General features: G+C 42.4%; 1 protein-coding gene across 1 annotated transcript; it reads right to left on the bottom strand.

Moving 5' to 3' along the window:
• Positions 1–3,366: 3,366 nt before the first annotated feature.
• Positions 3,367–45,094, bottom strand: prox1a (prospero homeobox 1a). Its single transcript, XM_003446607.5, is given in 8 exon segments — positions 3,367–5,231; positions 23,280–23,474; positions 34,436–34,543; positions 38,702–39,589; positions 39,591–39,932; positions 40,290–40,913; positions 41,094–41,515; positions 44,470–45,094. Coding segments are annotated over 7 exon segments (2,694 nt in total). The 5' UTR covers positions 41,445–41,515; positions 44,470–45,094; the 3' UTR covers positions 3,367–5,045.
• Between the last annotated feature and the right edge of the window lie 15,854 nt (positions 45,095–60,948).

Here is a 60,948-nt window from a genome sequence, read left to right as displayed (position 1 = left end):
CTCCTCCTGTTCAAATGAAAGGCTTTGGCAGAGTAAGCTAATGCACAAGATACCCTTCGCCTTCTTGCACGTGTATCTGTGTTGTGCTCTTTTTAAGCTGAAATCTGCAAGTTTCTGTTTAATGTGTCTTTATTAACCCCATCTGCAGCGCTGATGCTGCAAAAGCTAAAAGAAACTCGCTTGCATGACACCAACCTCTTAGCATTGCTAAGGTTTGAATGTGCTCAAAGCTTCAGTATTAGGGTGTCAAATGTTTATGTTGGATTTGCTTTGAAGCTCTTTTTGCCCTCAACAGCCAGGATGGAGGACAGCTGGACAGCCTTCCAAGATGTCCTAGCAAGTTGGTTTACCAGAATTTTAATATACCTACAAACTGAATTTTTGTTGTTGTTGCAAATTTCAGCAATAAAATGAAGAAAAAACATCCCCTGCAAAGTGGAATCAAACTTTTAATCTCATCTCTTGTAACAACACATGTTGTACTGAGCAAACCAGCCGTTGTGCACAGTGATAGTGCAGGGGGATGTGACGGGTATAACTGACATGTAGATATAAATGACAAATGTGTTTTTTTTGTTTTGCATTTAAAAAGATGTCATCCAACCATTCATTCATTCATACATCCATTTTCTGCCATTTATTTGGGTCCGGGTGGCAAGGGTAGCAGTCTAAGGGTGTTTTTATGCTCTCTGAATGTTACACCATCATGTGGCATGCACCACAGTATTTCAGGTGCTTTGGCTGGTCGTGCACCTCTCGATATTTATAACCTAGCCATCGCAGCTGGGTTTAAGACGCGTGTACGATTGTGTCAGTCTTTACTGCCATTTGAATAATATTCCAGGACACAAGCTCAGAGACATACAGATATTCAGAGGGGGATGTTGGAAGAGTTTGAAAACTTGAGACTTTGTGGGGGAAAAGTCTTTGCTTGGTTTCTTCTCTTCCTTCATCAGCGCTCATGTGGTGGTATTGTCTGAGTGGCGACACCTGTTGTTCAGTAGAATACTGCAGCGGCTTATGATGTATGATGTCATATACTGGTGCTCTAAGCAGAGACCTCTACCTGGACCCTCCTCCAGCACTTTGTAAGGAGGACAGCCAGATGAGGGATTTAATCTAACCAGTGTGTCCTGGGTCTGCCCCAGGACCTCCTCCCACTAGTGCATGCCCCAAACGCCTCACTAAGTAGGTGCCAGACGTTCCAAAAACATCCTCATCTGGATCCTTTTGTTGTGGAAGAGTAGCATGTCAACGCTAGGCACCTCAGAATTGAGATTGGGGAGCCCTTCAGAGGAAGCTTATTTCCACCACTCGTACCCACGATTAAAAATGATTTTATAAAATCTGTCTTTCTTTCTTTTTTCATATCTCATTCTTTCTTTTTGTGGGGCTGTAGCTAGACCGGTAAATGACACTCAACTTTCTCTTCACCACAACATACCGGTACATTGTCTGCATCATTGATGATGCCCCACTTATCCTTCTGCCAAATCTCATACTCTACTTATGAGCAAAGCCCCTAGATATTTAGGCTTCTACACTTGGAGCAGTAACTCCTCACCGACCCAGAAATGGCACTTCACCCTTCCATTAAGACCTCAGACTTGGTCTCATTCCTGCCCCTCTGACATTCAGCTGCAGCGTGGAGGTCATCACCTGATTAAGCCAAGAGAACCACATCATCTGCAAACAGCAATAAGGTGATCCTGCAACCACCAAAGTAGAAACCCTCTGACACTTCCTGAGGAACCTGGTCAAATGCCCTGTCCACTAAAGCATGTGTAGGCTGGTTGGTCAAACTCCCACAAAACCTTGAATATCCTTGAAAGGATTAAAAAAATAATCTGGTAGTTCTAGTTTGTGTTTAATGTGGCTGTCTGATCAGATGTTTCACAACCAAATTGTCAATCAAACGCTGTGTTAAAAAAACAAAGACACGATTGTAGAAATGACGTTCCCTGCGGCTGAAGTCTCTGTTGTCGAGCAAGCGGCCATTTGTTGGCGAAGGACACAGCGTCCCCGTCACAGTGATGCTTGATGGCCTTGTTTTGTGACTATTCAGCTTCTTCTTGAAGGTACTTTTGGTTTTGCTGAATGCAAAGCAGTCACATTAAAGCCTGCGACAGCTACCTCCGTGCTCATCTTTGTGGTTTCAAATTTTCATGCTTGGCAAAAGTTCCCGTGAATTTTTGTTTTGTTTAATTTAATCCCCTCTGACTTCTACATAGAGGCAAAAAATGTTAATTGAGACTGGATTATTACAGGAGACATAGCTTTACAGAATTATAAACTGTTTTATTATGCTGGAGGTCTGGCAGTATTTATTTGTTGTGTGTGTGCGCCGGTGAGAGAGAGAGGGAGAGAAAGAAAGGGGGGAAAAAAGAAGCACATTGAGTGCTGGCACTTAATCCCATGCTGGTGATGGTGGTTGGCATTGTGTGATGCCAGTTAGTGTTTGGCGCCAACACACAGAGGGCATGGTGTGTGTTTGTGTGTGTTAGGGAGGTAAGTGGCGTTAGAGGAGGGTAGATGAAATAAAATCTGTGCGATAGGAAGCGAAGAGGAGACAGTAGAGGTATAAAAGAGGGGAGGAGGAGAGTAATATCAGCGATGGAGTGATGGAGGGGTGCGAGGGGATGAACGGAGGAGAGAACAGTGCGAAGCAGCGTAGGGCAACGAGGGCAGCCGGGCCTCGTCCCCGTGTTTTTGTGTGTGCGACTGAGAGCCTGTACCTATGTCTTTTTGTGTGTTGTGCGTGTGTGTCCCTGCGTCTTTGTACTGCCTAATCTAGGCGTCAGCAGCTTTTTGAGGCTTTTGTGCTGACAATAATCACACAGCGCTCCTCTTTTCAATTCATCAGCAACAACAACAAGGGATCACATGTCCCCCCCCCATACAGGATCCAGAGAGAGAGAGGGAGGGAGGGAGGGAGGGGACGAGGGCATGGACCAAGTTAAAGTGGCCATCGCGTTGCCTAGTTACTGCTTGAGTTGACGGCGAGCTGGTGCGTTCAAGCGGTCAACACCCTCCGCACCTCAGCCGAGCGCAAACAGAGCAGAAAGAAAGCGGCGACGAGCTTACAAACGACCTCCGACTGATTTTTGTTCAAAGAATAATTTATTTCATGTTGCAGTTTGATGGATAAACAATGAGTAAACCACTGGTCAAATCTGTAGCAAGCATTAATAATCATCATCATCAGAATAACATTAATAGGAATAATTATTTCAGTTATAAATAATAACAATATCAGAGTGATCAGAGTATTTATTACATCTATACAAGCTACAAATATCAGCATTTTGTTGTCTTTTTTTTCTTCTTTTTTTCTTTGTTTTTTTTTTTTCTTCAGCTGTTAAAACCTTAAACACTTCACACATGACCCGGCCGGTGCAGCTGCCCCCTCTCAGCTGTCCAGAGCAGAGAGGAAATACCTGGGGAACTGGTTTGGTGCTTATCAGGACATTTAATGATTAGTTTTTAACATTTTCATGATTGTGTAACACAGATTTCAAATGTTTCCAAAGATTAGTCTGTGGACTAAGCACCATCTGAGACATACTGTTGTTTTGTTTGCATCTGTGAACATCTTCAACACGTTTAATTAAAAAGAAATGTGACACAGTGGTTTAAAGTGAAGGCCTTAAGGGGGGCATCATGGACAAAACGAAGCCTCAAACATATCACAAGAATTTGTTTTGCCACATTTTTTAAGTATTGTAAAGAAAACAGTGACTTATCTTATCGTTTTGACATTGATGTAACAGCATATTAGGAAACGTGCATTATATCATTTGTCCACCAGAGGGAACTGAAATGATTATTTGCCTGTTTAAAGTCCTGTTCAGTACAGATCATGTTCAATAAACCTCAAATAAAGACAATTTAAGGAACGCTTGTGCAAACAACATATGGAGATACAGGATTGGTCCAAACAAACAAATAAATTTTTTTTAAAAAGCAGCAACACTTCAGTCTGCTGACATTAGGACCTAAATGCAGCTGCTGAATTAATGCACGAGAACAGATTTTTACATTATTTTTTAGTTACTGGGGATTTTCATCTGAAATGTTTGCAGCTGTCAATTGTAGCATCTGCTAAAAAACCCAGTACTGACGAAACTCTGATGCTCTGGATATGTGAAGAGGAGGGGCAGCCGGAGAGGGATGGGGCAGGGAAAGAGCCACACAGTCAATATAGACACTCAGTAAGTCTCAGTACAGTAAAAGGAGGTTTAAGTAAAAACAGGAGGGGAAATGAATCGGATAAACAACAACTAAGTGGGGTTTTTTGCCCAGTTTGCCTGGATTCAGGTGAGGGTTTGGGAATGCTACTGTGCTTTCCTATGAGGGGTGTATCTGTGTGCATGTGAGTGACTGAGGGGTCGTAGAAGAGAGGATGTAAGCTTATACAAAGGAAAGAAAAAAATACACAAACCACTTTTTTGTCTCAAAAATGTCCATGTAACTTAAAAACATCCACAATAAAAAGATCTTTTTTTCATATATTATCTTCTTTAATTTTTAGTCTGCTCCCCGACTCGAAGTCACAGGTTGAATCGTCATCTTCATCGCACCTTTGTTCCTCCGGAGGAGGATGGAAAAGTTTAAACAAGGCGGAGGAAAAAGAGAAGACGGGGGTTTTCAAGGACGAGGAGCTTCTCTGCCAGTTCGATGCGATTCTGTTTCTCACCGTTTTGCTTTTTCATTTCCCCGACAAAATATGTTAATTTGAGCATAACCGCACTCTGGGTCACAGCCCGGCACCTCATGTAAGAGGAAAAGCTTTTTTTCTTCATAGAACATCTTGTTTTTAAAAGACGGGCTGACCAAATGATAACCATAAGCGAACCTCTCTGGCAGCCTCCGAACAGAACTGCCTCAAGAGTCTGCATATCTTTATGAACGTCACAAACCTTCAATCGCATTTCATCACAGACCTCTGACTAGTCTAACTCTGGGCCTTTAGCGGCATTTTCCTACAGTCTTCTCACTGTCCTCGGAGGTCTGTCTTGCTTGCTTTGTTTCTTCCCTCGGCCTAGTCAGTCATGGAGGAGCTCTTGTAGACAGTTGGGGGATTTGAAGACCTCGGGAACCTCGCTGTCCAGTTTGCAGATCACTTTGTAGATGGCCTTCTTCCAGGATGGGTCCGCATCCTTTCCAGCCACGATGGCATTGAAGAACTCACGAAGGGTCACCTGGGCCACCTCCAGGAATCGATCAGGAACCTGAAAGGAGAAAAAATGAAATCATGGGTGATATCACCACTTTGATCTTTGAAGGAAGGATGTCTCACTTGTGTTATTTTTTCTCGGTAAATGAAAGATTGAATGAGTTTCTGCATTTCTTTCTGCACAAGCACAGCACATTTCCACCTCAGAAAACCTGGAGTGCAAGAGGGAAAGTAACTGAAAAATGATGTGGACATTAGAACATTGCAGCCAGATGTGACTGTAGTACCCAGTGCCAAAACTATGGATATTAATCTGCCGCTGTAACAGTCCTCACCAGATGTTGGAGCTCTGCTGCAGGGACAGCTACAGGAGAATCAGGGGCGTTAATATTGTAGCTGATCTTAAATTCATATTAAATCGTGTTACATCACAGGACAACTTGAGACGTGTCTTTGGAAAAATATGTAAAAAATACAGCAGCACAAAAGGAGGATCATGTACTTGAACTTAAAATGTGCTCAGAGATTCAGAATAAATGCGCACATGTTGGGGATTATTGTAAATTATTTATTTAATGTTTTTATTCAGTTTAAGTCATGCGCCTACTTTATAGTTAATTAATTAATTTTATGTTTTCTTTATAAATGAGATCATTTTATTTCCGTGGCCATAGAAGTCCATAAAATAAATGAAGAAGAACTCAAAATAAAAAAAGACAGTTCTTGCGTAACTGTTTGAACATTCATCTTTTCCACAGGTTGGTTTATGCCATATGACATGATACACATGTGCCGTGACTAATACTAAACAATATGCTGTCAAAAAAGGGAGAACTGAAAACAACCCACAACTGAGATGTATAAATCTTTAAATAGTGAGCAGGCGAGCTTCCAGAATGCTGATGACGCAAAATGATGAAGAATTAAGTGTGCGGCTGTTTCAGGTGACCAAATATTACTATTCCTGTCAGTAAACTCTTCTTCAGAACTTCCCTTCCCTGTACTTCCCCATTCTTAACAACCCCCAGATGTGCGTGTGTGTGTGTGTGCATGCTCCTTGTGGACATGCACACACTCTCACATAATGGCAGATCACAAACACGCAGTCTTTGACGATGGCAGGTGAGCAGTGGTGTGTGATCCGTCAGACTGTGTGTGTGTGTGTGTGGCTTCCAGTTGTAGTTTCCAGTGCAAGCTTAAATACACTGACATCAAGGCTTTTAGTGTGTTTATGTGTGTGTAGATTTGAATGCTGTGTGTGTGTCATTGTGAGTCTGACAGCAGAACAATGGCACACGGAGAGGTACACACACACACACACACACACACACACACACACGCGCGCACACACACACACACATTTTTCAGTCTTTTTTTCCTGCCCTTTCTCCCGGGGGCAAGATCATACAAAGACACTAAACAACCTGACTGGGATTCTCCCCCTTCTCCCTTCTCCCTCCTCCCCGTCTCCTTTTATTCTTCTTTTTTGGCTCTTTTCCTTGCATGCAGATGCACACACACACACACACACCCAAACACACACAGCTGACTCTTCAAGGCAAGGTACACCCACCTATACACCTATACACCCCAACAAGCTCACACACACATGTGGAGGACGGCACAGAGCTGTCTGGGTGTAACCCCCGTCACGCGTGGCAGGACATGCCAAGGTTAGCTGCCACCAGAACGGATGAATCACTCCACGCACACACACGCACACGCAGTCACACACACTCGCAGTCTAAATGATTCCCTGGACTCTCATATACTCTGTCTACCCTAACCTACCCTCTCTCTTTTTTAGCTGGCCCCCTGAGACCACAGTTATTTCAATGAGGCCCTCTGTCATTGTCTTAGTGTAGACGCTACTGTACACACACACACACACATGACATACACGCTTACTCTCACACACACATACAGGTTAAAACTTTCCAGGATGATATCAAAAGTTTGGACACACCTACTCAGTAAAGAGTTTTCAGTAGATTGAAGCTTGGGTAGTCAAACCCCTACTTAGGTCTTTTTCAGGCTTTAGAAAATGCAGCATATAGGTGAGACTTTAGCCAATCACAGGTCACTTAAGACTGTATCAAGTAAAGAGCAGAGAGAGAGTCTGTGTGGGAAGTAAGGCCTCAGTCACACAGGGAATAATGCTGATATTTGGCTTCACAAATTATTCCAACTATGCTCTTCTGGACGATGGCCATTTTTTTCAGCCTTTTGAATTACTACAACTTAGGCCCCAGTAACAGAGGTCAGAGACCACCTGCCAACCAACTATTCCCCAACTGGTTGGCAAGTGGTTGCAAGGTGTTACAAGGTCGAATCACCTACACAGAGAGTCTGCACTGAAAACTTTGGTCTCCCGTAGTTTGCATGGAAGAAGCTAACTTGTCTGCAGACACTAACCAACTACTGAGTGTGACACTCAACACGAACCGTAAATGAGGAAGATTTACCTTGAAAGGCAGACCGTCTCTGTTTCTGATTTGTGTCTAACTTGACTATTCAGCTTGGAGACCTTCGCAACCTGCTAGCTTTCATCGCATAGAGGTCTACGGGTATGTTACGATATTTATCTTTCAGACCAGTTTTACCTCCCTGCTGCCATTAATCTCCAGGAGTCAGTCAGGGAATACACATTTTTCCCTAGCGACCAGTGGTTGCCTGGTCTCTTAGGCCTGTGTGATTGGGGCCTAAGTTGTAGTGATGCTATAGGTTAAACAAAAGACTTTGGCACAGTTGGCACAAGCCAAATATCAGCATTACCTGTTTAAGAAGCATCTACCTGTCTTTACAACAGAGTGAAGGAGTCTACTTATAAAATCAGATCTGCTTTTTCTTTTTTGATTCTGGTCTCCTACCACCTCACTGTGGAAGAAATAAAAAGTGGCATAATGCACAGAATTTTGTAGGAAGCAAAATTTTTAGGCAAAATATGCTTTACATCTTATTCTTCATAGTAGCTGCCTCCATGTTGATAACTCTTGGCATCCACTCAGAGCTTCATGAGGTCATCACCTGGAATGCTTTCCTTACGCTCTTAAAGGAACGTCCACATGTGTGGTGCACTTGCGTTGGCTGCTTTTCCCCTCACTCTGCAGTGGAGGCCAGATGCAGTGCACCGTCACTCTCTGTGATTAAACTGTCCTTCAATTCAGTGCTTAATTCATAAGTTAGAAAGCCCTGCAGCCTAGGGAGGGTGAAAAAGTCTTGAGACCCATAAAAACACATAGTACACTGGACAGCTGGAGGTGTGTCCTGTTGGAAAAACAAATGATGGCGCCGCTTAGCGCAAACCTAATGAGATGATGTGTTTTTGCACAGTGTTGTTGTGACCAGTTTGGATGAGAGCCTATTGAATTCTTAATCAGTCCCCAGCAGTGTCACCTGCAAAACAGCCCCAAAACATCCCACCTCCTCCCAAATTCATGATGCATCGCATGCAGAGATGGAACAAACTCTCACTCTTGCTTTCCTGACGTGGTTCCATCAGGCTCATCAACAACTGTTTAAAAACTACGCTTGGATAAACTTTGGAAATCCTTGAAATTTTCCAGCTTGAATGAAAGTCAGCGCTGTGAGATAGCACAGATTTTGATATCGATCCAATATCAAGCAAATACAAAGCCAGTATTGCCGATACCAATACCGATACCTTTAACCTATAAAGGCAGCTTATGTAGGGGAGAGCAGTGGGTCATGGTTTATGAGCTGAATCATCATCAATCTGCAAATTCTGAAAACATTTTAATAACCACTTAATGACTGGGTTTTTAATTTCCACATCAATTTGTCAGCACAAGAAAACACTTTCAGCTTTTCATGTATCTTGAAACAGTTTTTTTTCCAGTTCTGGTTCGACTTTAACTGCATTTTATTGGCTTTGTAGCAATACTTTTATTAGCTATAATCTAATCTGCACTAAAAAAAAAAAAAAAAAAGTTTCTCCATCTTCAATAAAAATGTACACTTTGAACAAAATGCAACTTAAAGATATAAAATCAAAAGTTTTTTTTATTTAATAATGAATCAAATATGTGTTTGGTATAAACAGAATGGATACTAATCAAGTAAATTTCATTTGATTAGATTCTATTAAATCTTACATTTCACATTACTTATACTTATATACATAGCAATGTAACAGAAATACATGGAAACTTTAATCTAAACTGTTAAAGTCAACATTTTGGGAAGAATATATTTATTATTTTTTGTTATTTTTTAGTGGAAACTGTGTAACTGGGTAAAAGCAGTTCATTAAAAATATTATTAAAAACTCTTAGCAGAACTTTGTGATTGCATGTCTTAAAAAAGGGCAATAGATCAAAATTTCTGGACTTTAAATTTGCTTTTACAGCTCCTGTACAGGCTTAGCCTGACAGGTCTAAAACCATCACATCATCTTGGATTTCTTAGTCTTTTTAGCCACATTAATACAGACAGAAGCTATAACCACGACGTCATTTTTATAAAGAATACATTATAATTCTCTTTCATAGCAAAAACTAGATTATGCTTAACCATCAAACCTCGGGAGGTGCTACTACTACACACTCACTTTTTAGCTTTGCAGGAAATCAGAGAAAACCACTAAGTCAAGATGCTGGTTAATGGTTGCTGTGAAACTGCCCGTGGGACAAATAAAAGTTGAAACCTGAGCTTGATCTTTAAGATGAATGTGCCTTTGAGCCGTCCTCTCGCTCCCGGAGCACATCCCTTCATCCTTTAGTTGTTAAAATCGGCTCTTATCTTAAACCAACACAGATCCCCTCCGTTTCAACGTCTCCTTGCGTAAATTGCATTTCCGCACTGACATTTATATTCTCTGCATGTATGTTAGTGGTGTAGAGCCTGTCGTAGTCTGAGATGCACCTTTAGCACCTAATGAAATGTTTTCCCACGTCCGCTGTTTGTGACTGATGATCTGAAATCGCAAAAACTGTCGAGTTGCACACTTGCACCGCGAGACATTCGCTGACCTTGACCTATAAGTGCCCTGCTGTGGGTGCCTCTTCAGCGTGATGATCACTGTGTGTTTTTGAAATGTTTTCAGGATGACGCGTGTCATCGCGGCAGCGGCGAGAGAACTCAAAGTGCTGAAGCAAGACGACAAAAAGGACACCGCTGACTCAAAGAGAGGCAGGGGGAGAAACGCAGGAAGAAAAGAAGGGAACAAAGCAGGGAGGATATTGTATGTCCGGTTTGGTGTCGGTTTAACTGGACAGCCCTGCGCGCACGCACGCACACACACACACACACACACGCACACGCACAGACGCATACTTGGGTCCAGATGCCCAGATTTGTCTGGCCATCGTAAATCAGTCCAATAAAGAGATCTAAATTAGGCCATCATCAATACAGATGGGCATGTTTTCCCTGTGTGTGTGTTTGTGTGTGTTTGTGTGTGTGTGTGTGTGTGTGTGTGTGTGTGTATGATTTACTCCTGGCTAGGATCTTGATTTGGTATCTAGTTGCCAGGAGAGAGAGAGAGGGTGGAGGATTGGGGGAAAGTGGGAAGGAGAAAGAAAGCTAAAGAGGAAGAAAGACACTTCGTTCCCAGTAAACATAATTCGCATGATTGCTCCGGTTTGGTGGGTAAATATTGGATGAAGGGAGGCTCAATTACTCTCTCTTCACACACACACAGATACAGACACACACAGACACAGATGTGTGCACACACACACACACACACACACACACAGAAGGACAAGAGCCTGTAAATCTCTAAATCGCTGCCCAACAAAGAGGCCTACTGGGACGCCCTCGCTCCTGCTTTTTCTCTTTTTTTGTTCCTCGTCTCCTTCCTTTTTCTCTCATCCACTCGCTCTATCCCTTCATCATCCGCCTCACAGGCTCATCCTTTCCTGATCTCTTCCTGGAAGTTTATTCTTATGAGAAATCAGAGTGTTTATCGTCATGCAAATTCATCACCCTCGCTTACAGAGACTCTAGCGAATATCTGAACTGCTGTTTTTCTTTTGTTGACACATTTAATCGCAGTCCATCTATTCTCTTCTTTCATTTGTACATTTCTATACTAGTTTAAAAGTAGGGATTTCCAAAAATGTATGAATTTTTTTCTCCTAAACCTGATGCGTTTTGTGTTTCTAGTAGCGGTAAAAGCAACTCAGTTCAGACTGTGATAACTGTGCTGTTGGCAAACATGGTGATGGCTGCTGTGGCTGAGAACACAAAGGAAAGATCACCAGCGAAAGAAAATGTCAGCACCCCGGCCTGAAAACACGAACACGACCGGCAACCACTTAGCAACAGTGACGCCTGTTTACTAATTTAGTCTTTTTTAACAGTGTGGACCACGAGCACAAAAGGGCAAGGTTGCATTAAAATATTTTTAGAATAAAGGAGAGCCCTTCATAACTGGGTTACTTTTTTATGTATACTTTGTCCCATTTTAACACATCCAAAACATGAAAGCTTTCAATAGACTCTAGTTATTAACTGCAAGAGCAAAACTGAAAAATATTATTACTTCCTGACAAATAAAGATTTCTCTGATTACATTTTGTGTTCTTTATCCTGTCAGCGACAGAGTGATAAACCTCTCAATTCAGTTCAGCTTTATTCATATACTATAGAGCAATGCAACAACAGTTGCCTCAAGGAGCTTTATATTGTACGGTAAAACCCAACAATAATGCAGAGAAAAGCCCCAATGAGCAAGCTCCTGTGAACAAGCACTTGGTGACAGTGGGAAGGAAAAACTCCGTTTTAACAGGAAGAAACCTGCAGCAGAACAAGGCTTAGAGGGGGACGGCCATCTGCCGTGACTGGTGAGGGGAGAGAGGGAAGCCTTTGGCAGACTGAGTCAATACTAAGGGGGGGTTCAGGGTCACCTGGTCCAGCCCCAACTATATGCTTTATTAAGTCTTAAGCCTAAGCTTTAAAGTAGAGAGGGCGTCTGTCTCCTGAATCTAAACTGGGAGCTGGATCCACAGAGGAGTGGCCTGAAAGCTGAAGGCTATGCCTCCCATTTTACTTTTAAATACTCTAGGAACCACAAGTAACCCTAACCCACAGTCTGAGAGTGAAATGCTCTAATAAGGTGATATGGTACTATGAGGTCTTTAGGATAAGGTGAGGCCTGATGTGACCTTGTGCTTTCAACAAGTGGAGAAAATCAATTTTACACAAACTATGAATCAAAACTCCGACATCCAGGCCTCTACAGGCCATTTTTGTGTTAAAATACGTAACTTCTAATACATTTGCACCTAGTTCACCTACTTTAGGGCTCGTAAAAGAAGTTTCGGAGATGCTGTTGAACAGGAACCTTTGGTAACAACTGTTCCTGCATTTGCTTGCTAACGGGTGGCCACAGCTTCACGTCATTGTTGTTCCAAAGAAAGAAGTCTTTGGCGTATATTACCAGCTCTAACCCTCTGCTTCCTGTTTTTTGTTTGTTTGCTTGTTTTATGGTCTGCCATTCTCGTCACCTACAATGCGATGTCGATGTTTATCCGTATTTGGCAAAATCCACCGACCTCCGCTGACATAAAAGGATGTGATCCTTGTTTCGAGGGTGTGCTTTTAAAAACAGGCAGTTCTTAGTCTTTAGCATAAAAACTAAGCAAGATAACATCTGAGGTAACAAAAAGGCAGTTGTTCAGAAAATTATGAATTTAGGTCCTGATTTAATATCACTGATGTTGTGACAGTACTGGGACATCAGAGTCACTCAGCAGCAGTGATGGCACCGCCTCCCTCCATCCTTTTATGCTTTCCTCTGCATCGCTCATCACCTGCTCACCTTCTTTCCTCTCCTTTTCCCTCCCTCTTCCTCTGAATTTAAGCCACTCCTCTTCCTCTGTCTCCCTGTATCCTGAAGGATTAATGCCTTTTCTCTTCATGTTGTCACCATGAGATCCACAGTGATGCATACGCTCTGTGTGTGTGTGTGTGTGTGTGTGTGTGTGTGTCTTCATGTCCTCAGCTGCCTCTGCTTTCCATATGTCTTCTGCTCATCTATCTATTTTGTTTTTTCCTTTCCATCCTCACTCGCCGTCTTCCACAGAAAGAGGAAACACACAGATTGTGCTCTTAAGAAATCACTATACAAACACCATATGTTTGACTCTGAAGGTGTGCAAACAGAGACTGTGTGTGTGTGTGTGTGTGTGTGTGTTGTTCCTTCTGTTTTCTGTAAGTCTGTCTGCTTCGCTCCGTCAGTGAAGGAGATGTCTGTATTTGTTTCAGGATTCGCTTGAATGCTTTCACTTACGTGATTTGCTTGATCATTGATCATTTTTCACCTTGCTTGTCTTTTTCAAACCTCCTCTCTAGTCTCTTTAATTTCACATCAAACACACAAACACACACGCACACACTCACGGTCTTCGTCTTCTTTGCTATTCATTCGCTCTGTGGCCTTGAGGTCCACTGTGCTGTCGGTCAGTGGAGTATTTCTCTATCATAGAGACAATACTGGAACTCTTTCATGTGCTGCTCCTTCTGTGGACTGAGCAAATGCTGTTATATGAGTGTGTGTGCGTGTGTGTGTGTGTGAGGCACTGAGTGGACGCATCTTTTTTTTGTGCCAACACACAGGCATCTGCTTCCTTTTTCCTTCTCTCTCACTCTCTCGCTTTCACTGCTATCAGACCTGGCTTTGGTCACACACACCCTGGCAGGAAAATACGAACACACACACACACACACACATGCACGCACACACACGCAAACACACAGCCAGCAAAGAGAGTCCATTCTCCCTCTACATCTTGTTCCTGTCACCCTTTCTCCTTCGACAGGAACATTCTGTATTTTAGCTCAGTGCAATTTTCTGTTGATTAGAGGTCTAAGAGACATCTAAATGACACAGAGCTGCCCTGGGTTTTTTTTTTAAAAAGCGTTTGAATCTAGTTTAAAAGTAAAAGTTTGGTAGATGTATGCATCACCGCTAGCCATTGTTTCAGCATTTCAGCAGTTATATGCTGAGGGGAGAAAAAAAATTCCAAACCAAAGCAGGTAAGCTTTAAAGAGGAAGTGGTAAGACGCCTGGGAGCCCAACACATCACAGAGTTATGCTACTTAATGTTAGACAATGTGACTGTCCAGAGCTCTGACCATGTGACGCACGAGTAGAATCTCCTTTTCTTCTACATATAGAAAAAGATCTAACGGCATTTTTAAATTGGAAAAATGGGCACTTGGTAAGTCTGAGTGTCAATCCAGTGCAATAGAGAATAGATCTCCTGTTCCTGATGAGCTCCACTGGCGCTCCCTTCTCTATCAGGATCCACTCGTCAACTAATCAACATCTGGAAGGAAACGTGTATGCAGACGGACACATTTGCTGGTGGGTATTCCTGAATCTTACTTGTTAACTCTGGCTCAGTCTTAAAAAAAATCTTTTTTATTTCATATTTTCCTGTGGTGGATCTTACAGCGGTCTAGATTTAGCTTGTGGTGCTTAGTGTTACAGCGTTCAGCATTGTTGTAAGACTAACGTTTGGTTAAACGCTGAGTCAGAGATACTGGCTGGAAGATAAACTTTTTGACTGGACTGTACAGAGAGAGAAACAAAGGGAACCACGTAAAGGGTCCCAGCCAGGCTTGAATCTGAGCCTACTGACATATGGGTCACCTGCACTACCTAGTGAGCCATATGTGCCCCAAGATGTTGACTTTTTATCCCATCTGTGTCTGCATTCCTTTGTTTTCCTACATTCAAACTCATCCATTCATCATTAAGAAAGAAGCCTCCTAAAGCTCACCTGCGTCTGTATCTTGCCCTCTGGTTGCAGAATTTTAGCGTGACACACCTTAGAAGCTGTGAGTTTGGGGAACATTTAGGAGCTTTTGAAAAAAAGCCACACACCATTCAGCCTCCCAGCCACTTCACATAAATAACACAGAGCTACCTAAGTCGCTTTTGACACAGTCACCGACATTCGCAGTGGGCACGTAGCAGCCATTTCCACGTAAATCAGGAAACATGATGCTGATTCGCAGCTTCCTCACACACAGGTGAATAAATATCAATTTGACGGCATATCGATGTTTCTCATCTGTTTCTCAACAATGTGAGTGCCTGAGCTTTTAGTCAGTAAGTGTGACATTAGAAGTCAGAGTGGAGACTGGAGGCTCCTCCAGGACATCGGCAATATGTTTCCTTTCTCAGCTGCTCTTTTGTCAATCAGTCACTGATCTCACTGTCAGCAGGACAGTGACAATAACGTTTCTCTTTGTTCAAACGGCATGTGACTGAGAGGAAGGGTCTGCGTCCTGAGATTGGGCCTGTGTGTGTGTCTGTTGTCACTATCTCATCAGTGTCTGCGTTTTGCGTGCTATCATTACAAGCGTCTTCGTTTCTCCGCCTGCTCCGGTTTCGCGCGTGCCTGTTCACACACGTGCTGTTCCTCCTCAGATGTGTGTGTGTGTGTGTGTGTGTATGCTTCCTTGTGTGTGTGCGTTTATGTGTGTCACCCATAAAGAACAATAGCCTTGGTCATCTGACTGAGAGGCTGCAGACCACTAGCATCACATGATAGAGGCTGAAGGCCACGTCTTTGTTACCAGGCCTATTGTTAAAGCTAAGGAGACAGCTGGGGTAGGAGAAGGGAATCACTGCATGCTCAACACACACACACAGAGTTACAGGAAGGCCATACACAGTCACACACATGCACAAACACACACATAAACCGCCCCTCGTGACTCCAATCAGGCTCAGTGACAAAGATGATGCCTTCTTCTCAACTGGAATACTAAGACACACGCACACACACACACACACACTGCAGGCAGATAGCTATAATTATAGTGACAGAAACTGGCAGGTGGCATTGTCTGCAGCATACCGCTCTCTGTCAACCAGCAAGAGACGGCGGGGAAGACTCGGAGCTCATTCTCGGAATGACAGCAGCCTCGAGAGTGTGTGTTCATGTGGTTTATAGATCTGCGTGTGTCTCACAGAAACGCAGTGTCACATATACAACTTATAACGAGTAATTAAAACAATGCACCTTTCAAAACTTCAAGGCTTTTGTAGAGAAGTGAAGTCACGAGGAAACTTTTGTTAAACTGTGTCTGCTCATAATTAGACACACACTTCAGTGTTCTGACTTCACCTTTTAGCGCGACTCAGATCTTTTCCTAAGTGTTTCAATAGCCTGCAGTTCACAATGTGTTACAGGATGCCGGTGTCAGGTGTCGCTGTCCCGACCTCTGTAGTGCCCATCCCCCTCCACCCTGACCTACGCAGGCATATACACAGTAAAGCAAATAAGTATGGTATAACAGCTTCATAGAGGACGAACGCTTGCACTGCTAATCTGAGCCGGTTCCCTTACGCCCTTTTAAACATTTGTATTTTAATTTGTTCTTTTAATATTTTTCAGGGGCGGGAAACATTAAATACCTGGCGGTGGTGTCAAACTAAAAGCTGGTGTCTCTAGAAGTGCTCAAAAGCCAACATCACATGAAGCACAGCAAGCGTACTTTAAATACCAAGTCCAAAGCTCTGAATGCAGAATGAGGCAGAGATCAGAGGTGAGAAGACAAAGGAAAAAAAGAGGGTGGAGAGCGAAAGAAAGCAGGACAGGTGTAGTCTTTGAAATTCGCCTCCTCTCAAAAGGGCTGATCCATTACTCTGTGTGTGTGTGTGTGTGTGTGTGTGTGTGTGTGTTTGCCCCTTCTGGGTAGGTTATGACTAGAAGAGGTGAGGACGGCAGCCAGACTGATTAAAATTAAGGGAAAAATGACAAACTTAAGGTTGACGTTGATACGGGGAACTTGTATTCAAGAAATGGGGGAAAAAAATCTGCACTCAGGAGGTTTTTTTTTTGTTACCAGTGTGAAGAGAAACACGCCTCCCAAAATCGATTCCTGGGAGTCGAGCTCAGACCCCCTTTTCACCGGGCTCATGTGAAGAAGAAGCGGAAAAGACGATTGAATAGATGAATAACGAGAGTGAAAGGGTAACAAAGAATCTAAAACGGCGGAGAAAGACATGAGGAGTTTAGCCTTTCATGAAGTGCACAGCTTATGAAATCGGATAGCCCTGAAATGTGAGTGTGTGACCAGCCTGTGGCCTCCAGGTGTTTGTGAGTGAGTATGTGTATGTGTCGTTCAAAGTCAAAGGGTAGATTTTAGCAGAAACCACACCCACCCTTCAAGGGAGGGCATCTCTGCTTCTTTCAGACAAATACAAATGAGTATCTGTGTGTATTTGTGTGTGTAGGTGTGTGTGTGTGTGTGTGTGATGTGCAGCTGTGCTGACAGAGACAGTAAGGATCCTTGAACTGGAAAGATGAGAACGTCCTCTAGAAGGCTTCGTAAAAACATCTCATTGTACATCCTATCGCTCATTGAATTCTCATACATGGAAACGTGACAGCCACACACCAGGCCTCCATTTTTCCACAGTTAAGTGTCATTTCCACAAGCTCCCACTCAGCTGGACTCGACCCAATTTCCGACATTTTCCATTTCAACTGTGTACCTGCTAATGTTTGCAGAGATGTTACAGCAATGCGACTAAAATCCCGTGACATCATTTGTATGCGACACAAACACAGATATCAAGGCGATGCTGTACCTGCTGCTTGGTCGACTAATTTTTTTGTCATGGTGACCATGGTGTTCTTTTGTTGTGTAGTCATTTTTCTTGTTGCTCTCACGACTCATCGAGTGGCGCCAATGACCGACCAATCAGTGGCGAGGAGTCTGCTGACGCCACATTTTCAGACCGACTCAGCTCGCTTGGAACTCTGGCCTCAGCCTCCAAGTAGATACACCTATGGTATCAAAGTCCTATGTGACTTCCTTATTGAGCTATCGTGTTCAAAAGATTTTCAAAAAACTTGACCTCTCACCTTAAGGTTGAGGTCACTGAGATTCGAGCTCGTCTGAGATTTTTAGTAGATACACCTGTGGTATCAACTTGAAACTCCTGTGTCGCTTTGTTCTGGACTTATCGCATTCAGAAACTTGGGAGTCCAAGTCACCCAGCTGCCCGCCCAGCAGGGTGAGAAGAACACCTCATCAGCCTTTTATGGCTGAGGGGCAAAAATGTTCCTGGTACCAGGCACTGCCACCTAATGGAAAACCTTAAAACCTGAGCCGAGCCGAGCTGAGCAGGTACTGGTGGAGTCAGTCTGCATGTTTCGGAATGTGCTCCCGTTTGCTCTGGCAGGCCTAACCCACCAAAGCATAAATCCTTAATAAGTTCAAAACACACACTCTCAGGCAAGTCAGGAGCGGCGCGCCTAATGCTGCTGGCAGCCTTAACCAACAACTCGTCAATCTGTTCTCGGTATATAAAAAAAAGAGGAAACATTTCTCTCCCTCCTGGCAGAAGGTGGGAGCTGACACCTTTCCCTGAGCGTCCTGGCAAAGAAAACCTCTCTGTCTTTTTTTTGTTTTGTTTTTGAAGATGAGACTATTCCCTGTTTCCTCTCTCCCTTACTCCAGTTTCCTTCTTCTTTTCGCTTTCCTCATTAGTTGGTGGGCAGAGCTGCAATTAGCACAAAATTGTTTCAGAGATTGGGGGGGTGAGGAGACAGTAAGGATGGAGAGACAGAGAGAGAGAGGGAGAGGTAAACAAGAAAGAAGAGTTGAAAGAATGTGGCTGGAGGAGAAGGTAATTAATGAAGGTGCTATAATTACTGGGGCCTGTTTACGCCAACACACACACACACATCACTTACCTTTCCACTGCAATAACTATTTAAAATGCTGGCCCTGTAACTTTACTAATGACAGGCTTTTTTTTTTCCTCAACCAAAGCATGGGCCATTTTAAAAATTCACCACACAGAGCTTTAGTTAAGATTCGGGTCCATTTTAACCAGGAAAACATAACCTTGTAAGTAGAAAGATGTAAAAAGTAATAATAATAAAGATGATGATGCAATAGTAAGAGTAGTAGGGGAAGAACAAAAATTAGAGCGAAGGTGGAGGGAAAAGTTAAGGGGACGACGGGGAGGAATTGGAGGGCGACAAGAAAGTGGAGGAGAGGACAAAGGCAAATGAAAGGAGGATGCGAAGGAGAGGAGGTGACGAAGAGAACATATCAATAGAGGACACATTCAGCAGGAAGAGGGGGAGGAAGGAGAGGGAGCAAGGAAAGAGCAAAAAGTGGAGGAAGGAGAGGAGGGAGGGAGGGAGGTGCGATGGGGACAAACCAAGGTGGAACTCTGATGATGCTAAATTTGGTGAAAGGAGAAGACTTCTGTGTGTGTGTGTGTGTGTGTGTGTGTGTGTGTACACGTCGGGAGACTTGCTGAATCGGCCGTGGTTCCAGTTTCACGCCTCTGAGTTTGACAGAGGGGGAGAGAGAGAGGGGAAAAGAGAAGGAGACAGAGAGAGCGAGAGGGTCCCTAGCCAGTAATGTTCCCTCAGGGCGGAAAAGAAGGAGGGAGGTGAGGAGAGGAGAGGAGGAGGAGGAAGAGGCAGGCAGGAAAGGGGACAAAGTAGGGGAAGAAAATGTATATGCACCGTTACAAACACTTCATTGCTTGGAGAACACTCGACCTTTTTCTAATGTCCTTACCAGCATTAGAGCTCTATAGTATAACTATAAACCCTCATAACTTCTAACACAATGTGTATTTATACTGATTTACTAGATTTACTGTTCATCACAGGTCTTCTTAATCAGACATCTGTTATGACCAACTAGGCTAATAATAAGCTATTGACTATATATAAAAGATGGATGTGGCCTCCAGGTCTGAAGAACAATCTATCATCTAATTACCAAACAAGCTGAATCATCAGACCAAGGTGCTGGACCCATTTGGCAGATGTTTTAAGTATCTCGCTCTCCACACTGACTGTGTAGCTGCTTGCGACCAAAACAGCTGGCCAACAAATGTAAACTGAAGCTTCGGATACCAAAAAAAATCACATCCCTCGCCTTCAACTGCAAAAACCTGTCATAATCGGCATTCTTTCCCATGGCCAGCAGAGGGCAGCTACTCCGATGCAAAAAATTAGGCAGATCACATAGGTACGGTGGCCCTGAGAGGGCAAATGCACTGAAAAGCACACAAAACACAATGGGAACAGATAAAAAAATGAACAAAAGATGAATAAATTATTTTGGAAATAGAAAAAAAAGGCAGCAAAAGCTAAAAAATACAAAAATCACAAAACAAAAGTGATTTTTGGGGACACGAAAACATAGCAGAAACGACAAGCTAACAGTAAACGGCTAATAGCAAACAGCAAATATCTTCATTACATATGAATCACAAGATTAAAACACTCAATGCATCATTTTCTCCCTAACAACACTGATTTATACCGTGTCAATACCAAGTTCAATCCTTTGCATTTTTTAATTACTGTCACTTCCGCGGCTTGTCCGTCACATTATTGTATCCCCAGAAACACTTCTGTTGTGTTTTATTCAAATTCTTTTGCATTTTGTGTGCTTTTGCAGCATTTTTCTATTTGCTGGTGTTTTCTTATGGTGCAGTTCATTTGACCTCTCAGACCCGCCGTATATTGGAGTCAGTTGGCACAGCAAAAAAGGTCGTGAGTTTGAATCTAACGGCCAGCTGGGGTCTTTTTGTGTGGAATTTTGCATTTTCTCCACGGTACAAAGACATGCATGGGTCGGGTTAACTGGTACTTCTAAATTGGCCATTAGTGTGAATGTGTTATTCCTGCAACAGGCTGGGGACCTGTTCAGGGTTTATCTCACCTCACTATAATAGCTAGACTCCAGCCCCACTATGACCCTAAACCGGGTTTTTATTTCTCTATTATCTGTCTATCAATTGTGAGTTTAAAGTGAAAAAATGAACACAATATGAAGCTCATTTTGTAATATTTGTCCCAGTTAAACTAAAATAGATGCAGTGAAATATAGTTGATCAGCTGACACTTTCCCTCAGCCCTAACAGATGGCTACCCCTCCCTGAGTCTGGTTCTTCCTGCCAAAAGTGAATTTTTCCTTCCCACTTTTACCAAATGCTTGCTCACAGGGGGTTACTTGATTTTAGGGGGTTTCTCTTTATTATTGTAGGGTCTTTACCCTACAACAATAAAGGACCTTGAGGTTGCTGTTGTTGTGCTTTTGCAGTACATAATATATATGTTATATAATTGGCAATAAACTACATACTACTGAGCATGCTCAACTCAAGACTCCATCATTTACGTACAGTTTGTGGTCTCGGTAAGGTTCTAGTTTTTGTGTTTGTCTTGTAAGTGAAAACTTAGCCACTAAATTATGTTTTTCCATTACTTTAATGTAATCCCCTTATTTTAAAGTTTAATCAAATGCAGCTAAGAACAAATAAGATAATTTTAAACAGTGTTTGGTCCCAAATGCACAACATCACATGCTAATTCTTAACAAAATGTGTTTAATGGCTTTAATAGCACAGTTTCAGGTTTAGAGTCGTGGGTTGATTTTCAAACTGCACTGTGCAGTCAAATGGACCAAAACTAATGAATGCATGAACGGTACAAACTCAAATCAAACACTTTGTGTCATCAAAAGCTTAACTGAAAGCTTTTGATGATTTAAAAAAACACAGCCAGTACTGATCCTACCACAGGTTCACCTACAGAAACCTTGTTGTGACTTTTACTTCCTCTAGAAAGTCAAATTTGATCGTCTCCTTGGCCAAAAAAGTGCAACTGAGCCCTGGTTTAAAGGTCTCCTGGACCCAGTTTGAACTTCAAACCTGACCCTCCTATCTCTATAAATAATCACACATACTCATTATTTGCATGCGTCTGTCCGCTTCCTGTATATGCTCTTTTCATACACACCTGTGAAATGCTACCTGACTCTTGTTATGCAAACTATGCAAAGCATTTGCTATTCATTTCTCCAAATAGCCTACTTCAATATCGCAAACCCTTTGCAGCATGAATATGAGGGTGTGTCGTGTCTGCGAGTCTAACTCTTTATCCATTTAGGCTTTGGCATTTGTATCCCTAAGCATAAAAAAAAAAGAAAAAACGAAGTGTGTGTGTGTCAGCGATAAGGTGTAAGCTAATGGACATCTAAATGCTGCTGATGTTACATTGGATAGTTTAAGGGCCCTCAGGTCCCCTTAGACCAATACTGGAAGAGGGAAAGTGAGGGAGGGAATGTGACTTCTGCAAATCGCTTTGACAAGGACACCCGTGCCTCGAGCGGCGTCCTCTCTCGCCTCATCGAGCACACACACAGCAACATCCACACCTCAGCAGAATTGTGAGGTGACTGTTGCACTCTGAACAGCTGACTTGGTGGAGGACATTTGTGTGAGTGAGTGTGTTTGAGTTACGCTGAATTCAGTTTTAATTTGGTGACGAGAGAAACGGGCAGAAAGTATTTTTCAGTCTTGTGCACTGGATCGAGGAAGCTTTTTTTATTTCTGAAATGTCTGGAGAAAAATGGTACATTAATTAAACTGAAGGCGACCTGACGTTGCATTCCAAAGTTTAGCAAACACGGATATTTTTTATTGAAAAAAAAAAACAACAACAAAAAAAACCTGACCTCTTCCAAAAAAATGTCGTGTTTTTGGAAGATTCCAAAAAGTTTTGTATGGGTTTAACAGAGAAGTTAAACCACCAAACTTTATAGTTTGCAAAGAGAACACCACTAAAGATAAAACATAAGTGTAAGAGGGCTTACCATTAAAGGTGGAGCACAATATTGAAACAGCGATATATCCTACTGCTTCCTCTTTCAATATGTGAGCTACACACTAGTGCAGGTGCACCTAAAGCAATGCTAAACAGTGACAGCCGGCCAAAGCAAATCAGTGAGCTGATTAAATGAAACAAACATCTCACACACACACACACACACACACACACACACACACACACACACACACACACACACACACCATGATACAGTGAATAAATAGTTCTGCTTTTAGTCTTTTTAAGGGTATTACTATTTTTTAGTTACCCTGATACTGATGCAGCATCATAGATAAACAACATATCAGGTAGTGCAGACGTGACAGTTTCCCACTGTGTGTGTTTGAGATTCCCTCCCTATTTGCCATTTTCTCTCCATATTTTCTGTCGTTGAGTGGAAGGTCCACTTCCTGTTAAACAAATCAATACACCTGGCGTCCCCTAAAAAAGACGGCCCGGCTCACCTCAAAGTCGTTGGCCTTGTTGTAGTGCATGTTGAGTGCCCTGAACAGTTCGGCATCTCGGCCCACGGTCAGCTCCTCGGCAGCGGTCACGCCCTCGTTGATGGCCTGCCGAGCAAACTTCTCCATCTGGATGTAGTAGAACTCCCTGAAGTTGCTGAACCACTTGATCAGCTGGGAGGTGATGCATCGATTGAACTGTACGAGAAGAGCATCATAAATATAAAAAAAGAGCTTTAACATTACATTTCCACTGCATGCACATGTTTCCGCTTAGAGCTGGGATTTTCTGCATGTTCTGCAATAGAACTGTTGGTCTTAATAGCAAAATCACAACATGTCCTCTAAATTCAATTTAGTTTTATTTACATAATCACAACGACAGTCACCTCAAGGTGCTTTATATTGTAAATTAAAGACCCTACAATAATACAGAGAAAGCTCCAACAATCACTCAACCCACTATGAGGATAAACTGCCATTTAACAGGAAGAAACCTCAGGGAGCTGTTATTTATGTTTTTATTTAATTTTATTGTGCTTTGTGACAGTGCTGCATAAATAAACTTCCCTTACTTACTCTGTTATGTACTTTTTGGGGCTGTGGACTCCAACAGGGTTAAGGTGTAAAACGCTTGTGTTCTCTTTTTAGCAGCATCAAGCTGTGTTAAAGCATTTTTTGTTGAATCATACCAATTATATAATTAATATAATTAATTATATTCTTCCTTTAGGCCGGATCATTAGCGGCTTCAAAAATATTTCCTACCATCTGTATGCAGACGATATCCAATTATACATCTCCTTTAAACCTTGGGAATTAGACAAGCTATCCACTCTTATGGACTGTCTTAAGGAAATTAATGTTTGGATGACAAACAATTTTTTGCAGCTGAACGCAGACAAGACCGAGTGCTTAATCCTTGCTCCAGAGAATATCAAGCCCCAAATTAGTCAACATCTGGGTGCCTTTTCATCCTCGATAAAAGCTACTGCTCGGAATCTTGGGATAATTTTCGATCAATCTCTTTCTTTTGACGCTCATATTAAATCTGTGACCCGCTCCTGCTTTTTTCACCTAAGAAATATTGCCAAACTCAGGACTATTGTCTCCAAAACTGAACTCGAGATGCTTGTCCACACTTTCATTTCCTCCCGGCTAGACTATTGTAATGCACTCTTCTCCTGTGTATCTAAGGCTTCACTAAATCGGCTCCAAGCGGTTGAAAATGCTGCAGCAAGGCTGTTAACCCATAGTAAAAAATTCTCCCATATCACTCCTATACTAAAATCCTTGCACTGGCTTCCGGTTGGGTATAGATATAAGTTTAAAATCCTCACCTTTACGTTTATGTCTCTACAAGGTGAGGCCCCCACCTATATCACGGAGCTTCTCCAACCCTACTCTCCAAAGCGGACTCTTAGATCCACTGATAGTGGTCTTCTATCTATTCCACGGACCTGTTTGACGCACCATGGACACTGTGGCTTCTTTTAAAAAACAGCTTAAAACACATCTGTTTAGACAGGCATTTGGGTAATGTTCGTGTGAAATATGTTGTTTTATTCTATACTGTACTATTGCTTTGTTTGATATGCTTCTATACTGTTATATTGTTTGTTTGACATGCCTTCATTCCCATGTGAAGCACTTTGTAACAGCTTTTTGTCTTAAAAAGTGCTATATAAATAAATTTTACTTACTTACTTACTTAACATGATTCATTGTACAGGAAGTGAACAAGTTTTGATGACTTTTGGTTGTAAGGTAACAAATCTTCGAAAAAGAGGCAGAAGACAAACTGCTGATTGCTGCTTCCTGTTTGTTGATGTAGAAGTATCATAGCACAGCTGATGTTTTCTTTGGAACTTATTTGCCTGATGCTCTATCATCAAATTTGCCTTGAACTGGGCCTCCGTATGAATGCTCACATTGGATTGTGGCACGACATGTTCAGATGAATTTGCTTTTTGTTCTGCAGCCAACATATTCCATGCAAGTCTATGCAAATATAGCTCTAATTGTATGTCAACACTGTGCCGGGACTAAATAATAAGGAGGAATGTTTTTTGTTAAATATAATCTGCTGTTGATTTCTGGTAAAACATATAAGCTAGACAGTGTTGTTTTTTATTTGAATTTTTTGGTGTGTATACGTACACTGGAAGTTAGAGAAAAACAGAAACTATTGCCCCAATCAACCCCCGCCCCTCTCCACACGCCTGTATTTGTCCTCCTCATAAGCCACTAGTACAAGGAACACCTTGAGGCTCCTTGCTGGAGAAAAAACATCTCTTTAAACTGCAGCAATCACACAAGAATATCCCAAATATTAACTTATTGTTATGCCAGAGCGGGCTTTCACACAGAGTCAAACTGACATTAAGAACTCATTAAACCCTCATCCTGCCCTGCAGCCTTACGAGCACTGCGGAAAACGTCTGTTCCGATCCAGGTTTTTAGTTTAGCGAAGTTGTTTTTAAAAAAAGTTTTAAGAAGTTATTAAATAATTGAGCTTTTACTAAATTAACATCAAGCTAGTTATAATGTATCAAATACTAATTTGACTTTGGAAAAAAACAGCTACAATTTCACGTAATTGGTAAATCATCATTTTCCTGCACCAATAAATTATCATTTTTGATAATTTCCCACCTTTAAATAGATAAACTTCTTGTATATTTGTATCACAGGATATAGAGCAGGAATAAAGGAAGGAAAAGGGAAAGTATCAGTGTGTACAGTGAACACTGTGTGTGAAAATGCACAACAAACTTAAAGGGCTGAACATATTTTAAGAGATTTCTGCAAGTTTTAAGAGAATCATTTGGAGGTTTTTAAGGCAGCATTACATATAAAATATGTCTGAGTTTTCATCGTTCTCTGGAAAAAAGAAAAAAAACCCCACACATTAATTTTTTTTTTAAAAAGCGCAGCGACAGCCCAGTGAAAGTGTATGTGGTTTGTGTGTGTGTGCTCAGTGGAGGGGAAAAACGGCTTTGACACAGAGATTAAGCTCAGTATTGTTACAAGACATTGTCTCACAGGAGCGAGGGATGAGCGAGAGAGATAGAGAGAAAGAAAGACAGACGGGGGAGAGCGAGCCGAACGGTGCGAGGCAGCGTGGAGAAAAAAAGGAATGCACGGAGAGGGAGCGCAGCGGAGGACGGCCGAGGGAAAGAGATATTTTTTCAGGAACGGTTAGAGGGGGTGACATAATGGAGCATAATAGAGCGTGGTGGTGCTGTGTGTGTGTGTGTGCATGTGTGTGTGCAGGAGAAGGAAAGGGAGTTGGTTTTAAAGAGCATAGTGACAGGAGGGAAGAGTGTGTGTGTGTGTGTGAGTGTGTTGGTGACCCACAAAAGAGTAGCATGAAGGGAATCTGATAACTCAGCAATTAACACATATAAGAAGATGTCATCTGTAAAAAAACAAAAGATAACCATCCTGCCACAAACTCAAAGTAGGATAACAAGGATGCCCACATTAATAATTAACAGATTTTAGTCTTATTTTCACAAATAAATAAAGGAAAAATGCAATTGTTTGTGTATCTGTACCGTACAGGCTTCCAGGTATGATCCACCTAAGAAGTTGGAAGATGTATCACAGTTTATCTGAGGATGCTGATGTAAGAATCTTAAATCCAGCAAATTTTTCAAAAAGCCAAATTTTGCTTCTTCACTGTCTGATCATTGAGATAAAAGGTGATAGGCATCAATTAAATAATCATTTAAGTCCCAATTTTAATTCAAATTGCCAGCATTTTACAAATTCTCAAATATAATTACATGATTGCTCAAAAGTTTGGGGTCACTTAGAAATCGCCTTGGTTTTTTTGTGTCATCAAAGTTTTGTTTTTAATAATAATAACAATAGTAAATAATCAGGGCATTGACAGTGGTTATGACTTTTAATGGGCTTCATATGTCATTTTCATGCAGCCATCACACCGTGCTCCCTAATGTAAGCATAGCATGTTAAAAGGCTAATTGATTATTATAAAAGCCATTTTCCAGCCATGGCGGAACAGCTGAAAACAGCTTTGATGACTAAAGGAGAGCATCAGACTTCAATTACAGTCTCACAAAGGTCAACAAAAGTAGTTTTCTTCTAAGAAATTTGAGAAATGGTTAAAACAGTGAACTTTTTTATACGACAGTGGGAACTTAATGACTCCAACCTAATCACAGATAGCTAGAAGAAATTATAAATGCATCCCAAAGAAGAGGTCGGGTCTCAGGAGGTTAAAGAAGAGGCAGTCGGGGGTATTTTGTGTATAAAAAGAGGAGCCGGCACAGTCACCGGATCCCAGCTCTGCTGAGCTGATGTGGGAACAGTACACCACAAGTTCCCATTGGACTAATCAAATGTGGGAGGTGCTTCAAAAAGCCTGATTACCCAAAGAAATTGAAAATAGATATTATCATTTTCATATTATTTTCACTACAAACTTTTTGTTTCTTTATGTGCATTAGTGTTGCTTCCACAACTGGACTTCAGAATAATGCATCCTTTAGATTTTCACTGGAAAATAAAGCCAATGTAGGATTTTTAAGATCGATACCAATACTGATATTTGATGATTTAAAAATCTGATACACTGGTTGATATTCTCTTCTTTCAGAAACATGAAACATAAACAGATCTGTTGTTATTTATGAGTTCATACTGAGATAACATGATGGTGCTATATAAAAATAATCTATCACAACAAGTCATTGTATATTCATTTATGTCTGACGCGACTCTGCTTGGACCTCTGGTTGGCAAACTATGCAACAAAAAATGGTTTATTCTTAACTCTTTACTTTTCTGTCTTTATGTATAAAACCACCTCAGGTAGAGTTTATCAATATGAACTGAAGCTGGTGGCTACAAAACTTGTGTAGGTACAGCTTGAAATCAGAGTACTTTTCAGCCTCTTAAATTTGAATCGTAGAAGCGACTTCACATGTAGTCAGATGTAGTCATGTCACCACCTGCCCTCTTATCCACCCGCTATGTCATAAAGCTCATCACAATCAGCACAAACCACAAAAAAAAGAAGGAGGGGGGGGGAGGAAAAAGCGCTGAGGTGGAGGAATGCCGTTTTCTGTTTGCAGTGAAAAGGGGGAAAGAGAGAGTGTCAGAGAAAGTGTCAGGGTGGCCCGACTCTTCTTCCCTTGATGGTCCACCCCACCCCCCGCCCCCGGGCCACATTCGAAGGGCAAACGCACACATCCTTTAAGAATCTGCCCCCCCCCGCCCCCGCTTCAACCAGATTCGCCGTTGCTCGGCAAGTTCTGCCGAGGACGGTGTGAATGTGCACAATCAACAGAAATCTGCGAGTCGTAGCACTGAAGGTGTCTCGTGATTCCTGGAGGAATAGCTGTTGTAGGAACTTTTTGTTCAATTTATGTTGTAGGTCATTTCTGCTTTACCATGCAGCACACAGTGTAGGGACTGCAGCTGCTTAAGGAATAGTGTGCAGAATCCTTGCTTTAACAATAAGCCGCTTAGAATTTTTAATCACTTGTATCCAGTTTTGATTGGTTAATCTTTGTTGTGTCAAATTTTTTGCTTAAAGACAAATTAGATCATTAAAAGCATAGTTAATCAGCTTCATGTTACGTAGTTTGGCATTAACATCAGCTCAATGTAACTACACGGTCTTAGAAAAGATTTAAGTAAGCTCATAAAATTGTTCATTTCTGATGTTCAGTTTAAGCAGCATCAGTAAAAACAGCTTTTTTCCTCTTCATATCCTGACAAGGCAAAATTGGCCGTGTTGCTCATCGTGCAACTAATTGACAAGACGGGTGAGAGGCGGGCTGGACGCTAATTGATTCCTGCTGAGATGGCGGCATCCAGATATCATTTCAGCCTCTCAAGGCAAGAGTCTTCAGGGCTCTCGCTGATAAATGTGTGTGTGCGCATGCATATTAGCGAGCGAGAGTGTTAAAAACCCTCAGCTGGCAGGCAACTTGCAAGTGAGAGTGCGCGAGTTAGACGGAGCTCCCCGAGCCAGCCAGCGTCTAATTAATCCTCCTCCACTCCTAACGAGGTCTTAATTATTCTCGCTGACTCTCTCAAGACGAGACGGCAGCGACCTCAGCGTCTTGTGCTTATATGTGTGATTGTCTGGTCAGAAGGCAAGAGGTTTGCACAATGCAATTAATGTCCCGGGCGTGCATGTGTATGTGCGTGCTTGCTCATCTGTGGCTAAAACAGTTGTCAGCTCAACCCGCTTCCCACACCGAGCGAGGAGACCATTGTGTGTAAGAGGCTCATCTTTAAGAACCAGTTTCCCATAGACAAAGTCCATTCAAGTCCAATTAGGGAAAGCCATTCAGGGCCCTAATTCCCTTACAGTGAATCTGCCTGATCCTTCTAACACATGCTACTTATTGTTCCCTGGGAAGGATCGGGGGGGCGCTAGGAGTAAAAGAGAGGGTGAGAAAAAAAAAGGAGAAAGAGACACTGACCCGGATTTCAGAGATATGGTAATGATGAGGATAATGAATGCAGTGGGACAATGAAACAGGACACACACACAGACAGACAGACAGCAACAGGGTGTGCTCACTCGCTCAGTCTTCAGCGCACACACACACTAGCAAAGGCTTGAAAAGAACAGCCTCACTCATCACAAATAGGATTAACCATGATTCATTTTCATTAAGCAATGTAATGTCTCCCACTCAGAAATATGCTGGATTAAGTGGGATTACGACTCAATTAAAACAAAATTTGACTATAAACCATTATTTGCATAAAATATGAACAATAGGAAACCATAATTTCTTAAAGGCTAACTCTGTAGATGTGTGCTTCTTACTGTCAGCAAATCCCTTAAGTTGCTCTCACTAACAAGTTCTGTCTGGGAACGAAAGCAAGTCATATCAAATTCTTTGACAGAGCACATGCACACACACACCATTTGGTTTATCTAAATCCCGCATGCTTCCATGTCTCTAAAACATCAAATATATGCACTCGTCAAAATCTTAACAAGGGTCCTGAAAAATCTGCACCATTTTACAACAGTTTATGTGTTGCCTTTCTGAAAATAACCGTATTCGTCATGTAAGATTGACGATTTCGCTCTAAACTGGATTTCATACAAACAGAATTTGTTTGTCATAAAAATATTGCATCCTTTAGATTTTCATTGGATCTTTCTAATTCTAATAGGATCTTTAAGATCGATACTAATACCGATATTTTGTTGTTTAAAAACCTGATATATTGGTCGATATTTTTTCTTCTTTTAGAAACACAAAAACTCTGGATTACCCTAAAATTTGTTTTCTGCTGTTATTTATGAGTCCCTACTAAGATAACGTGATGGTGCGATTTAATCCTGCTTAACTGTCACAACAAGTTACCCGCTTGGACCTCTGCGATAAAATAGTGTCTCCTGTTTCTTCTTTACCTTTTCAATTTTTATTTATTGGCCAATATGAAAGCTGACACAATATATATATATATCGCCTGACTAATAATATCGGCCGACATGTTGTTCCTGCTGATATATCAGTCTGGCTGTAAAAGCCATCCAATGCATTTTCATTCAGTAACTACCTCTAAGCAGCAGATTTGGCTGTTGTTGACTTTGTTCCACACTGCATGAGGGATGTCAGGAAATAAGGTATGGAGTCTTCTCAAAAGTCTAAGCTCTTCCACCAGGGCTCTGTTGTGATGTGACAATGACACATCATACTGTCTGTCCCTTAACAGCCAACAAACTCGTATCTTTACACTGCATTAACTCCCACTGCTTGCGGTTCTGACTGCACTTACAGTTCGAGGCTCAAATACTGTATCTGCACGCAAACGTCCCCTAATCTAAATCCATGTTTGTTGAGACTGAAGAGATTAATTGGATATCTTTTTGAAGATAAACCCACAGATTGGAGAGTAGATTAATTTTAAAAGCCAGTATCAATCTCAAAAAGACAAACTCGTGAACCAAAGCTATGCATTAACTCATTAGTTCTAATTTATTCATTTTCCAAATTAAACCCCAAAGCCAGATTTTACTGGCCACATAAATATTGAGGATATTACTCAGATAATTGAAAATATAAGTTAAGCTGATTATAGAATAATATCGATGTCAGCACGTTGCAGTTTTAAACTGTCTCTTCTTGTTCGTTTGTGTGTCTCTGGGTGTGGCACTAGCTAACTCACCCAGGCACCTGTACTATGAAGCAAGCTGTGATAACTTTGCTTCATCTGACTTCATTAAACCTAAAAACTGCAATCAGGCTAAGCCTTGTCATGATGAGGATTTTCAGATCTGCAAGTAAAAGCCAGGTTTTCTGAATCAATCAGTGTATTTGTTGCCACTAGATGACTAATTGCAAACATTGTCCGGATTGAGCTGCACTTTTCTGATAAAAAGAACAACAAATCAGAGGAATTTAGAAATATTAAACCAGCTCAAAGCAACATAAGTGCTGCAGCCAGAGCTGGAAAAGTACGAAGACGTGTTGAAGCATAAGGTATGAACCATTATTAGTGCAGAAGTAGATTTGACTGAATTTACATCTGTGTATTCTTATGTGTTGTAGGACATTAACTCCACTTTTACCCTGGTGTAGGTAAACGGCACTGTAAAAACATCATTTACATAGAAAGGTCGGCTTACTTGCAAATCTTCTGAGATCATCAAGCACTTAAATAAGCTTGCAAAAAAAGCAGTTTACTTAACTAAGAATCTATACCACCCAAAGCTGTAGATGCACACTGAGAGAGCCTCTCACAATCCACCCATAGTTCTTCTCCAAACAGTGATCCACTTATTAGAAATGCACCATCAGTGCACTGCGCTTTCATATGTGTAGATTTGTTAGCTGTCCTCGAGCAGTACAGGTGTTCAGCACAAGTAAAGATGACAGTGTACCACCTTAAAAATGCAAATCCTTCCTATGACACTTTAAACCCCAAGTTAAACCTGAAGGCACCTCGCTGAACGTGATTTATAATACACCCCCTGTCAAGTCACCGGCTCCTATTAGGATGATGCATTTGAATCCTGGTTGTTCAGTCACTGCGAGGATATAAATGTAGAGTTTTCACAGGAAGAAGGTCCTGTTTAGTACAGGGATGCCAAACTCCTTTTACATCGTGGGACATATACTGAAACTCCCCCTTTCTGTCAGTGTAAAGATGTTTAACGACACACTGAATCCCATTTAATTTAAGAAAAAGAAGCATGATTTCAACAGTTTTTTCATCGGTTTTTCTACACGATAAAGAAATGTTGCTGCAGTAAATTAAATAAATCAGAGAACATGACAAAACAGGTAAAGTTCTGGTAGCTCTCTGCACAGACACAATTTATATTAATTCAGAGAAACCTTCACAAGAATCTTAAGATGATCCAAAGCCGTCTAATTGGCCAGATTAGAGCATTTGCTGGGCCGATTCTGGCCCCCGGGCCACATGTTTGACACCCCTACTTTAGTATATATGATTATAAGATTAGATTGGTCACCATTTATATTACAGGCAACTAAATTGTATTTATTTGTATGTCTTCCACCATCTCTGAGGGTGAACCTACACTTTTATTGTGAAAGTTCAGAGAGATCTGTTGGCTCTCACAGTAGAGGCAACTGTTTACATTGCCCCGCTATTTATTTCCTGCAATTTACTTAGAAATTAAAAGAATCAAAATCTGCAAAGAAGAAATTATTGGAAGCTTATACCAAATCAGCAATATTGTAATGTTTGTAAGTTCTGAGAACATGTTCAGGCTCATCAGTGACAGATTCTCTTGAAGAGATGCTAAACCTTTAAAGCATGTTGATAAAACGTTCCTTTCTTTGCTTTTATTTCGACAGTAAAGGTACATCGGCTAATCTGATCTAGGTTAATGACAAATCACAGTCTCACACACTGGGAGCAGGTAGGCTTAGCAACCTTGTGTTTGCCTAGCAACCTGGTGTCCCGGCGACCCCTGTTGCCATGGCAGCCAATGAGGATGTGGCACTGCCACAAGGAAGTGGTCACCGCAGATATGAGCCAAAGGCCAGCTGGTGTGTGTGTCTGCGTTTATGCTCATTTGAATACAGCGTCCTGAATCTGTCGAGGAGCCGTATGCTCCTTTGCAAAACACGTAGCAGCCTGTAAACACGAAACAATCGGCGTCTTTGTTTTAAAGCTGTTGTTCTGTTATTCTGTCATCCATTTCATTTTGCTCTCCCCTCCCCTCTGTCATTTTCTCAAAGCCGTCCAACACACACACACACACACACACACAAACACACACTTTGTCTTCTACTTTTTTCTCTTTTTCTTGACTTTATGTACTTGATCATTTTTACTCTTTTGCTTCCATTCATATCCCATCAAATGTCAAAAGAGGGCACACGCAGTGCTTGTTTCCGTGTGTCCGTGTTTAAAGAAAAGTTCAGCTTCTCATTTTGCGTTAGTGAGAGTGAGAGTGAAAGCGTTAGTGTATATGCATGGGTTGTGGGTGGCAGGGAGATAAAATGAGTGTTTCGGGGGGGCTCTTACAGTTTGTGTGTGTGTGTGTGTGTGAGAGAGAGGGAAAGTGGGCGTTAGCACCCCTCCTTCCTACCCTTGGCCGATTAAGGCCAGAAACTCTAATTATGCTACAAAGACGTGACAGACTGGAGCACCCATCTGCGCTCTAGGGTCTCACTGCACAAACACACACACACACACGCGCAGTTTAATGGTGCAATATAGCTGAATATAATCAGACAGCAAAATGCACACAAGTCACAAAAATACACCAGTGCGTTTTTGGAGCCCGGACTCTAAGGATGCCGTTACATTCCCAACATTAATGTCCATATTTGACCTGACAGAGACTGCAGTACTCATAGCTCTTCTTATTTAAAGTCACCCACTTTTTTCTGCCTTTGTCTGTCTCTTCTCCTGACAATTGCAAGTGTGCACCTTGACGATTTCACCTTGACAATTCAGAAACATATTAAAACGCATAGCCCAACTTTTATTTTGCATTGTTTGAACAACCTAGACAAAATCTTATGCACACAGATCAGTTTGACACTACAAACTATAATCTGTCTTTAGTCTTGAATGTGACTGACATAAAAGAGAAAAATAAGATTTGAGCAGCTGCAGGAGGTTCATTAAAGAAAACACAAGGAAAAGAAAAGTGAGGGAAGAGGTCTTACCTTGACATCAGAGAAGTACATTTTGAGCATGTTGGATGAGGGATAGCGGGTGTAGAAGAACATCAGCTTGGCCTTCTTCAGGTGGTTCGGAGACAGTCCTTCTTGAATCTGAGCATTAACAGGGTCAAGGAACCAGTAAACAGTTTGTTTTTTGTGGACAAAAGCTTTTGAGGAACACAGTGGCGGGACATTTCCTCTGATACAATCCACATTATGCTTGTCTAAGCTTGGCTAAGGAATTGCCATGACAGCGGTGAGACCACACTCGTTACATGTGAATGTAACATCCAACCCACCTGAAGTCTGAAAACCTGAAGTGTGTCTATTTATTCCTTTTTCTAACACAAACTCTGTAACCGTAGAGCAACCAATGCCAGAGGGGGACGATTTTCTTTTTTCAAAAGCATTTGTGAGAAAAGCTCACTACCACATTGCGAGGAAGGAGTGACTAGTTTTAAATGCAGAAACTCTGATGAGTCAAAGCCACTTCTGCGACGGGTGTGGAGCAAAAATCAAACACAAGCACCTGCTGGCTTTTGATCAAATCCCAGCATCTCGCAGACTCTGCCCATCCCACTGTCTCAACAACGAAAATAATAATTGTGCAGGCCCCGGTTGTAGGGGCGCCAAGAGTATCCCTGTGTCCAAGTGGGTGTGTATGCGCACGTTTGTGTGTTTGCATGCGTGTGTGTGCGTGACAACAGCTGTGCCCCACCACGCTGCCATTTCCCCACCACATTAACAGCCCTATAATCTATCAGAGAAGATGAGGCAATCAATGGAACCCCCTGCAAGGTCAATTAGCACACAGAGAAACACACACACACATACACACATAAAGACAACCCCAGGGGCCCTATATGGCTGGAAAGAGGGAGAGACTAGCATCAGCAATCAGGAGTGGAAAGTGTAAAAAAAAAAAAAGATGTGAAAAAAAGAAAAGAAAAAGAGCAGCTTTGGGACAAGAGATTTAACTTTGTCAGCTTTTTGCCATTTGTTGTTGTATCTACCCGTCAACCTTCAACGGCCAATAAAAAAAAACAAGAAAAAAAGACACACCGTCGTCTGTCTCGACCTAAAAAGCTGTCCTGACTTCGTGCTACTAATTAACATGACCCAACAACACGGTTAAAAAGGCCTCTCCATATCAGAGGCTAGAGGTGAGCCTCGCTGTCATCCATCATTCATTTAGCAGCAGATACGTCCGGTCAGCGGACAACAACACCATCACTTAGTTAACATTCATGCCAACCTGTCACTGTTTGTGTGCATTTAGGTCAACTAATGTTGTTTTTTTTAAGTCTGCAGCCTGTCTTATTTTTTGTGGACACGCATACACATTTAAACACACCCAACATGACTCAGAGTAAACAGTGTGAAGCAATATAATAATGAATAAATGCCAAGTGATGTGCATGTGTGTTTGTGTGCGTGTAATAGTAGCTAAAGTGAGTCACTGAATAAACACATTTTTTCTTTTATTCTTTCACGTCTCTTCCTCCTCCTTTCCTACACGTGCGTGTGCGTGCGTACCTGCCACTTCTGCTTAGGGACAGAGAGTGGTTTACGTGGGGGCTCGCCGTATCAGATGTAACTTGACCTTGTTACCAGGTGTATGTGTGTTATGGTGTGTGAATGGGGGGATTGGGAGGAGAAAAGATTGAGGAGGGAATAAATTCATAAATGAATGGAGGACATCTGCTCAGCTGCGCACAAAGGCTTAAAGACACACAGACCTGAGTGTGCATGCGCGTGCGTGCGTGCGTGCATGGTAGTCTTTAGGGTTAGCTATTATCAGTGCAAAGGCAAGTCTTTCTTAAGGCCTTACAGCTACCAAGACTGCAATCACCATGTCGTCTCTACTCTGCTTTATACTAGAGACAGAAAACAACATGAAAAAAGGCAAATGTGAGAAATGTGACTGTTCACAGCAGGATTTGTGGATTTTTCTTCTAGTTAACCAGGTCATGACTTGCAGACATCGTTGGTTGAGTGCAATTATGTTCAAGAAAAGGCGGACACTTTCTCCAAAACTGGGCAACGCCACTCCAAATCAATCTGGATAGATACATGACACGAGTATGCTTTAGATTTATACCCGAGGAAAATAAAAGTGTTAGCCTGGTGGCACATCTGGTGCTCATTCCTGTTTGCTTCAGCAAATTTGCACAGTAAATGTTGTATGTAATTATTTGTTAATTGTATGTAATGACAAATAATTTAAGTAGGCTGGCGGTTCGGTGTGTAATTTGCAAGTGTAAGGATAATCAGCTATCAGAATTGGACGCTTACATGGACACATGCATTTTTTCACTGAATGCAGCTTAACTGTTTGAGTTTAATCCTCAAATATCCAAAATTCTTCTCATGGCCTGATTTTATTCTTTTATATTTGTGCACTGAAATTCATGGCAGATTGTTTTATGAGATCTGTTTTACGAACTGTTGTCGTATTATGTGTATGTTTGACAAACAGACACACGTGTCCTCACGGTCTTATTTCTCTTTTCCTGTGTTATTTAAAGCAACAGTTTGTGAGCCTGAGCCCAAGGTGAACGCTCTCTCCGCTTTGTCAAATTCAAAACGATGCATTTCTTATAACAGTGAATAGTTTAAAGAAAGAAAGGAGGGAGCAGGGTTTGAAGGGTGGTGCTCAGTATGTTTGAAATACTAATGTCCACTTTCAAAGATTTCTCTTTTTTCTCGGCCAAATGAATGGGAGAGCATTTTGGAATGAAACGGCTCAGCAGGATCAAGAGACGTGTCAAATATTTCTCTCTTTTTGTTTTTTTTTCTAATTAAAGCAACATCTAAATTGGCTTTGAAGACAACACTGTGATCAAATCCCCACCACAGCTGCAAGGAGTTCCCATTTTATCGGGTTCAAAGTCTTATTTTTCTTTTCACTTTGTTGTTCAAACGTGTGTTTTTCACGCACGCCCCCGTGTTTGCATGCATGCATGCATGCGTGAGTCACTGTGTGTGTGTGTGTGTGCACAGCAGCTGGGAGAAGCCCTCTCCATATGAAAGGTTAGCAACAAGAAGATAAACAGCTACCTGCAAACACCTGTCCGCATGCACACGCCATGAAAGATGATGTGTTTGTGCATGTGTGTGTGTATATGAAGCAAAACACACACAGCTGTCGAGCCACCGAGACCGAAGGCCAACAAATGAAAGTGAGTAGGAGTGTCCCAGAACAACCTGCTAACAATCATAAAAAGGAAACTAAAGTGTACATTTGAGATATTACACTTCTCTTTATGTGTGCCCACAAGGTTGAAGAACACACATTTAGAAAGTGTCTGTCAGTAAGGCCAAGCATTTGCCTGTTCCCCTCTCCTGCTCTTTGAAATATGATTAGCTTTGAGCTCCTATGTACGAGGTCTTACCTACCCTGCACACACACACACACACACACACACACGCAGACACACACACACACACACACACACACACACACGCAGACACACACACACACACAAAGTGAAATATGATTTGCTTTGAGCGTTTATGTACAAAGTCTTTGTGATGAAAGCGAACCTAACAGCACAATAGTGTCTCAGACGGTGGTAACACAGTGTGTGTGTGTGTGCGTGTGTTTGTGTGTGTGTTGAAGAGGGAGCTCACGAGCCTTTCTCAGCACCTTTAAACACCAAAACCTGCTGCATAGACTTAAAAGGGCTTTGAGAGAGCAGCGTGCGACCTGTTTAATCTTCCCCCTCTTGCAAGACCGGGCGCGTCCGTTTCATCTTCCCCACTCAGCTAGGAAACAAGAGGCTCAGACAAGGAACCAATTAATGCAGATTAATTGATATTAAAGAATTTATGTGACTATCGCCGCCTCCTCCTGCTGCTGCTGCTTCTAACATGTCTCTGTGTTTGACAGTGTTGACTGAAGATGTGACTCATGTGGGAAAGAGAAATAAGATCAAATGCAAAAAACAAAAAAATTATCTCATTGTTGTTCTCATCCTATCTTTGTTTTTCTACCGGTGAGGCCCCTCATTTCCTTTGTGCACTGCAGTGTGGGACTATACCGTCCATCAGCCACACACTCTAAAGCCTAAGTGTTGCTATTAAAAGTTTCGAGTAGGCAGATTGTTGCTAATTTTAATGCACAAAACCAGCCTACAGTTCAAGCCTGGTGCGGAATTTGGATGAACACAATGTTTTCGATTCTAACGCTAAAGCGTTTGCAGATGTAAGACAACACAGGCGCTCACACAGGCTCACAAGTGCTGAAGCTTTCAGGAATAAGGATACGGTGCTGCCAGAGTAGGGCGAGATGTCAGACATGTCTTGCAGGTCCCCGCACTCAGACTTGATGAGGGATAGCGACAGACCCTCGTGTTGGTTTGGGGAGCTCTGCCTGTGGTGATGGTGACCAAGATGGCCTCCCGCCAGGGACGCCATTTTGGTTCTGAGGCTGGTTTCCCGAGTTATGTCCATCGAATCGGGAGAGGACCGGTGGTGGTCCTTGGGCCCCGGAGGGTACCCGGCTCCACCCCCATGTGACCCCAGGGGGCTCTGAAAGGGATAGCCCATGAGGGGAAGAGGGAACGGGTGGCGGAAGGATGGAGGGCTAAACCCGAGCGAAGCTGTGAGGGGAGTCGGGTGGAGAGAGGGATGGTGAGGAGGAGGTGGAGGGGGAAGAGAGGGGTCGGCGTTCTCTCCTCCTCCTCCTCCACCGCTCTTGCGCACCACCAGCGGCAGTGCTTCTGTTTGGTCGTTGGGCGTTGGCACACCACTTAGTCTGCCACTCAACCCGCCGAACGAATCCAGCGGGCTCGGGACAATCACGTCCCCGAAGCAGTGCAGCCTCTGGTTGGAAGAGTGGTAGTTAGGAGTGGGACTGCCATCGCCGTTCAGACTGAGGGCCAAAGCGCCGCCACCAAATCGAGAGTCAGGGGTGAGGGAGGGCATGGGGCCAAAAGGCGGAGGGCACGAGGAGGACGAGTTGGAGGAAGAGGAAGGCGCGGCCGGCGTGCTGCTGTGGCAGCCATGATGGTGATTAATGGCCTGTTTGGGTGAGGAGAAGCCTTTGACAACGGTGTCGACAACCTGTGACACGGCACAGTTCAGCTCCTGCTTCAGAGTCTCGGCTAACTGCCTCCCTCCTCCTCCTCCTCCTCCGGCCCCTGCCCCACCGCCCCCTCCTCTTCATTACCCTCTCCCCGTTCCTCTCCTCGTCCTCCCTGCTGTCCACATCCTCCTCCATTTCTCCATCTATCAAGGCCTGTTCTCGGAGGAGGGCCCGTGCCCGGTCCAGGAACAGACCCGGGTCCAGCTCGGAGAGGTCGTCGTGGCCGCGCCGGCCCCTCTCTCTGTGCCGCTCCTCCAGGCCGTCGGAGCGGATGCTGTCCTCTGACAAGTTGCCGTCCTCCTCTCTTTCTCCGCCTCGGTCAGGCTCACCGTTCTCGCCATTGTCTTCCTCCTCCTCAGTCTCCGAGTCGTAGATCTGGTAGAACTTCTCCTGAAGCTGGCGGAGCTGTTTCTGAGCACAGGAAAGAGAATGCAAAGAAGGACCTCTTCAACTCATGACATAAAATATTTTCTTCTTGTTGTTTTGTACCTAACCAGCTAATAAGTAACCCAATGATTTTCTGCATCACCTATTTTATTTTTCTGGTTGTAAAGAGCAAAGAAGCCGATTTTAATATATTAAAAGTTTGATTCTTTGTTATGCTTAAAAAACAATGGCCCTTTTTTAGACTGTAAAGGTTAAAGCTTTGTGTTTCTCGGTGCTGAGACCCTCAAACTCTGGAAAACATCCTAGTTTTAAATCGTAAAAACTACAGAGGAAGGGACCGACAATGTATTTGTTATATTTAGTAACTACTCAACTACCAACCTGCATGTCTTCCAGCTGTAGTTTGAGCTGCCTTCTTTCTTCCTGTCTCTGCTCCTGCCTGGAACACACCAGCTGGGTGAAGCTGTGCTGCTGCTGTGGCAGGCGCTGCTTTCTCTTATTCTCCCTGTAGACCTCACCGACTCCAACCATGCCACCCCGCGAGCCAGGGGAGCTCAGCAGAGAAGAGGGGCAGTCGCTCCGGCTGTGACTGCCGGTGCTGTGGCCGTTGCCGTCGCCTCTGTTGTCGTTACTGCTGTTGCTGTTGTTGCTGCTGTTCTCATTTTCGCGGTTGCTCTCTTGGTTGTGGTCGCCGGCATTGGGTCGGACCAGCGGAGAATGGCTCATGCCGCGGATGATGTTTTCCACACGGGCGCGCTTGGCACGAAGGTGCTCGTCGGACAGCCGGTCCAATTCGAAGGAGGAAAGGGAGAGGGGCTGAGAGGGAGCGTGGGAGTTGAGACTCGTAGGAGGGGGTGGCCGCCCGAAGGAGGAGGAGGAAGATGGAGGGGGCAGAGGAGGCCCAGGAGAGAGGCAGTCAGACGGGCTGTCCCGATCACGGGAGGAGTTGCTGCAGGCATCCTCGGCCTGGATCTCTGAGCCTCCACTGGACAGAGCACCACTCCCCTGTGATGAAGGACAGCAGCACTGACTTAATAACAATGAATAATTTAACAGATCCATGAAGGAGGACTTAAGACTACATTCTTGGTTGATTGGAAGGGTAAAAAGAGAGAAAGATTCAATGAAACAGTGTCTAAATAGTGACATTTATTCATTTTCTAACTACTTGCTGTTTCTCTGTACCTGAAAACCCGAGTCACTGCCTCCGTTCTTCCCCATGTTGTTTTTCAAGAGCTGAGAGATGATCGTAGCCCCAGGGAAAGGCATTATGGCGTCCTCGTACGAGTTCGCCCTCTTCAGCAGCTTTCTCAGAACGTTCGACTTCTCGCCGTCACCGTTGGTTGCCCCGTGGCTGTGACCAACCAGCGAGCAGTCGCCGTCCTGATCGGGGCCGTGGGATTGGTTCATTCTGTCGAGCAGGGTGTCCCTGGCGCGGGCGAATATCGCGCTACCCACAGTCCTTTTCACCCCGATGTCAACACGTCGGCGCTTGGTCTGTCTTGTTAGGAGGGTGGTGCTGTCATGATCAGGCATCACGCAGGGCAGCTAAGCAGACATGACCAGGGGTCCTCACAGACACACGCACACAGGATCAGAGGAGTTACCTGATCAACAACAACAAACACGAGGAAACACCTTTTACTGGCAGTTAATGAAACTTCTCATTTCCACCTCTGATCTGTCTTACGTGGCTCCGGTTTTACAGACAGGAAGGATCTGAAAGAAACCCACTCGCTGAAATTGGTAATTATATTTAAAGACAAAAAATTAGTGGCCTTCTCTCCAAAAAAACCTTTCATTTTGAATTAGAAAATTACACTAACATAGTAAATTTAACACATTTTAGAGACACTGGATGATGACAGGTAATAAAAAAGGAATCTGCTGTTAAAAAAAACAAGAAAAAACGATCTCTTGCGTCTTTATGAAGCATCAGAGAACACAATAATTAAAGGAATTTAAAGAAAAAGAGGAGAAGCTCTTTTTTTTATTGATCTAACACTTGGAGAAATACAAAAACAGGACACGGTTCATTTCTTGACCAAAAGCCAAGGGAACCACAGCGAGAAACAACACACTCTTTAAAATAGTTCAAGGAGATATTCCCGCAGAGAAGTAACACCTGCCTGTAATAACCAAAATAATTTCCCATTTCCTCCTCGTCTCCTGAGGGCTAACCTTGATTTCTGCATCTTGTGAGGAGCTGTGAAGAATTGACAAGCTCTCTCGTATTGTCAGAGGGCATTCAACTCCACTGTGAAGAAAAATAAACCCATTTTTTCCCCTCACTTTATCATCTTCCTGATTTTTTTTTCTGCTTCTTTTTGATTTGGAAGAAATACATTTTTACCTTGTATTTTCCGAAGGCAGTGAATTTAGTTGTTTGTGAACTTATTTTATTCCCCCTCCCCCCCGAAAAAGTTATTAACACATGCTGTGTGAGCTCAATAATTAAAACTGGGTTTCTCATGCTGCCATGTGTGAGTGGGGCTTATCTGCTATACGGCAAACACAAAGAGGGGCATGCACAGTGGCCGTGAAAGGTTAAGTTTCTCTGCTGAAGCATTGGAAACACCCAGAGCTTTCACTACCTGTGCAATGGGTTGCTTTTCATTCCTGGAGAAGTCGCCTCATAGCTGAATCACACAAAATGAGATGCACATGAGTGCAAACCACAAAGTTTGCAGACTGTGCAGGAAAAAAAAAAACAATTAAAAAATTTCAGCTCGTCTGTTTTCAAGCAGGTGCAAATTGTTTGCACTTGTACCTGCACTGGTGAACACAGACAGCGTTTCCCATGTTACGTGTTTGCATCTGTTTTGCAAAGGATTTCAGTTTCTAAACTAGGGAAATGATTCACAAATTAAGAGTGTCCAGCTTTACAACAACAGTTCCGCAACTCGTACATCGGCCAGAAACGGGTATGATTTCAGGCCCATCTGCAAAATACACTCAAACACTGCTGCAGAAAGGATTTAAAAAGACTAAACACACACACACGCATACGCTCGGAGAAACAAGATGCTTTTGCATCAGTCAACAACAGCCGATCAAAGCAGACCCCTGTGTTCCTGCTGGGGCCATTACCAAATGAGAATGGTTAGTTTGAATATGACTTATGCCAGTTCTGCTGCTGTTAGGTGTTCAGGAAAAACACGTCCCCTCAGCACAGAGCAAGGGACTGACCCAGATACACACACTAACACACACTACACACTACAGAGCATGCATGCATACACACATTGGTCTGTGTTTGCATTATTGGTTCTTCAGCATTACTCTGTGCAGAGGTCTGTCACACACACACACAGGGACACAAACAGTTTACATTAGTGAGGTCCAAAGAGCTCGACAACCTATTTTGAAACTGGCGTCTTAGTTCAAGTTGAGAGTGTCACTCTCAACAGAAGACAGGGACACCTCAGAAATACACAGCAGCTCCAAAGGTTCATCTACTCACAGATGAATTTTAATAGAAGTTGGATGAACTTTTCTTTTTTTATTTTTTTTAATGAGCTTCTGTTGAAGGTGAGGTGGAGAAAAAGGAGATGTGAGAGTGTTTGCGTGTGTGTGGCTTTTTTGGATCAAAACTGAAACTTTTGTTTTAATCTGAAATTAAAGGGCAGGAATAACTGGCTCTGTAATTGAGAACTGAAATGGGAAGTTAGTGATTAATACGTGTAAATGTTAGACTTCAATTCACAAAGGAATACAAACCTAAAACTGCCGTTTAAATACCTTTGCCTTCACAATTTAAATGTAATAGTTCCAAGTCATAAATGCTCACAAAACAATTAAATATTACACTTGTTTTTTTTTCCTTCTTTTAGTTCGTTTTGTCTCGATTGAGTTAAAAACGCGGAAAGCTTAAAAAGTGAAGGCGATCACAGCTTGTTGCTGCAGCTCGTTGTGTGCGCTCTGAGCGGAAAGCGAAGCCGTGCACAGTCCGAGGGGGAAGCAGGCTGTGGACGACACTTACACCGAGATCTTAGTCATATTCCAAACAACCATTAGCCCAGGATCATGACATGACACGGGCTTTTCCACTCACCCCGCCGTTTATTCTCTCAGTTTAAAGTTTGGAACCGGAAAAAGATCAAAGAGAGAAGAGAGAAACCCGCCCGCGTTTGGCTTTAATTGCAAAACTGATAACAATAAACTGGATTTTTACCCCTTCAAAAATAAAAATTATCCATCAACCTGCCATAAAACGCGAAAGAAGGGAAGGTGTGTGCGCGCGCACGCGCTGACAAAACCAAATAAAACCAAGAGTCTGATTTCAAATTTCAAACAAACTTTCATGTAACATTTTTTTTAAAAGTCCTTCCTCACAGTCGGCCTCTTTTTTTCTTTTCTTTTCTTTTGTTTTGTTTTTCAGCAGAAGCAGATTGTAAAACAGTCCCGAGATTAAACCGAGCCATCTGGATCGAAGCTGTGAGGCAAAAGATGTCCACGAACTGGAGGCAGTGCGAATGAAGTTGCACTCGGGTTATTCACAGCCACGCGTGTTCCTAACAGGCAGTAAACACAAACACGGAGAATAAGAGTTTGTACTTACTTCTCTCTCTCGAGCCTTTCTCCAAGTCGCTCCGTCGAGAAGGGGAGAAAAAAAAGAAACGGGAGGCGAACACGAGAGACAGATCCGCGCTCGCCGTTGAGATCAATGCCGTAATTTACTACGGCAAAGTGGAGACGTATGCAATTGCATGCACGCGCGCGGGCGTGAGCGTGTGTGTGTGTGGGGGAGAGAGAGGGAGACAAGAGAGAGACGCTCGCGGAGAAGTGTGCGCACGATAGAGAGCGATAGGAGAGATGCGGAGAATGAGAGAGAGAGAGAGAGCGAGACGGAGAGAGAGAGCGCCGCTCTCCTCCCGGGATGGGAAGTGTTTAGTATCGAGCGCACCCGCACCGTCCGGCACTCCTCGGCTCGTCTCTGACCGACGGCAAGACTCTCAGTGAAGAAACAAGAAGAGACGCGCGTGAAGGATACGTGAAGACGCTGCGTCACCGGCCGACACAGTGAGGTAATGGCTCCACCTGACCAATAAGGAAGGGGGGCCGGGGACGGTGGATTTTATTTATAAGGAGCCCCGCGGTTAACAGCGCGCTCCCAGAGCGAGGAGAGGAGAGAGGAGCACGCGGAGGGTAAACTGAAAGTCAGTTTCACCAGTCTTTCTCCAAAAGTTCCTTTTTTTTAGTTTTTCTAGAATAAATCTATACTTTGAGTTCAATCTAAAAGGCAAACTAAAACGTGACTTTTATTTGATTAAATATGGTTAATAGCAGGATTTAAAAATAATTTGCTATTCAATAAAAAAAAGAGTTTGAGTGACAGCTGGTTTGGTGCTGGATGTTCTCAGCTGTGTCATTAACGTTTCAATAAACACTGGCTTTAATTCGTTTAATGTTTCTTTGCGTTTATTTTACTGCTTAAAAAACAAAACAAAACATTCATTTTCAGCTTTTTGTCCATCTTTAATTGCGCGTGCGCAATCGGAGACCTCTGTGCCGCTCGGCGTAAAGAAAGTTACCGAGACTCAGACAAACACCCCGCTGCTGCTGGTTGATGGGAAAACTCCCTTCTTATCCAGAGATCAGAGGTCAGGAAACCCCTGGAGCTGCGAGGGAAGCGCTGTTGCTCAAGGGCGCTTCAGCAGAGCAGAGGCTTAAGAGCTGGAGGACTGTGCTTGTGCCAGTGTCTGTCCTCCAGCAGGCAGAGTTGTAAATAAAACAGAATAACGGGGGGAACATAATATTTCTAAGCTTAAATCACGCACGTGGGCCTTTAAAAAGCCACGAGCTGCTCACAGATCCAGGAGATTCACCCAGATTTGAACCATCGCTTTAAAGCTTTTAGATTTTACTGCGGTTTTTATGTGAGAGGTGTAAATTATTTGCAGAAGGAAAAATCTGTTGGAGATGTGTGTTTGCTACTGCCGTCACGTTCCTGCAGTGTGGAGGTTCACGGAACTTCACTGACCGTTTCCACAGATCAGACCAGTAAATCCGAATCACAAGAGGTTAATGAAAAACACCAGTGATTTTTTTAAGAGTGTCAAAATGAGTCTTTTAATTTTATACAGTGCGTATTAAGCTGTTTGGAAGTCTACATCATTTCTCAGGGGAGGACTTAAAACTGAATGAAACCCAAGAAAAAAAAGACACACAATTTAACTATTTGGCTTAATAAAATAATAATAATAAAAAACGGTTTTTTTTTTTCGATTTAAAATTTAAAAAGAAAAAACTTCTTAGATTGAGGCGAGGCTCGAGATTCCTGCGCTCTCTTTTTATTACGCGTTACGTGCGTGAAAGATTTCCTTCTCTAAAAATCCCATCTCCAAAGTTGCCTTTTTAAAGGTGCTTTTGAGAATCCCGCCTTTTAATTTCCCCCCAGAATTAAACCTCAGCGTCACTTAACTCAATTAAAGAAGTGGACATTTCCGTCGTGGCGCAATTATTCAAAGCGCTCTGTGGCAGCTTCATGATGCAGAAAACAAACAAATATTAAATTACAAATCAGCGAGAGGGAGAAAAAAGAAATCCCCCCTGAGGAGACACGAGTGTGTTTCGTGCCATGCGGGTTGTCCTCGCGTGCAGAGGCATTCAGGGCCTCTTATTTCATTTTTTCTTTTTCTAATGATCGGCTGCCACATTATTAAGCACAAAGAGAAACGGCAGCTGAACTTCACCAGAATACAGCACACAGATCTCCTTTTTTTAAACAACCCCGCCACTCTCCCTCTCTCTCACACACACACACTTAACAATAAGCTGTAAAAGCTGTGACCTATTTGAGCCACGGCGCACTGGGTGATGCCATTTAGAAGTTCGCTAACTTCCACATTATTGTTTTGTCTTAAGAAAATGCGCACGCGAATTTGCGCCAATCTGGGAGACCCGGACACAGGCGCAGAAAGTTGAAGAGATAAGGAAAAAAAAAACCCTTTAGCCTGTACCAAAAAAATAAAATACTAATAAAATAATAAAAATCCTCAGTGTGAGGCCAGAATAGGTGGAGAATAATGATCTTATCTCACAGAAGAGGAGGGGACGGTGCTGCTGCTGAAAACTGTAAACAGCGGGAAAAGAAGAAAAAAAAGCCAAACTGAGAGAAGCTGATGTTAAATTTCAAATACAATAATTAGAAATACTAATATAGTAATACAAATATATTTTTTTAATAAAGCGCGTCGTGGTAATGACGTGCTGTCATTTAAACCCACAGCAGTAACACAGAGACGAAGCATGTTTCTCACTGCGATGGGTTGAAAATAAACGCTTTAATGTTTAACTCGCTGACCTCCCTTTTATTTACTTGCCTGATGTGGCGATGACCCCCCCCAAACTCGTGTCTGTTGTGTGCGCGCCTGGTGCTGGAGCGAGAGAGCAGGAGCGCGCAAACGGGCGAGAAGACTCAATGAGGGAGAGAGAGAGACGGACAGCGAGAGACTTGAGTGAAACAGAGAGAGAGAGGGGGGATAGGAGGTGGAAGTTGTGTGAACTGTGTGAAAGAGAAAGTGTGTGTGTTTCGGTCACGGTCAGTCACCATGATCAGTCTCTACAGTTTACTCAGTACATCCCAGTGTGACCTTACAACCCAAACAGCAACACTGAGGCTTTTAATCAAACTGACCCCACTGCTCGGCTTTTTGTTGTTGTTTCTGGGGGTTTTTTAGGATTTAGCCAAAGAGCCAAACTGACTGTCCAAACACAAGTCGTGGTCAAACAGCCCACAGTGCAAGTCACCTTTAGAGCTCAGATCCACAGCAGGAAAGGGAAATAGTTGAAAACACCAGAGGGATCAGAGTCTGCAGGCGCACACGTGGAAGAAGCTCCAACATGTTAAAGCTGGCTCTGTGAGTCACAGCACAACTGTAGTTTTAGTTGTCGTCAAAGAGCAGCGAGTACACGTCTTTAATGTGAGAGGTGACGCTAAAGAAGAAGCAAACTGTTGCAATAAATGGAATTTACCACAGGTCCAGATTTGGAAGGAAAAAGTGATGCTTTTCTTTTTGGCACTAAAGAGGAACCTGCGTTATCTCACACGCCTCAGACAGTTTTCTCCCAGTTCCACTTTTCTGTTTCAGCCACAGACTGAAGAAGCGGCGACATCAGATCTGCTGCTCAGTGCGCTTATCTTAGATCTTGAGATCCAAATTATGTACAGAAGAAGGGTGTGGGTGGAGTGGGGACACACACACAACAGAATCTTTTTCTCTGCACTTTAAGTAGAGAGGTAGATTTTTTCTAGCAGCAGTTATTAAAGGTGCATCTGGAGGATTTGCTGCAGTGGCTTCGGCTAATGTCGCTAAAAACAGCATAATCCCTTTTTCTTCCAAATAATACTTGAATGTCATCAAAAGTTCACTTTGCTAAAAGGCTTGCTATGTCATGTAAGGACTCCTTATGTGCACACACACACTGGCACTGTGTCTTTTTGCAAGAACAAGATATATGTGGATTATCATCACGCTGAAAAAATACACAAAAAGGGAATAATGAAAATAGAAGGGCATAGTGAGGGAATAATGATAGGCCTGCTACTGATGGAGGTCTGGAGGTAAAGACAGATGGATGCAGAGGTTTCTCATTCTGTCCCCCCCTCCTCCTGACGCACTCTTTCTCTCTCCCTGTCCTCACCCTTCCTCTCTTTCTCCTGTCTCTTTTCGTCTGCTCTCCATCAAGATGCCATTATTCAGGACATTAGCGAAGAAGAGCTAAAAGCTCTCACTGTCGAGGAGGGTCCCAGGGTCCTTTCTGAGAGAGCTCTGATGCAAACGCACACACAGGCACGCGAGCACGAACGCACACTTTGACTACAGAAGTAGCGTATAGTATAGGTGAAGAGGTAAGAGGTGGTGAAAAGGTCTTATTGCAGACATTACCAGGTATCTCGGCTCCTCTACTCTCATCTGTGAGCAGAAACACAGACATTAGCTGGCACAAAGGAAACGAACAGTGCTCAATAAAGCAACACACGGTGTCCCCGCGGGTCTATTTATACTTGTGAACTTTCTGATCTTCTCTCTCTTTGCTTTGCTTTCCACATGTTTTCTTCATCCTGCCACTCGTAATGCATCTAAAAATATTCAAAGTTGCACCAAAGTGAGCAAATCAGGAACAATGTTGATGCATTTATCATTATTTGCTTTATTCTACTCATCAGGTAGACTAGAAATGATGCTGACAGCCTTAAATGTGTCATAAACGGTTGGATACCTTCAGTTATTTCTAATTTGAATGCTTTAATTATGTCTTTAGTTCAGTTTAAATCAAGGAAAATACAAATTCCAACATGATAACGTGTAACAGGCATGCCAAACACATTTGGACCAGACCAGTGAAACTCCCACTTCCACACTGTAAAGAAGAGACATCTTTAATATGAGAAAAAAAATCATAAAACATAAAACTGTAATCATAAAACTGAAAATGCCCTGGTTGTTTTGTTTGTTTGTTTTTTCTTTGAATGCATTGTTTAAAAAACACATTTTTATAGTAGATAGTGGGATAATAGAACCCTTGCTGTCATTTATTTGTTTATCTATATGAGCTATATGAGCAGTCTTTATCAGAAGAAAAAGCTTTAAGACTTATGAATAATACAGTTATAAGGCCAACATTTATGCCCTACTTCACATTTTCCAAAGCAGTCACACGGGCCGGTTCAGAGTCTTTGTCACCCCTGATGTATTAGACAGTTATTTGTGAAATGGGGCTCCCCAGAAGCTAACCACAGCTTATTTGTATGGGTCCAAAGATCAAATAATATACTGCAAATACAATGTAGATTTTCATGTTATCCTAAATCACTAAATATCCTAAGATTAGACTAGGAACTGTTGTTTTAGATGTTTAGATGTTAACATTTTTAAATTGCTTTGTTCTAAGTTTGTGGTTGTCTACACTAAAACTTACACACTTAACTTTGTGTTTCTTTTGCTTCAAAAGTTGCTTTTTTTCCTCATGTAGCATGTGTGAGAGGAACAACATGTTGGAATAGGCTCACAAAGTTGTTTGTCCAGTCTAAATACTATATAAATACATTATATTCTGTTAGCCTCAGGAGATTGTAACCACAGAGAAGAGGATCAAACTTCAGGAATCAGATGGCTGACTAAAACTTGTCCCGAGTTCGCAGAAACAAAAGGTGGAAGTAGAGTAACTGTGCAATGTTAAAATCCCATGTGTACTTTTATAGTTGTAGATTGAATAGTTACAAGACTTGATGTACTCGACTGCACCAATTAAAATGCTCACGTAGCTTCAGTTACTTCTGCACTGAGCAGCTGCCAAACTCTGAAGTTCTACAGATCTTACAAGGGAAGCCGCTTAAAATCATAAGCTGGTAGAGGGTTTAGTGTTTTAGAACACATGGACTTGTGGACGTGATATCTATTGCAAAATGTGTTCATGTGTGGAACGACATATAATCAGTACAGGGTGTATCAAAAAGAATAATCTGATTTCAAAAGGTTGTATTTTTTTAAGGAATAAACATAAAAGCATGTGGTAAATGTTAAAATACATGGTGGAATATAAAGCTTTACATACAAAATGTGTGTCAAATTGTCCCACAGTTCTGTGAACATGTCTGAAGCCACTGCAGTTGTTATGCTACCAACCGGAAGCATCGTGAAACTCACGTATCCGGTTTTTCTAAAAGTGTTTGGATTGTTCCTGGTGAACGGCTGCAGCATTAAAAGCACAGCAGACGATTCTGTTAGATAAACCCTGTGTGTTACACATAGTTTTAACAAACAGATGAGTGATGGGTAAAATATAAAGTAGAAATATATAGGAACATAAAGGCAGACAACATCAAGCAGCGAACAAACGCAACACTGAATTTCCCTGTTTCAGGTAGCATCGCGTTAAAGCTTCTGTTCCTGTAAATACACGCGCAAAAAAGCTGAAGTAACAAACATAATATGTAAAGCATTACTTTTTAAGTATTAATTTTTAAAGTTCATATCAAATCGATTTGATTTACATACACTGTAAACCTCAATGCTTACATAAATTAAGTGACGATAAAAAGCAGTCCTACTGACTCAAATAGTTTATCAAACATTTCCTTCTATTTGAGTTAGTTCAACGTATTATTCATGATCAGCTTCAACTATTTTGCATATTGTGCTACTAAATAAAGTTCTAACCTTTTCGGGTTTACACACAGGCGGGTGGACAGTGAGCTAAATTAGGAAACATCCAGAAAGACAGAAACCTAATTGAACCTTGATGTTTTCAGGAAGCCGGTGCGGAGACAAAAGTTTTCTGCTTATGCATGACATAGTCATATACACACTGTCATGCTTAGTGATACAGAAGCTAGTGGTTGTGCTGTTAATTATATTAGCTGTGGTGATTGGAGCAGATGTTTAGAAAGAACTGCAGCACAAATAACAATGCATTATCTGCTATAATGAATTAGAAACCGATTTGATAACACTTGCAACAGAACCAGTCTGTGTTAAAATGATTACAGTCGTCATAAGTAGCGCAGGGGGACCATCTAATAAGATTTTTAAAGAATAGCTGCATGTTGCGATTGAAGAGCACAACCATCAGCAGCCAGTGCTGCGTGTGTGTGTGTGTGTGTGTGTGTGTGCTGCAGTAACCCTGATATAACTTCCACCACAGCTCCAAAAGTTTGTTTTTGCAATTAATTTTCAAACTGGCTCTTTCCTAACTTTTCCTAATTATTCCATTTTGTGAGCTCAGGGGAATCGAGGATTTTCATAATTCATCCTCCTCCTTACCCCTCGTTTTTTTTCTTCTTCCATCACAATTACTGTAGTACAAAACCATCGAAATTATTCATCTGTTCCTCTTTTCAATTTACCATTCTTTCTTTCAGTCCCAGTAATTCATGTGTGTTCTTTCTTTTTATCAGACCTATGGAGCCTCTACGCTGCTCATGTATTTATTCATGCTTTTCTGCCTCTGATGAGCAACATGGACGAAGCTGAATAGAGGCGCTGTGTATGTGTGCATGTGTGTGTGTGTCTGCGTGGAGCTTCGCTGTAGACCTTCTCCATTGTGCCGATTCTAAGAGAAGGTCTTAATCTAGCCACCGCCATTACCGCTGCTGAGACCTCCAGCCTCCAGCTCCTCCCCTCTTGTCCTGATGTTGTGCCCAGCCACGAAGGCCCTTTAGTGGGTCGACTGGCAAGCCAGATCAGGGTCTTGGGTCTGGGACTTGGCCTGGATCCCCGGTCCTCATCCTCCAGCACCAACGCCCTCTGCAGCCCCACAATGAAGCCTCCATCCTGGCCTGACTTGGCCCCAGAAGCTGCCTTCTTGGCTTGGTGCCTGGATGGATGGAGAGGAGGGGGGAAGAAAGCCTGTAGCTGGATGTGCAGTGGAGTGAGGAGAGGTGGAGAGGCTAACAATGCTATCAGAGAGCTGGCGTCCGTCTCTCAGACACACACCCGCACACACACAGACACTGCTGTGTTTGTCTTCATTTATCAGTGCTCTTCACACATAAATGACAACAAAAGAAGAAAGGGGGTAAGCGGAGTAGAGAGGGTCAGAAAGAGGAAAAAAGAGTGAGAGGAAAAAGTGGCAGCAAAAAAGAGAAACAGAGATGCTTTAAAAAGATGGATAAGGGAGAACAAACGGTAAAGGCAAAGACACAGAGGGGGAAGGCTGAAGAGTTAAACCAACAGAAAGAATTCATTAAAAAAAGAGAAGAAAAGAAAATGGAGAGTGGAGAAGAAGAAACGGCGAATAAAAGAATGGCAAAAAAAAAAGAGGCAGCAGTGCTTTTCGCCAGTCTGTTGGCCGAAGCCTCTGTGACATTGTGAGGCCTTCTGGATCCCCATGGAAACAAAAATCAACATGTTTGCCTGAAACGCTTTCATTAACACCTTGTAGCTCAGCCAAAAAAGCACGATGAGGGACGAGGAGGTGCAGAATAGAAAAATCCCAGCACAAATAATGCAAACAAACAAAGGATAAAAAAGACAAAAAAAAGAGCAAAAACAAACTTAGTAAAAGCAGTTTTCTCTCTTCCTTTCTTACCCTTTTTCAGATCTGCCTATTGACCCGTGTCATTTTGCAAACAATGTAACAGGCAGGCAGACTTTCAGGATGTTTTGAGTCGCCATCACTTTGGGGATCAAACTACCCTCGATGTAATACCATGGCCATATTTGCATGGGGTATTATAATGATAGCCCTTGGCACATTAGAATAAGCTCTGGACAGGGACAGAGGCTTAAACAAACAGTTGGGATGAGTTTGTTGACTTTTTTTCTTTTTATTTAATAAAAAATCACAACAGATAAAAATGAATTAACCTCTCAGTGTTTCTTTTATCTCGTGCACATCGCTATTCGAAGCCGTTTTTCAGTCATTTAGCAGATGTGGGTGGGGAGGGGGGCAAGAGAAAACACGAAGCAGACATAACTAATTACATTTTTTTTTCTTGCATTTCATGTAAAATTATATAATTATAATAAATAAAATGTAGTGGTAATCTGAAATGTCACGCTTGGTTCCCCAGCATAAACAGGAAGCAAGCTGAGTATAATCAAGCAAGGATAAAAGTAGGACATCTGTGTGTGTGTGTGTCTATAGTCAGCATGGCTCTCTCTCTCATACACACACACACAGGAAGAGAAATAGAGCGAGCTTTGGCATGGCGGCAATCAATTAAAGCTTCCTCTTCTTCTCTACTTTAATTGAAATTGAATAACATAGGGTTTACCTCCCGCCCCTTTTACCGAGCACGCAAGGAAAGGCCTCGGGCTGATCCGAAGCAGCCCGGCGCTCTCATTTACCCAGAGAAGAAGTTTGGGGTAAAAACATGGCCAATAATGGGGTTCTTAGGTTATTAAACACAGCAGCATGGGCACTCATGAAACTATAACACACATAAGCTGAATTAGCACGATAGTTAAATGGTAAAGCTCAGTGTAGCTGAAGTAAACGTGTCTAGAAGGAATTCTTTTAAGACCGTGACTGATGGTCACATCATTACCAGCGCCGTGACTCCAGTTTTTTAAATTTATTTTTCTATGTTGGCCTTTTTATTTTACTACAAACTTTACTGCATATCTATCTATCATAATATAGTAGCTACTTTGACAGTGATTAATGGCAGCGCTGATGACACTGATAGTTGCTTCATTTAGGAAACACTGCGACCAATTTACAGAGTTATGTTTTCCACATTGCTTTTAATTCCAGCCTCATTTAGCATGTGGAATTATATTAATCTGATCAGAGGGATTTGTTGCAGGGTCCCATGAAATTTTTTATTTAATCCAAGGATATTTGAATTTATTAATCTCTACATTAATTTCACTTTAATCAGAGAAATTTCATCTAGACAATGAGTTTTGTCTTTCTAAAATTATTAAATAGGAACCTCGTCTACTCATGACTGGAGAATATTCAAGCTACAACAAACATGTAATCAAAATCAAATAATTTCTTTTTGCTGTTTTTTGTGTTTTCTTTTGTTTTTACTGTTCATGTGTGAAGGTTTCTAGATAGTTTCTTCACACTGTCAAGACACCTGGTATAGTTTCTTTACTTATTGATCCCCTGCTGTTTAAATGTGTACCTGGGCGGGTTTAATTCTCAGTGCTGTGGTTTCTCAGAATAACGGTAAGTCCTACTCAGATGTTTAGTTTCCTGAGTTGGGGAGTCTTTCTTTGGATTTTGGTGTTTCAGAAAGAGGTCCCAGCATAGAGAAGAATATGTTGCATTGAGTTTAAAGCACATTTTCAAGAGCTGCTTTCAGTATTTAATGCTTTACTTAACTTGTTGTCAGGTTTATTGCCAATGAATAACTTTTCTAGTAAAGTCTAGGTGACTACATGTGAATATCAAGTCATGCTTACATCCTAATGTAGTATATGAATTTGTACCATTAACCAAAGGTTTTTACAGCCAAATTACTTAAATCAAATTTGTTTTTTCTGTATGACATAAGAGTGAGAAATCACGTGTGTGAAACAAAATTTTCCCATGTCATGTTTAGACCAGTGTTTCCCAACCACTGTGCCGAGAAATGATCAGGTGTGCCGTGAAAGATTATCTGGTTCCACCTGATTAGTACCTTAAGCAATCGGCGTGAGTTATGGGCAGAACAATTACATTCTCTTCCACTAGAAGGCAGTACAACTACCTGCTCTAATTAAATGGGTTGCCAACTGCCAGTAAAACAGAAGAAGATGAAGAAGAAATTACATAATACTAATGCTGCGAGATGACGCAGCTTGTAATAGTAATAGATAAATATCTGAAAAGAAAAAGTAGCCAATCTGACCTGATCCTGGAGAAAATTCTGACCCAGATGAAGGCCCTAGCATGAGTAGTGTTCAGAAGAAAGCAAAAAAGGTATACTGGGACAAACCGAGCCAATTCCACAATACGTGGTGCGTGGGGAAAATTATCAATATGCTTTTTGTGACATTTTTGTTTGGTGGTGTGCTGTGTGATTTTCTAATGTGAAATATGTCCTGTGGTTCCAAAAGGTTGGGAAACACTGGTTCAGACCATGATATTGGTGCATAATATTTGCCTCACCTACTGGACTGGTACTGTGTGTTACCAGATACTGTGAGTTTAGGTATCAGAGTCTGTACAAAGAGAGGCAAAGATGAATTGGTACATCCATAAATGAGACTCTGTGGACACTTTAATGGTTCTAGCAAGAAGTGGAAGTACAGATTAGGTAGGAGAGAAGAGTGGATGGATCGATAGAGGCTATCTTTGAAGGAACAAGTTTAAAAGTCTGGTTTCTGAGTAGAGAAAAAATGGTGTAGATCAATGGCTGTTGCATAGGCAAGATAGGTTGACTCAGATGTGCGCAGATCAAGATTAAAATGAGAACAAACAAGCTGATGGAGTTTGACTGGGATGAGGGCGGAAAGAATAGCGATGCCGAGAAGATGAGTTTAAATTAATACACGTAGACAGGGCAAGAAAAATTAAAAGTGGTTAGCAAAGAGACCAGAAAGTAAAAGAAAAACTGAGAGATAGGAACTGAAATAAAGAGCACAAAAAAATGAAAGACAGAGGACTCTGGCAAGCTGTGATTTCCCGGTAAGAGTTAGCTCTTCATCTGCCGGTGAACCCAGCCCTTCAGTAGAACAAAGCCAGCTCACACGGCACCCATCTATCGTCCATTTTTCATCTCCCTGTTTTTTCCACATGCAAGAGATCTCCCTCCCTCCCTGTTTTACTCTTTCTCTGTGACACAGTGGGATAACCCTCACCCTCACAACCTCGCACCTCCCCTACTGATTCACACAGATTCACGAATAGCGCACAGACAGACACACACGCACACTTTCTTTGCCAGATGGACACGCACCTTCTTCACATTCCCTTTTTGTTGAGATTTTGCGACAGTGTGTCGTTGATCGTGGGGTCAGTTTTCCACCATGTTTCCGGTGGGTATTTTCCTTCTTGTCACAGTGATGTTTAGACTTAAGTTTTGTGAGTCCCACCCTCGACTCACCGCCCCTGCTTCCACCTCTGTCCACCTCTCTCCCTCGCTACAGGTTGGGAGGTGGTGTGCTGACTCCGCCACCTGCTGTCTGATAGTACATAAACAAACGAAACACTTATTTCCTCCCGAGCCAAACCCCGCAATCACGGCGCCAGTAAAACCTCACACTCCATTTACCTTCAGTGCAGGTGACTGAGCTGGGCACGGTGTGTTTGTGTATGAGTATGTGTGTAAGGGTATGTGTGTGTGTGTGTGTGTGTGAGTGTGAGTATTTGCGTGTATATGTGGGGAAGATTGGAAAATATTGCAGTGGTAGATGGAAAACTTTTAATATCATGAGTGAAAAGAGATATTAAGAGTAAAAATAAGAGTAAAAGTACAGATGAATGAGAGGTTAATTAGAGACAGAATAATATATGAGGCCAGTAAAATGTGGACATGCCTTATCTGTAGCCATTTTTATGGTTTTGACAAGTTTGTATCCACTGATTAAGGGGAATCCTGAAGCAGATAATGTAAGAGCTGGAAATGTTGTTTGATCCCACCTAGTGACTGGAATGAAGTGTTTATTATTATTGCACATTAAAACTATATAATAATATATAAATAAAATAAAACAATAAGAGTATGAAGAGGAGACACACATGACTGGGTTTTCAGGGGACCCTGTTCACTTCAGAAGAAGTATTGCATTCTTTTATTTGCAGCGCCTGAGATTTCTGATGAGCCGGGAGAAGAAACGTGTGGCTCTTTAGGCACCTGCACCACTTGCCACAGGGTATGAGGTTGAGGAAGTGCTGTCCAGGGTGGAAAGGGGCTTTGGTTATTTTCTTTGCCCTGCTGAGGCACTGAAAGCTGGAGATGTCCCCGAGCGAGGGCAGTTGGCAGCTGATGGTTGATAGCCCTCTGCACAGTTTTCCAGCTTACCACACTGTGATGCAGCACATCTGTACACTCTCACTGATGGAGATGTAGAAGGCCACTAACACCAGACTTGAGATGTGGTCTCTGATGAGGATTTTTCACTACTGCTGTAAAGTTGGCAGACCCCAAGAGATCATTCACGAGACTCCCGTAGTCTTTGACCATCACCTTGGTTTTGCTGGTGCTGAGTGCCAGGTTATCTGCAGACCACCACACAGACACCTTCTGTATCTCATCTCTGTACACTGACTCATTGCCTCCAGATGCGACCCCAGCTGCAGTAGAGCATTTAGCAAATTTAAGAAATGTGTTGGTAAAGTGCTGCAGCAAAGGACTCAGCAACTGTCCATTTGTGAACAGTTGGTAAGAAAGTCTTTAATCCAAGCAGAGACAGCCAGATAGCTTGTCATCCATTATATGGGATGATTATGATGAAGGAGGGAGTGTAATCAACAAAGAGCATTGTGACATAGTTCCCTGGGTATTCTAAGTGGAAGGCAATGGAGATATGGACATACGGGTCAAAGTTAGGTAGTTGTTTAGGCTGTTATAATTATACCGGTTGACTTGAGACAAGATAGGATGGTAGCTCAAGTCAGGGAAAGATTGAAAATCATGGTTCAAACCCCTGATAGCCTGTCAGCACAAGCTTTTAATGTCTTGCCAAGTACACCATTAAGTCCTGCAGCTTTTTTTGTATTCACCATCAATCAGCTTTGTGTGTGCAAAGCAACCCTTAGCTGGGAAACTGAACCGTTAGACCAACTCTGAACCATCCTTATAACTGTGGAAGCGGTATGGGCTCTGTAGGGTTTGTATGCCTTACATTGGAATAGGTGTGGTCCAGTGTGTTCTTCTTCCTCGTGGGACGTACATGTTATTGAAATTTGGGAAGCACAGTTTTTAAGCAAGCTTGATTAAAATACCTAACATCGATGTGCACTCCCTCTGGGTGAGCTTGCTGTTTTCTGCTTATAGTTTTGTACAGATGGGAAAGAGATGTGTTAACGTTAGCATCAGGTGCGATATATATACAGCAGTTATGGTTACTGCTGTGAGCTCTCTAGACAGCTAGAAGGGTCTACACATGACAGACATTACTTCCAAGTGAGCGGTGGTTGTGAATGATCTTACCGTTAGTGCATCACTCATTATGTACAAGGCCCCCTCCTCTGCGCTTGCTGGAGCCTCTGTTCCTGTCGTAACATTGGGTGGAGCGGTCGGCCAGCTGTACTGTAGCGTCCAGGATGAGTGGCTGTATCCAGGTCTCCTTTATAATTATCTCACAGCAGTCACAAACATAGTAACAGCTATTTGTAGCTCCAGTTTGCTTATTTTGTGGACAAAATAAACGAAATGGTGTTGGTGAGGAAAATGCTTGCAGGGGTAGTGGGGGTTTGTGTGACTGTTTCCTTAGCTTTGCAAGTAGGCCTGCCTTGCATCCTCACTTCTGCCATCTGCGCTACCTCTGAGACCTTACAATCCAGTTAGATTCCAGTGATCTTGCTATGTCCAGTAGTATATTATGAGTCCACTGGAAATCCCTTGTTCCCGCCCTGAAGACAGGAAGTCTGTAACCGGTTCTGTTTGTTTGTTTATTTGTTTGTGTCTGTTAGTTAGCAGTCTGGCATCCACAATTATCATTTTCTAATTTTGTGTGATGGTAAATACCAAAAACAGCTCCAGCTCATTTAACTTTGGTGAAAATTGAGTCAAGGTCACACCAAATGTAAAATTCAGCAAAAACTTATATATTTATATATTTAACTTATATATATATTTATATATATTATTTACAATTTTTTATATGCGGGACCTTGGGGGGACATGAGTACATAGGTTGGTGAAGCATGTGACCTTGTTAGCACCCAGGGTCATAGCTAACCTTGAAAAAAATGTAAAGAAACCATATCAAGTAATGTATCACATGAAAGGGAACGGACAGAGCTTTTCAATACGATGTCCTAAGATTGTGGCCCTTGTCTTTTAGGGGGAGTTGCACTTTCTGAGTGCTCTTGTAATGTTGACATCACAGGTTACTGCCATGCATTTCACCAAAGACACACAAACTCACACATACTATCATCAGAGAGATCACAGTTGCCACCATCATAGGCATGAAACAGACATTTGTTTCATACAAGTCTTAGATTATTTCTTCAGCTTTGCACTTCTAAGTGTTGCATTTCTTCACACTTTGTATTGCATAGTCTTCTAACATGCTGTTCTTTGGGCAATATCATTATGTGGAGAATCAAACATTTTGCTCAGAAACCACGAATAATTGTAACCATACACCATGCACGAAGCAAACGAACCCATGTACCACAGTTCATAGAGTTTGATATGGAAGAACTTGACTTCACTGACTCCTAACCTTAAGCCTGTTTGAGTCCTTTGGGATAAACTGGAGTGCAGACTGAGCCAGGTCTCCTCCCACTAATGCTCTTATCACTCAGTGGGAACAAATCTTGTGTGTATCATGGCCTTGAGACTGGAGGAAATATACTTTGGTGATCATTCTTGTGGCATGCATGATCATGTTACAAAAGGAAATGGTGGTTGCAGACTGGAGGAGGTCACCTTTGACTGCCTGGAAGATGCTTTTGAAAATGTGTGTTTTTACTCAAAGTATGTTCTGTAAAAGATAGCTTTGGTTCCAAAACCTAACTAGAAAAGAAAAAGGTGAAAATAAACAAAACTCAAAGTGTGAAAGTTGCAAACTATTTAATTGGCAAGTCATCTTTCTCCGCCGACTAACAGGCGTTGTGTTGCTGGATGGCAGAAACCAATGGTAAACGGGCATCTCATGCATAAAAAAGCAACAAGTAGGGGTCCTGACCATCCTGGAGTGAGAATGTGTTGCCAACACATATATTCCACATCTTCTTTTGTCCTGCCTTCCTCCCCTCACCACTAACCGGTCTCAACAGATGCCCGACCCTCCCTGAGCCTGGCTCTGCCAGAGGATTCTTTCTATTAAAAGGGAGTTTTTCCTTCCCACTGTCACCAAAGTGTTTGCTCAAAGAGCGTCATCTTATTGTTCTGGTTATTTCTGTATTATCGTATAGCCTTTAACTTACAATACAAAGGACCTTGAGGCGACTTGTGATTTTGCTCTATATAAATCTAAGTCTTTGGTGCAATGTTTAGGTGTCTGCATACTTTCGTTTGTTCAGATAAAGACAAACCCAAATGAAACTAAAACACATGGATATGAGGGAGATGGTGCTGTATCACAAAAATGGCTTGACCTGCTTCTCACCCCTCCATCTTGTTTGTGTACTGGTTTATTTGTTGGAATCAACAACAACAACAACAGCAACCAGCCTCTGTAATTATTCCTTAGTGCTGCTTCACTCTCTGTAATTATACACCCTTACGGTGTGTGTGTGTGTGTGTGTGTGTTTCATGCATGTATGCATGTGTGACGGAAGATGTGCAAGTTGAATACATGTGTTTGTGTGTTAATCTGTGTATACGGTTGTGTTTTGCTGTCCATGCAATAACAATTACACACACATACTGGCCAAAAAGAGACAGAAAGAAAAAAAGGCGGATGAGGGGAGAGAGGGATGAAGGGACAACAAGCTGAGGTCTTTGTTGCTAAATGACAGTGATTCACCATCAGGCCAC

Source organism: Oreochromis niloticus, linkage group LG23 (assembly GCF_001858045.2).
Source record: "Oreochromis niloticus isolate F11D_XX linkage group LG23, O_niloticus_UMD_NMBU, whole genome shotgun sequence".
Classification (NCBI taxonomy): Eukaryota; Metazoa; Chordata; class Actinopteri; order Cichliformes; family Cichlidae; genus Oreochromis; species Oreochromis niloticus.
This window is presented reverse-complemented; position numbering and strand designations above follow the sequence as displayed.